General features: G+C 44.3%; 4 protein-coding genes, 1 non-coding gene and 1 pseudogene across 5 annotated transcripts; all 6 read right to left on the reverse strand.

Moving 5' to 3' along the window:
- Positions 1-6,773: 6,773 nt before the first annotated feature.
- Positions 6,774-6,922, reverse strand: LOC123171650 (U4 spliceosomal RNA). The gene has a single exon (XR_006485337.1). It is a non-coding gene; the product is annotated as a U4 spliceosomal RNA (small nuclear RNA).
- An 856-nt stretch (positions 6,923-7,778) lies between these two features.
- On the reverse strand, positions 7,779-8,748 carry LOC123165427 (ATP-dependent 6-phosphofructokinase 7-like). Its single transcript, XM_044583065.1, has 2 exons — positions 8,122-8,748; positions 7,779-8,032 (listed from the first exon to the last, which is right to left on the reverse strand). The coding sequence occupies exons 1-2, from the start codon at positions 8,287-8,289 to the stop codon at positions 7,820-7,822; spliced, it is 381 nt and encodes a 126-aa protein (XP_044439000.1). The 5' UTR covers positions 8,290-8,748; the 3' UTR covers positions 7,779-7,819.
- Positions 8,749-9,891: 1,143 nt separating this feature from the next.
- Positions 9,892-10,042, reverse strand: LOC123171648 (uncharacterized; annotated as a pseudogene).
- A 501-nt stretch (positions 10,043-10,543) lies between these two features.
- On the reverse strand, positions 10,544-15,477 carry LOC543430 (ATP-dependent 6-phosphofructokinase 6). Its single transcript, XM_044583064.1, has 14 exons — positions 14,988-15,477; positions 14,433-14,479; positions 14,304-14,343; positions 14,073-14,135; positions 13,855-13,992; positions 13,252-13,410; positions 13,054-13,107; positions 12,750-12,818; positions 12,529-12,658; positions 11,925-11,965; positions 11,589-11,810; positions 11,415-11,460; positions 11,179-11,333; positions 10,544-11,083 (listed from the first exon to the last, which is right to left on the reverse strand). The coding sequence occupies exons 1-14, from the start codon at positions 15,273-15,275 to the stop codon at positions 10,871-10,873; spliced, it is 1,665 nt and encodes a 554-aa protein (XP_044438999.1). The 5' UTR covers positions 15,276-15,477; the 3' UTR covers positions 10,544-10,870.
- Positions 15,478-18,965: 3,488 nt separating this feature from the next.
- LOC123167973 (uncharacterized) lies at positions 18,966-20,436 on the reverse strand. The gene has a single exon (XM_044585832.1). The coding sequence runs from the start codon at positions 19,965-19,967 to the stop codon at positions 19,209-19,211; it is 759 nt and encodes a 252-aa protein (XP_044441767.1). The 5' UTR covers positions 19,968-20,436; the 3' UTR covers positions 18,966-19,208.
- Positions 20,437-23,073: 2,637 nt separating this feature from the next.
- Positions 23,074-29,797, reverse strand: LOC123165204 (ubiquitin-like modifier-activating enzyme 5). Its single transcript, XM_044582834.1, has 14 exons — positions 29,580-29,797; positions 29,419-29,490; positions 29,205-29,318; positions 28,167-28,295; positions 27,925-27,993; positions 27,040-27,186; positions 26,847-26,883; positions 26,001-26,083; positions 25,715-25,789; positions 25,214-25,288; positions 24,893-24,979; positions 24,683-24,798; positions 23,628-23,680; positions 23,074-23,544 (listed from the first exon to the last, which is right to left on the reverse strand). Exons 1-14 carry the CDS (start codon positions 29,655-29,657, stop codon positions 23,402-23,404), a joined length of 1,278 nt encoding a protein of 425 aa, XP_044438769.1. The 5' UTR covers positions 29,658-29,797; the 3' UTR covers positions 23,074-23,401.
- Positions 29,798-71,442: the final 41,645 nt, after the last annotated feature.

Consider the following 71,442-nt stretch of genomic DNA (forward strand, 5'->3'; position numbering starts at 1 on the left):
TGGATCAAGCTTACACTTTTTGGGGATCAACGCATTGACTTTCACCAAACAACCCCAAGTGTGCAAGTAAGAGAGTGTAGTTCTTTTCTTTTCCCATTGCTCATAGGGAGTAGTCTCATTATCCTTCGCGGGAACTTTATTCAGGACGTGACATGATGTCAATACAGTCTTCCCCACCATGCCTACGATAAACCTGACGTGTCGAACATGGCGTTAACCAAATTTGTCAGAGTACGGGTTTTTCGTTCGGCAACCCTGTTTGACTGGGGTGAAATAGGGAGGAGTCCTCTCATGAATAATACCATGGTCCACATAGAATAAGTCGAACTCATTAGAAAAGTACTCTCCACCATTATCAGACCGGACTCGTTTTATTTTCTTCTCAAGTTGGTTCTCAACTTCTGCGTTATAGATTTTAACGAATACACATCATAGCACAATCTAGTGGAATCATCAATCAGCGTCATGAAGTATTCCTTTCCATCTTTAGTCAACACTGAAGGAAATATGCCCTAGAGGCAATAATAAAGTTGTTATCTATATTTCCTTATATCATGATAAATGTTTATTATTCATGCTAGAATTGTATTAACCGGAAACTTAGTACATGTGTGAATACATACACAAACAGAGTGTCCCTAGTATGCCTCTACTAGACTAGCTCGTTAATCAAAGATGGTTAAGTTTCCTGACCATAGACATGTGTTTTCATTTGATGAACGGGATCACATCATTAGGAGAATGATGTGATGGACAAGACCCATCCGTTAGCTTAGCACTATGATCGTTTAGTTTATTGCTATTGCTTTCTTCTTGACTTATACATGTTCCTATGACTATGAGATTATGCAACTCCCGAATACTGGAGGAACACTTAGTGTGCTATCAAATGTCACAACATAACTGGGTGATTATAAAGATGCTCTACAGGTGTCTCATGCCGCAACTAACTCATTAGTCACAGTGCTTGCAAGGCTTATAGTGATGTGCATTACGGAACGAGTAAAGAGACTTGCCGGTAACGAGATTGAACTAGGTATGATGATACCGACGATCGAATCTCGGGCAAGTAACATACTGATGACAAAGGGAACAACGTATGTTGTTATGCGGTTTGACGATAAAGATCTTCGTAGAATATGTAGGAGCCAATATGAGTATCCAGGTTCCGCTATTGGTTATTGACCGGAGATGTGATTCGGTCATGTCTACGTAGTTCTCGAACCCGTAGGACTCCACACCTTGGCGCGCGCCCCTAGGGCCGACTGCCTCTCCCTCTCCCTCCTTTATATACGGAGGCAAGGGGCACCCCAAAGACACACAAGTTTATCTTTTAGCCGTGTGTGGTGCGTGGTGCCCCCCTCCACAGTTACACACCTCGGTCATATCGTCATAGTGCTTAGGCGAAGCCCTGCGTCGGTAACTTCATCATCACTGTCACCACGCCGTTGTGCTGACAGAACTCTCCCTCGGCCTCAACTAGATCAAGAGTTCGAGGGACGTCACCGAGCTGAACGTGTGCAGATCGCGGAGGTGTCGTGCATTCGGTACTTGATCGGTTGGATCACGAAGACTTTCGACTACATCAACCGTGTTACTAAACGCTTCCGCTTTCGGTCTACGAGGGTACGTAGACACACTCTCCTTGCTTGTTGCTATGCTTCTCCTAGATAGATCTTGCGTGATCGTAGGAATTTTTTTTGAAATACTACGTTCCCCAGCAAACACACCATTCATCTCGTAGATTGTGAGCCTTATGAGGTTGCTTTGCTTGCACACACACATGAATGTATGAGCTCTACTGGTGCCAGGTGTATCTCCTTCGCGGGATTGTGAGCCTTATGAGGTTGCTTTGCTTGCACACACACATGACACTTAGAGCCTTTGGCTAAAGTGAAACTCGGGATTAAATCCATTTTGGCTAGCCGCGTCATACAACCGAAATTAATGTGACAAAGACGTGAATGCCAAACCTCGGATCTGTTCACACTAGAATGAATTTGGTTCATGACTTTATTATAGAAATCCTCCAGGGGAAGGCGGAACAAACCACCACAATCATATCCTTTCCAACAAACAGTCCATATCGAGATACGACTACTTTATTGGACTCAGATATTAATTTAAACCCTTCTTTACATAGAAGGGAGCCACTAACGAGATTCTTCTTGATGGCGGGGACATGTTGTGTTGGGGAACGTAGTATTTCAAAAAAATTCCAACGATCACGCAAGATATATCTAGGAGAAGCATAGCAACGAGCGGGGAGAGTGTGTCCATGTACCCTCGTAGACCAAAAGCGGAAGCATTAAGTAACGTGGTTGATGTAGTCGAACGTCTTCGCGATCCAACCGATCAAGTTCCGAATGCACGACACCTCCGCGTTCTGCACACGTTCAACTCGGTGACGTCCCTCGAACTCTAGATCCACTGAGGCCGAGGGAGAGTTTCGTCAGCATGACGGCGTGGTGATGGTGATGATGAAGTTACCGACGCAAGGCTTCGCCTAAGCACTATGACAATATGACCGATGTGGAAAACTTTGGAGGGGCGGCACCGCACACGGCTAAGAAATCAACTTATGTGTCTTTGGGGTGCCCCCCTACCCCCGTATATAAAGGAGGAGAGGAAGAGACCGGCCAACAAGGGGCGCGCCAGGGAGAGGGGAGTCCTACTAGGACTCCAGTCCTAGTAGGATTCGGCCCCACCCTTTTTTCCTTCTACCGGAGGGGGAAAAGGGGAAGGAGAGGGAGTAGGAGAAGGAAAGGGGGGTGGCGCCCCCTTCCCAAGTCCAATTCGGCCTCCTCCCTTGTGGGGGGCGCACCAGCCCCTTGTGGGCTGGTTAGCCTCCCTCCTATGGCCCATAAGGCCCATATCTTTCCCCGGGGGGTTCCGGTAACCTCCCGGTACTCCGGAAAAATGCCCGAATCACTCGGAACCATTCCGATGTCCTAATGCAACCTTCCAATATATGAATATTTACCTCTCGACCGTTTTGAGACTCCTCGTCATGTCTGTGATCTCATCCGAGACTCTGAACAAACTTCAGTCATCAAATCACATAACTCATAATACAAATCGTCATTGAACGTTAAGCGTGTGGACCCTACGGGTTTGAGAACTATGTAGAAATGACCGAGACACATCTCCGGTCAATAACCAATAGCGGAACCTGGATGCTCATATTGGCTCCTACATATTCTATGAAGATCTTTATCGGTCAAACCGCATGACAACATACGTTGTTCCCTTTGCCATCGGTATGTTACTTGCCCGAGATCGGTCGTCGGTATCATCATACCTAGTTCAATCTCGTTATCGGCAAGTCTCTTTACTCGTTCCGTAATGCATCATCCCGCAACTAACTCATTAGTCACATTGCTTGCAAGGCTTTATAGTGATGTGCATTACCGAGAGGGCCCAGAGATACCTCTCCAATACACGGAGTGACAAATTCTAATCTCGATCTATGCCAACCCAACAAACACCTTCGGAGACACCTGTAGAGCATCTTTATAATCACCCAGTTACGTTGTGAAGTTTGATAGCACACAAGGTGTTCCTCCGGTATTCGGGAGTTGCATAATCTCATAGTCAGAGGAACATGTATAATTCATGAAGAAAGCAATAGCAATAAAACTCAACGATCATAATGCTAAGCTAGCGGATGGGTCTTGTCCATCACATCATTCTCTAATGATGTAATCCGTTCATCAAATGACAACACATGTCTATGGTCAGGAAACATAACCATCTTTGATTAATGAGCTAGTCAAGTAGAGGCATACTAGGGACACTCTGTGTTGTCTATGTATTCACACATGTACTAAGTTTTCGGTTAATACAATTCTAGCATGAATAATAAACATTTATAATGATATAAGGAAATATAAATAACAACTTTATTATTGCCTCTAGGGCATATTTCCTTCATGTTGCACGTTCTTCGGTTGCATGATCTTTCCCGAAGTAAACTTCGGATCTTCCGTGTCAACACCATGAACAGAAGCATGCGAGCCATTCCCCGTTAAAACGAAACAATCTCGTGCGACCTGGTAAAAAGAAAACAAAGACACATCAGCACACACATGAATATTGGCCCCAGTTTAACCCACCAATCGGTGGACTGACAAACTGAAAATACGGTAAACAGAATACCATACCCAGATGCCCCATCATTGTTGCTCAGAGTGACATTGAGAGACTTAGTCTTGTCCTAGCTTCTTGTACTTATTTGGGCACTTGTTTGCCAGTGTTCCTCTGAACCACAAGTAAAGAAGCCATCTCTCTTTTTGTCTTTCTTCTTACCCTTCTTCTTTAAGGTAGTATTCTGCTGGACAGAGTTCTTTCCCTTGAACTTGTGGGAATTCTTCTGCACCATATTGGCGCTAGAAGAACCCTCTGCCCCTTTCACGTGTGAGTCCTTTGCTCTCGAGTTCTGCTCAACACTTAGATGACCAATGGCATCCTCAGAATTCATGTCTCAAATGCTTGAGAGAAGTAGCAAAGTCCCTCCATCTAGCAGGGAGTTTTGCAATAATGCAACGCGCAACAAACTTGTCTGGTGAATCACACTTCAGGAGCTCCAGCTCCTTAGCGATGCATTGTATCTCATGAGTCTGGTACAATACAAAACGGTTATCGACCATTATGTAATCATAGAACTGCTCCATAGCATACAACTCGCTTCCAGCATCAGTTGCGCCAAACTTAGCTTCGAGCGCGTCCCACAAATTCTTGGCAACACGCATATGGAGATACACGTTTACCATCTTGTCTCCGATCACTGTAAGAACGGCCCCCACAAAGATAGTAGTTGCCTCCCTAAACACATTCTAATGTTCAGGAGCAATCGTTACCGTGGGAGACACATCACCAACACAGAACACGTTCATCGCTGTGAGCCACAAGGTGGTCCTTGTCTGCCAACACTTAAAATGCGTCCCGGTAAACTTTTCGGTTTGAGAGTAGCGGTGAAGCCATGAGTCAAAAAGTGCCTAAAATAAGGTTTTTGGATTGTTGAAAATATTAGCACTTTTCCGATTAGACTAATCCACGAGTAAATAGTAAGCATGGCAATATACGGTATGCATCTCATACTGATACCTAAGCATGTGAGCACGTACAGTACATAGAACCTAAACATCTATGAATAGCATATATACGGCTAGCACATGAACGAGCAAGTAGGGGATGAATGAGTCATACCCTCCTGTTGGCGAGGCCAATGCGGCGGCGGCGGCAGCGACAGCATCGGCATCAGCCGAGGCCTTCTTCTTGGCGGCTTCATCATCAGCCATGGGGTCGATGCAGGGGAAGTAGTGGAAGCAGAGGAACGGAGACGGGGACGGACCGGGGGCAGTCGCGTCGAGACGCTCCCCAAAAACCTTATTGTCGTTCTCCCGGGCAGGATCTAGAACGATAGGGTTCCAGAGGCACCTGCTCTCCCAACCAACCGTGCACGCGGTCATCAGGATGGGATCACCGGAAGCAGCAGAGAGAGAGGAACAGTAGATGACGGCTAGGGTTGTGCAAGAGAGAGTGAGTGAACTGAGTTAGGGTTCACTCCACTGGCCCGGGCCTCCTTATATAGGCCGTCAGGTAGATGGGCCTGGGCTCAGGCCCACGACCGAGTCCACGAACAACCCACGATACAACGTCTCAAACAGTCACACTTCCGCAATCGACTCGGTAATTAATCCACAATTAATTAACCATTTTTTACCGGCAAAAATAAGGCTCGGCTTGGCTAATTCCCGAGGAGGAGGAGCGCGCGTGTACAACTTCTATTCTCAGGCTCCCAATGGCATGTGGTAGAGCAACCCTTATAAAGGGGTCTTACTCTTCTTACTGTAGCAGTATGGTACTATACTTCCCACCACTTGCCGTGCACCTATATGACCTTTGGAGATTAACCAGGGATTATTGTCTTATATGGGCCTAATCCCATCCATAATCCAACAGTTATCAAGGTGGGACTAATAACACAACCGGCAAACAATTTATGAATGGAACATATGCATTGGAATAGAAAAGGAAAGGGAAAGGAATAAGCAGTGGGAAGAAATAATGTAATTTTAAATGTTGCGCTTGGCGGAGAGAAAACACCGTCTTCTTCAGCCAAAACTCAAGTAGTTGAATTTTATAGGTACAAGTGTAATCTGATCTAACTATCGGATCTCGCTCCTTTCTCTAAATCGACGTCCTCTTTCTCCCTCGTGAAATCCTAATTATGGAGCCACGGCTCCGCCGAAAAACAATTAAAGAAATACCACATTGAAAGAATACTTACTCTGAAATTTAGACAACAATCGAGTTGTTAGATTGGGATCGTGGGACACCTTTCTTCACTTATCGTCTTACTAAAATGGTAAAGGTGTCAAGATGGATGATGTCTCTTCCACACCATAGAGCTTTCAGGTAGAGCAGCAATTCATTCAGTTGCTGCTCGTGGGTATCGTATAACATTGTTCTGCAAAAATGGATATGCATTTGGAGTTAAAACGGTTATACGTCGGTGTTTGGTTGAAAATGTTTGGAAACATCAGGAACACAAAACTGATATAGTTGTTAGAAAGTGAGCAACCAAACTGATATAGTGGCTCTCCAAACGTGCTCCCACATATATTTGTGTGTGATGTATAAAAACGTCACCTGAAGTATATGTTCATCTTGACCCTGGACAAATATGGATCATAAACTGCAAAAGAAGAAGATTAAAAAGTATCTCTCTCAGCCAAGAAACTAAATCAAAATTTAGATTGGATTTGTAGGGCCTTGCCCTCTCAGGAGAGGGGGCCCTTGCAGAAATTCTCAATGACCTGTGAGGGCCAAAGAGGGGGTTTGGAAATAGTTTTCAACCAGCAATTGACGCGCCTCGGTATTACCTCACTAGCTGCGTCATTGCCCCAAGCGCAAAGATGCCTTCTTCTATTCGCCCACGGCCCCGTCTTTATACCCAGCTCCATCCCGGGCACCTCCCTCCCTGAGCGAGGTGGGACTAATCAGACAGCCAGTCACCAACCGACGTACCTCAGGGACGGCCATCCTCGCCTGGGCCGCTTCTCTCTACTCGAGCCTCTTTCTATATTGCACTGCACGGGAAGAGCCCATTAAGGTCCGATTAGATAGAAGATTCTATGGAAGGAATTGTATATATCGCTCAAAAAAGAGAAAAAAAAAAGGAAGGAATCATCTGCGTACGAGGAGGGTCCTTGCCAACGGTTTGCTTTTCGCTTCATTTTAACAAAAAAAAAAAGAAATCGAAACTATATATGCAACTCTACCTTAAAAAAATTGCAATCAAAAAACTCTACCTTAAAAGTTCCATCTGTCCATCGCATGCTTAAGTGCATTTATTCTGCCGTGTATAAATAATGACCTTAATTATTATTGTTATTTTTTTGCAGGAGAATGATTATTTGTGCTTTACTTATTAAACGGCAACAAAGGGAGCACCGTCTTTTGACATAAATGAACAAAATAATGCCACTCATACCTCAAAGAAATCCGAAATTGACATAATATTTGCCTGGTCAAGTTTCCATGAATGGTGGAGTTTTAAACCCGTAAAAAATACCGACCAGACCCTACCGGTAACTGGTCGAAATCGAGAAACTGAACCCTGTGCGACACAAACAAGTCTCTGGAACGGAAGTACTTCACACACGATGTTTATCTGCAAAGTCCAGGCAGCTGTGCATATTTATTTACCACTGGAAGAACTAACTAAAGCGTGACTTGGCAATTGGAAGAACCAACAAATACCACTGGCGGGTACTAATCGATGCGCACATAGCTATCAACCTGCATGGTGGCCTCACTTCACGCCATTGGAATTGGAAGACGCGACTTTATCTTCGACCTTGGGGTTGGAAGGCGAGCCGTCCAAGAGCTTGGCCGTCCTCTCATCTTCGACCTTGGCATCGTCGACGTCTTGCTTGCTGAGGAAGCTCGGCTGGTTGGTGGAGGAGAGAAGCCTTGCCCACATCCTGTCCGTTATCGAGACCTTGTTCTGCTTCTCTGTGATCCTCTGCAGTTGGCGAGCGGAGCAAAGAACCGGTTATGGAGGGCACTGGAACAGTTTATAAACCAAACACTGGCTCTGAATGCGGTGCCTACGTAGAAGGGAATGTAGCAGTGCCGGCCGTTTACTTGGCCGACAGTGAAGCCGGTGTATCCAGCCATGGCTCCGTGGACCACACTGTGAGCCAGCAATGTGCAGTAAACATTATCCGATGCATTGCTAGGGATGGCGCGTATCATGTATGTAGGATCTGCAGAAGGCATGGTTGTCTGAAATTAAGCACTGACTTACTGTCAAACCGAGAAAGTTAGAGAAACAACTGACCACTGACCTATGATGTGAGTCCGACCTGTCATAATCATGGTCAATAGATAAGCACTAGGCAATTTGAGTTTTTTAAAACAGCCGACCACCCATTTGGTAGTTATCTGACCACCCATTTGGTAGTTATCTGAGAAAAAATAAAAACTGGTAGTTTTCTAAAACCCTAGCCTGTAAAGTAGTAGTTTTTATGCTATTTACTCAGATGGATGATGTCTCTTCCACACCATAGAGCTTTCAGGTAGAGCAGCAATTCATTCAGTTGCAGCTCGTGGGTATTGTATAACATTGTTCTGCAAAAATGCATTTGGAGTTAAAACGCTTATAAGTCGCTGTTTTGTTGAAAATGTTTGGAAACATCAGGAACACTATAAATATTTCTTGGTTTCAACTTTGTGGTCTCAAAAGAGATATGGCAAATCTTAAGTCTGGGTTAAGTGACGATTGTGCACATAAACATTTGATCATTTCTTATAGCAAAAGGGCCTTGCCCCAAATCCAGTAAAGAAATCACGCCATACATCAGGATTGTAGTAAGCGAAGCCTGCTGTATGCATGCTCATCGAAAGGGAGACAGTTCTTTAGCTTGAACAGCCAAGTCTTATACGAAGTAATGCAAGCAACGAAAGCACCCCATGACAACAAACATTCAAGACACGTCTTGACAACACCAGAGGCTCAAACACACAGAACTAATGACACGGTAGAACTACCACCGCCCGCTCCGCCTCTTCTTCTTGGAGTGAAGCCTCAGCGCCAAGCTAGCGTTATCCAGATCCCAGAGACATTTCCATGCCGCCGAGGACATAGCACACCACAATCAGAAGCGTCACCGTCAGGACGAATGGCATCACTGGAAGAGCACATAATCAGCCAGGATTCGACCAGAGAAGCACTGGAGTCTCCTAGCAGTGTGTTTCAAATCTCCTATCAGTCTTTCCAGGTGAGCTTTGGGATCTCCATTTAGGAGAATTTTCCATTTAGAAAGTAACACAGAAACCTTCCTGTAAGTGATCTGTAATCCAGACCAACAAGAAGAATAAAGACTTGATATTTCTCTTGCGAAATACAGATCGGAATGGTGCACGTCAAATCTGATCAAACTATCTAGCACTCCTGTCGAGCTAATTTTCACTATTTTGCTTGTAGTTTTCTACTTATTTAGACACACGCTTGGATTTTTCTTCTGTTTAACTCTGGGATAGTCCTCCGAAAGAAGAATGACAGGCAATCCGTATTCTTATTCAGTTTGGTTCTCACTCATGTTTGATGTTAGCTAGGCCAAGTTCAGCAATGGAGCTAACTAATTTGTTGGATATGGTTGTTAGAAAGTGAGCAACCAAACTGATATATCGGCTCTCCAAACGAGCTCCCATGTGTGTGTGATGGTTAAAAACGTTGAAGTGTATGTGCATCTTGACCTGAACAAATACGGATCATATAAGCTGCAAAAGAAATAAATTAAAACAAAACAAATTTCTGCAAGTGAAAGATTAAAAGCATCTATTCAGCCAAGGATCCAAATTTTGAGATTGAATTTGTAGGGCCTTGCCCTCTCCAAGGAGAGGGAGCCCTTTCAGAAATTCTCAATGACCCATGAGGACCAAAGAGGGGGTTTGGAAATAGTTTTCAACCAGCAATTGACGCGCCTCGGTATTACCTCACTAGCTGCGTCATTGCCCCAAGCGCAAAGATGACTTCTCCCGTTCGCCCACGACCCCTTTTATATGAAGGTCCAGCCCTGCCACCTCCCTCCCTGAGCGAGGTGGGACTAATCAGACAGGCAGCATCAACCAGCATACATCACCGACGGCCATCCTCGCCTGGGCCGCTTCTCTACTCGAGTCTCTTTCTATTGCACTGCACGGGAGAGCTTCGGCCCATGATGGTCCGATTAGAAGATTCTATGAAAGGAATCCTATTCTCAAAAAAAAAAAATTGAAAGGAATCGTATCGCTCAGAAAAAAAGGAAGGAATAGTCTGCGTATCGCTTCGTTTTACAAAAAAAAATCAAAATTATACTATATGCAACTCTACCTTTACATTTTCCATCTGTTCATCGCATGTTTAAGTGCATTTATTCTGCCTTGTATAAATAATGACCTTAATATATTGTTATTTTTTTGCAGGAGAATTATTATTTGTGTTTTACTTATTATAAACAGCAACAAAGGGAGCACCGTCTTTTGACATAAATGAACAGAATAATGCCACTCATATCACAAAGAAATCCAAAGTTGACATAATATTTGCCTGGTCAAGTTTCCATGAATGGTGGAGTTTTAAACCCGTAAAAAATACCGACCAGACCCTACCGGTAACTGGTCGAAATCGAGAAACCGAACCCTGTGCGACACAAACAAGTATCTGGAAAGTCCAGCCAACTGTGCATATTTATTTACCACTGAAATTTCGACTGGAAGAAGAACTAACTAAAGTATGACTTGGCGATTGGATGAACCAACAAATAACGCTGACAGGTACTAATCGATGCGTACATAGCTATCAGCAGGCTTGGCGGCCTCACTTCACACCGTTGGAGTTGGAAGACGCAACTTCATCTTCGACCTTGGGGTTGGAAGGCGAGCCGTCCAAGAGCTTGGCCGTCCTCTCGTCCTCGACCTTGGCATCGTCAACGTCTTGCTTGCTGAGGAAGCTTGGCTGGTTGGTAGAGGAGAGAAGCCTTGCCCACATCCTGTCCGTTATCGAGACCTTGTTCTGCTTCTCCGTGATCCTCTGGAGTCAGCGAGTCAAGCAAGGAATCGAATCAGTTATGGAGGGCACTGGAACAGTTTTAGATCTAACATTGTGATTCTGAATGAGGTGCTTACGTAGAAGGGGATGTAGCAATGCCGACCGTTTACTTGGCCAACGGTAAAACCGGTGTATCCAGCCATGGCTCCGTGGACCACACTGTGAGCCAGCAATGTGCAATAAACATTATCCGATGCGTTGCTAGGAATGGCGCGAATCATGTATGTAGGATCTGCAAAAGGCATGGTTGTCAGAAATTAAGGACCAACTTACTGTCAGACCGAGAAAGTTAGAGAAACAACTGACCACTGACCTATGTACTTCAGATTTATGGTTGTCTTGTTTTTCTTGAAATGCTCCTGAATTTGCAAAATAAAAAATAGAACAAAACGGTGTCAGCCAGCGCAGAAAGGAACTAAAAAAAGTGAAATGTCAAACCACACAGTAGACATATGGAACATGCAAAGCGAATTTCCAAGAGTCTCACATTTATCTTCTGAGACAACCAAAGACCAACATCAAGAAGCAGTGCATTGCCAGAAGCATCTTGCCCCATTTCCTTCATGTTTTCAGCAATAAGTTTCTGTCCTGCACCCTCCGCAACGACAATGACCATATGGCCATTCTCCTTCAGCCGCTTTTCTATATATTTGAAGAGTCCACCTTCACCTTCCAGATAGAAAGGTGACTCCGGAATTAAGCAACAATCCTGATACACAGAAAATGACAAAATGTGTGTTAGTTCAGTTGACATAAATTAAGCCCTCATCTTGAGTGTGAAGGTACAATTCAAAGTTTCCATTTGCTGGAGAAGTTAACATACCACATCTCTGCTTGCTAGGGTGGCATAATGTGCGATGAAACCTGCATCAATAAAAATAGTACTGGATCAAAATTATGGTATAGACTCTCAAAGTTGCTACAGCACATAGGTATGTTCGGTTTTAAAAGTTTGAAGTGTCGCATTCACAAACAAGGGGAACAAGCCAAATGCTATCCAAAAGAATGTGGGTGTATGCAGAACACCCACAACCCGATAAGGTTACATATGTCAGCTACTGCCATGTGTTTTACTTGCAACAACACAGAAAGTTACACGCAACAATTAGCTGTAGCAGCACAAGACATGCATCTAAAATTCCAATTCACATATAAATTAACAACAAAACCAAACAAATTTGGTTTAGATTTCCTTAGAGCAGTAGATAACATCAATAAGTAATACTAGTACAACTTCACAGGAAACTGTTAATAACAAGTTAACAACAATATATCTAAGAGTTCTAAAAGAAGCACAGGAATTTCTTTAAACATGCTCATTTAAGAAAATATATTAACAGGGTAACTTTTTCAGCTAAATGTGCCACAAATTGGCTAATAACATATCATACTGTGTCCAAGTATACAGTTGGCTACTATAAACTTACCACTGTATCGACCCATTAGCTTTACAAGTCCAATTCCATTATCAGCACTTCCAGCTTCTACATGAGCGGCATTTATGGCACGTTGAGCTTCCTCAACTGCACTGTCGAAACCAAATGACTTATCAATTACCTGAAACAAGGGTACCAATCCATTCAGGGATACAAAAAGGGAAGAATGTATTTTCAACGTAATATCATTGTAACATGGAGCAGAGTATTACTGGGATGTCGTTATCAATAGTCTTAGGAATGCCAGCAACAGCAACTTTGAGACCACGCTTTCTAACCTCCTGCGTTAAGATTCATGTAAACAGTACACTTAAAACTTGTTTCAGCAAAAAAAATGTACGGTTGATTTAATATCAGCAAACAAATGTAACAATATACAGTTGATTTAATATCAATATGCCATTTGATTCAGATTATAAGTTATAAATGACGTTATAACCGACAAAATGTTGAGAGTAAGAGCTCTAATTCAATCAGCTTAAAGAGAGCTTTCTTCTGGTTTATAGTTGAGCTTACTTCAAAAATCACTCCTGCACCCCTTTGACTACCATCACCACCAATAACATACACCTGGACAAAAAACCGAGAGAGTGAAACGAATGCACAAGCTTACGATGTCTAGGTTTGAAATAACTTTCATAATGCAAGGGAGAACAAAGTGATCCTAAAAGACAAAGAAGTAAAAATAGTATAAATGGTGTTTCTTTACTTCACCTGATTTATACCACGGTACTGAATGCTATCAACAATCTTCATGGTGTCATGGCCTCCTCGTGACGAGCCAAGAATAGTTCCGCCCCTTTTGTGAATGTCATTTACACTCTTTGGAGTCAAGTCGATGGTGTTGCGAGCGTAGAAACCTCTATACCCACCCTACACAAAAATAATCATAAAATTATAAGAGAGAGCCAATGTAATATCGATACCTCAGTTTCTTGCCAGGCCATTGTCATTGTTTTTCCTATGATTCCAAATCCCACACATAAAAAACTTGCTGTAATCCAGTTTGTAAGTGAAAAGAATCTGCTATAGATGTACAGCATAATCAACGCGACAAATTTGGTAGATTTTTTTCCGGCACTAGGTCTGATTATTTAATCCTCAAACTGGAGCAGATATCCATTATCCATACTTGGCTTTTGCATGATGCATCTTCCTGGATGTCAGGTTGATGTGACTGGACAGTTGTAACAGAAATAATGAAAGTGTATACCAGTTATCCCAGGATACGATACGGAAAGAAGCAATAGAGTCCAGGGGGGAAATAGCCTCTTGGTATTGAATTTTGTGATGCAATGTAATTGAGCAGCGACTTACCTGAATCCCAAGTATCTTGGTGACACCGTACATGTCAGATAAGCCGCATACAATTTCCCTAATAACAGTATTAAGTCCTGGGCAGAGTCCTCCACAGGTGACAATGCAGGCATGGACCTCGTCAGGTTCAAAATAGACCTGATGGAGACAAAAAACGAGGTTAGCGAAAATTCCTTCTCTTTGTCGTCAATATGCAGCATAAACAAGGTGTGATATACCCTTTGGCGAGGTCCAGCACGTCGGAAGTGGTTCCCTCTTGGGCCATCCTTGTGAACAACAATCTGCATTGAGGCGTGCAAGACACTGAATCAAAATGAAGACTCTCTAATCTAAAGTACTACCTCTGTTCCTAAATATAAGACGTCCTATATTTGGGAACAGAGTGTGCACTTGTCATTTCGTTGACAGAAAGGAAACACGAGTTCACGGCGAATCTCTCAAGAATTCACCTTCTGGCAGACAGTGTCATCCGGGTCAACGAAGTACTGCCTGCAACCAACATATTTTATCTTGCAGTGAGTAACAATGTGCAAAGAAAAGCCATGAGTAAAGCCAGTCAGGAGAAAGTTCAGTCATACTTGACAACCGAGTACGCCGTGTTATCTTGCAGGGGGTTTGGGTAGGTCTGTCAAATCAAACAACAGAATGGTCACCATGATCACAAGGTAAAAAGTTTCGTATATTCAGCTCAAAGTCAGAGCTGTGGATTCCACATTTTCCCCCGTCTTAGTACTTGTAATTTATCACAGAATAACTAAAAGTTCATCACAGAATTAGATTAGAAATAGGCTCCCTTATATTAGAAATAAACCAAAGAGGAAAAAGGTAATAAGTTGGGCGACCACTTTCAATGGCCATCGCTGTTCCAATCCCCAAAAGCGCCCACGCCATGACGCAAATAGAACTAACCAACAAAAGGTAGTGCAGTATTTAATGACAAAAGGTAGTAGCAACAGCTTTAGATCGCGGAGAATCTGGATGAGATTCCACGTTCTGCCGCCTGGCCAACTGCTCCAACCTCCACATGCCAGCGATCCAGCGCGGCGGCGACCGGTCCGACCCCCGGATCGATCCACGCACGCAGGAACACACACACTCCTCGCGGGACGGCCGGGGCGGGGCGGGCGACTCACCGGGAGATCGGGGAGGTAGTCGGAGACGTGCGGCACGTCCTCGAGGACGTACCCGGCCTCGCCGGCCGCCAGCTTCGCCTCGGGCTTGGGCGGCGGAGTCCCGTCCATCGCGGGCGTCGCCCTCTGGGCCTCCCGCGCGGCGGTCGAGCAGGTGGTGCAGGTGCCGGTGCAGAGGTTCCCGCGGGCTGGGGACGGCGATTGGGGCGGGGCGTTGCTGGGCCGGCCGGGGTCGGGGTCGGGGGTCGGGTGGGGATCAGTGGTGGCGGCGTCGGTCGGCGACGACGGCATGGGGGAAAGCGGCCGCGGGGGAGAGCTCCATTGTGTTCGGATTGGGGCTGCTTTGTGGCGGTGCGGCGACGGCGACGGCGACGGCGACGGTGGCGCGTGGCGACGGACGACGGAGGGTTGACGGCGACGGGAGGGGGCTAGGGAGGAGAGGCGAGACTGGTTCTGGTTCTATAGGGAGATGGGGAAACGGCCGAAGAGTACGGCGCAGGGCAAAGCATTGGAGGACGAGGGGTGGACCGGTGGAGTGACACTTGTTGGTGGGGCCAGGCCGCGGGTGGGTGGGCCCGGTCGGATAGGTTCCAGCCGGGATTCGTCTGCCGCTTGTCTGCAACCTGCCGACGCACGTAGACCGACAATCGTCTTTTCTTCCCCTCAAAAAAAAAAGACAATCGTCTTTTCTTCTTCATCATCTTCCCCGTGATGATCGGCGGCATCTCCTTTCTGTTCATTTTTCACGAATAAGATGGCACACGTACGAACGGAGGAGCTCACATTCCACGTCCTCCTCCATCTTCATGTCTGGTCGGGACTACGAATATGTGCATACTCCCTCCATGTTTATCCGCTCTACATATTTACTTTGACTAAAGACAAACTTTATAAAATTCAATCAAATTTATAGACATTTACAGTAACAAATTTATATGATATGAAAATACATTCGATGAAGAATCTGATGGCATTGATTTGATATTGTATATGTTACGAATATTTTTTAAAAAATTTGGTCAAAGTTAATATAGTTTGACTTCAGACAAAGCTACTCCCTCCGTCCCGTAATATAAGAGCGTCTTTGACACTAGTAGTGTCAAAAACGCTCTTATATTATGGGACGGAGGGAGTAATACACAAAGTAAACAAAAAACGGAAACATGAAACGCTACCGCGCAAACCACAACCACTCCGTTGAAACTTCCACGCCACTAGGTTGTCGCCGTCCCACGCTGATTCCGGCTGATTCTTGTTGACGGATAATCGCCGCCGCCACTCCGTCGCTAATGAGGTCGATTAGAGGACGGGGGGCACTAAATCAATCGGCGCGGCCACCGCCGAGCCGTGGCTCTGTTTGACGCTTGGGTTGTGTGGCACCACCAAAGTTAGTCACACCCCGGGATCCACTCGGGGCCCTTGGCCCTCCTAGGCGTCCCTGCGAGCTATCTCGGCTGGAATTGAGCTCGGTGTCCCCCAACAACCGTCAGATCAGCCTCCCCACCAATGGCACCTTATGAGGGCACGCAAGCTTAATTTTGGGGGGCACCATTTTAGAGCATTTATTACAACAGAAAATTTTCTCTCGCCTATCATACAACCATTTTATGACATCAATTTTACACCATCTGTTGGAGATGCTCTTAGAGGGTACCCTTGGAACCGTACTGTATAGGTCACTTATAGAGTGCGGGGCACATGAGAGCGCGCCATGTGTCGTTTCCTAGTGTCGTGACACAGCACAGGTGGGCTCCACGCAAAGCGCAGGCGTGCGGGGTGGAGCACAAGTGTGATTTCCACAAAGTGTAGGTGTGCTTTGTTGCGAAGTACATGCTCCCCTATGGTGAAGCACGTGCAACTGAAAAGGAAAAAAGAGTTGTGCTCCACCGCGAAGTGTGGATGTGCTACAGCGGGTAGAGCACGAGCGTGATCGATAAGGGATAAAAAAAAGTGAAGCACAAGTGTGGTGTGTGATCAAAAAAGGAGAGAAAAAGGTGAAGCATAAATGTGCTCCCAAAGGTGAAGCACAAGTGTGCTTTACCACGAAGTGTGTGTGCTCCACGCGTGAAGTATGGAAGTTCTCCCAAAAGAAAAAAAGTGAAGCATATATGTACACCATGATATACTTCGTCTGAGAGCACGGATGTGCTTCACTATGAAGCATAGCACACCCATGCTCTGGCAGAGCACGGTTATGATCCGCAAGATGGAGCATATAGAAAAAAAAATCAGCACGGTCCCCTCTCCATCGACCATATGTCAAACGCGGAGTGCATCAAAGATTGATCTCAGGTGTGCGACGTCGTGTGGAAGCCAGCGTACGAAGTCTCTCAAGGCATGGCCATCGCTCCAGGGTGGACCGCTGCCCCACGGATCCATGTCGGACGAGCGGCTGCCGTGGAGGAGAAAAGAAAAAAAGGCCCTCACTTGCAGAGCCAGATGGGATCTTGCGGAGGAGCCTGCTTCCTCATTGAAAAAAGCAAAAGGAAAGGACATACTAAAGGAGAGAGAACTCTAAGAGCATCTCCGACAGGCGCGCTAAACAAGCGCCGCGCCGTAAATTTAGCCAGTTTAGCGCGCAACCTGGCGGGTGGCTCCAGCGGGCGCGCAATAACCGCGCGAGGCGGTATAAGGAGTTGGGCGCGCGGTCGGATTCGCTATCTCGCGCGGTGTATTTGGGGCGCCCGCTTCCGCGCGCGGCACACTCAAGCGCTCGCGCTGCACTCTCTCTTCTCCGCCTCCTACGCCCCACGCGCGCCGGCGCCGGCGAACTGCACCCCATGGACGCACGCGCCGGCACCCCGCTCACCCCATCCTATAGCCGCGACCACTCCACCGCCGCCGCCGCCGCCGCAAACCCTAGCCCGGGTGGCGTTGGCCTCGCCTCCGCCGGAGCTCCTCCGACCATCGGCCTCGCGCACGGCCTCTTCATGCCGCCGCGGATGACCTCGGCGGCGGGTGGCGTCGCACTGGCGCCGGCCCGAGCCGCCGCCCCCTCCTCAAAGCTCCCCAATGCGGCGCGGCCAAAGAAGGGCAAGACATCGGCGAAGAAAAACAAGGCATGAGGAATGGGTGCACCTCCGGCCGTCATGGGCGGAATGTCTTTCGATGTGCCTCCTCGCACACATTCCCATGAAGATGCCGTTGAAGATCTTGCCAACACCGTCGGAGGTTCACGTGATGCGGTGCGCGATGAGGAGAGGGAGGAAAATTCATCTTCGGAGGCGGAAGAATCGTCTTCCGAAGATGAGGACGAGGACGAGGAATGATGTGTCTTTCATTTGTGTATTGAACTTGATTTGCATTTCGAACTTGGTTGGATGAACTTTTCTTCATCAACTTGTTTGTGTGAAATTTTATATGTCATGTTCATTGCATTTTGAATGTTTCAACTTCATTTTGTGTTTAAAATGCCATATATGCAATGCCCCGGTGAGTTACGCGCGCTGCATTTTTTGCGCGCTGCTGGAGCGGCGCGCGCGCTGCATTTTAGCGTGGCTGCTGGAGCCAGCGCCGCGCCAAACCAAACGATGGACGCGCGGCAAAGCAGTTTTTGCGCGCGGCGCGTTCGGCGCCTGTTGGACATGCTCAAACAAATGGATGAACGAGCCATGGAGTAAAAAGTAGTGACGGAGAAAGATAGGCGGACCACTAGAAGAGCTGCTACTTCTGATGGGTGTGACCGTGTGAGATGTTCATTCAGTGGCCTCATTAACTTTTTTCTTAGGTGGAGGCTGAAACCACACCGGGGTGATGCTCCCATAGTTCATGTCCTCAGTCGATGAGGATCCGTGCAAATTTTCTTTATCTCCTGATTTCAAATATTCGAGGCCGCTTTTTACGTCGGTAATCGGGGCCAGAATGGCCGACTAAGCGGGGCCTCAACCAATAATCCTACACTTACGGGGCATAGGCCACGGGATGGAGGTTACGGGCTAACGTGTCTGCTCCTTATTAATCTCACCAGTCACCTCCCTTGAATTTTGTTGTGGGCTCCATCACTAACCAATCATAGATTTACACTTCAGTCCGTAACTCCTTCGGTGCCAAAACAGTCCGTAAGTGTAGCATTTCCCGGCCTCAACGTACCTGACAGTGAACATCATCATCTTTCTCCTTTCCAACCCAAGTTTGTTTAAGTAGGTCATCCACAATTCCACTTCCACATACACACAACTCGACAGCGAAAGCACCACCGCTGCCACCTCAACGAAGCAGTCACATTCACAGGTAAGGGGACTCCTCCAGGTGCTGCACCCGGCACCTCCGCCCCAGCGGGATCGGCCGGTCGTAGAACAGCTCCGCCTTGCCATCATCGACACGGCGACCGGCTGCCAGCCTGCCGTACGAGCCCTTCAGGGCCCTGGAGCGCGCCCCCAGCGACGCCAGGACGACCACCAGCCTCTCCACGTTCACCAGCGCCTTCGGGGACAGCATGGCGCCGCCGCCACCGCCGGCGTCGAGCTCCTCCTCGGGCTCCTTCTCGTCGCCGGGGCAGGTAATGGCGCCGTGCGGATCTTCTGAGACGGCCAGTGGCGCGTCGATCTTCTCGTCATCGATGATCGGGCGGCTCTTGTCGCCGTCCTTGCCTAGATCGAACACCACGATGGCGCTCTGCTTCCAGGAGTCTTCGTCGTCGTCGTCGTCGTACGTGTCGACCATCTCGGCAGGCTCCTTGGGTTGCTTGACGTCGAGGAGATCCGACGACGACGCTTCCATCCTGAGAAGCTCCTCGAGGCTCGGCCTTCTCGTCGCCCGGTCGACGTCGTGTGCAGCTGCACCGGCGGAGCACGCGGTCCCGAAGACGGCGGCGAAGGGCGAGCAGATCAGCCTGACGACGGCGTTCCTCCTCCTTCCTCCGAACCTCGTCGTGCCGTGGTTGGGTGCCGGCAGCAGCGGCGATGGGGACGACGCGCCGGAGAGAGGCGGGGACGTGCCGAACCCGAACGGCGACGCAGCCCCGTCGTGCTCCGGCCTTCCCATTTCCGCGGCGTGGCTAGCTATCACCCTGTGCGTGCGCACTCTACACACGATCCCAAGCTTCGGAGAGGTATTTATGCCGCTGATGATGCGCGAGGTGGGTGTGGACTGTGGAGTTTGTTCCGAGTAGATAGGCTTCCGCGGTGTGATCTGCAAGCGTAGTAGCACTCGTTTGTTCAGCTACCGTGGTTAGGAACTTAGGACGAGTGTTTGGTCCGGGAGGTTCCGAAATGTTGCAGAGTTTTGGGGGAGGGGGCAAAGGATGGATGGGAAACGTGTGGGACTGTGCAAGGGGAAAATGTTGTCGATGCATCGGTCGATTTATGCCGTTGTTTGAAGAGTGCGGCCGTCCTGGACGCAGCGGCATCTGGACACAGATATCCAGCCGCCCGCTGCGTCCAGGTGATGCGCGCATGGAATAAGTGGAAAAGTCACAACGAATGTATACATCGCCATATACACCTCGATACCGTGGCCACGTGTGCTCTGTGGCTCGTACGGCGCGGTACGCATCAGACGCAAAGGGCCAGCCATGCAGCGGCATTGACATTTTTTACCACGTGGGACCTGGCTCCCGTTTTTGGGTAGAGTGTCCTGGACGACGTAGGCTTGGTTGCGTGTGCTTGCGACCCACCTCTCACACTCGACAGACCAAGAACCGAAAAGGAAGGCGCTCAAGTTCCGTCTGAATCTACTCATGGCGATTCCCGGGGCGACGACACCGGCGTTGGGTGACCGGTTAGTAAAACTCTGCGGCAATGTTCTTGCCGGTTGCCCACGCTGGTCTGTGCTATCCCCCCTTCCTCCATGGTCCCGTCGCCTCCTTATGGGTTGTTTTGCGGACCGATTTTTGCAGATTAGCCGGCAAAACGGCATCCACCGCACGACTATACTCTAGGAAGCATGTCAGCTTGGTGCGAATCGTGATGGTCCTCGCGCCGTTGATGCCGCGCGTGCAGCTGCCGCTGCGTCCAGACCTGCGTTTCTCGTTGTTTGAACAGCAAGTTGAAGTTCATGGTTAAGTGAAAACTGACTAGCGACTTGGTGAGGAGGAGAATCTCAGTGTCTCCGCTCCGGTTAGTAATTTATGTTAGGTTTTTTTTAGTCATAGCAGATGCGGCCCTCGGGTGGATGGTGGCACTTTTTCTTCGAGTTTATCTTTCGGGCTTTGATTCTCCTCGAGTTCGTCCGTTTGGACGTAGTCGACGGAGCTTCAGCGTAGATTCATGCCATGTCCTTGGGAAGGTAAGGTTAGGGTTTTTCATCATGTGACGAGATTTGGTGTCAAATACTTCAGATCTATGCAAGGGTTCAATGACCAGTGGCGGAGACAGGGGGATCAGCAGGGGCCCTGGCCCCCCCTAACATCACTGATTTGGTACTAATATAGCAATGAACAGTGCAGAATTTAGAGAATAATACATGCATTAGTGTAGTTTGGCCCCTGTAATCCAAAGTTTGTGTCATTTGGCCCCCCTAATCTTTAATTCCTGGCTCCACCACTATCGACGATGACAACTATGGTTCCAAGGCGATGGTCCTTTGGGGCACGTGCGCGAAGACTTCTAGACTGCCATCAAGAAGGTCAAGCCGGCTCCGACAGGAGAAGAGACAACGGCGTGTCAGCAGCTCATTCTGACGGCAGTATTGGCCGTTCGGTGGTCTCGGAATCTTGATGTAATTATTATTATGTTTGAGATGTTTTGTACTTCCGATAAATTTTTATAACAGATCTGATCCTTTCCGCGAAAAAGGGCTCGGTGCTGGAAGAATAGTTATGCACGCACGTGCTGGAGCTAGCAGTGAGGGTTTCAAAGAAAACATGGCTCGGTAGTGCCAGAACAAAAATGAGCGACAATTCTGACACCGGGAGAAATGGGTTTGTTGGGAAGCTTTAGTTCTCACTATATGGCCCCGCAAAAAAAAGTTATCACTATATGGGATCGGTATAGCTGAGTAAAAAACACGGTGGCGCCGTGGCTTAGGGAAAGCATAGAAGTATAGCAGCTAAAGTGGATTCTTTTGGAAACTTTGGTTAAGGATTCTATCTTGGAGTTCAAACCAAAGTACTTTTGCCTTTGCTTGTGCTCATTTTGATAGTATGGTTGTCCTAAACTCAATGTAAATCTTGGATTCAACAAAAGCCTATAAATTACATTCTACAAGCTTGAGGTAGACATCATCTTGAGAAATTGGAGGTAGTGGCCACATTTATTATCCACTCAACTCATGAGGCCTATTTTCTGAAATAGAACTTGATAAAACGTTAGTCATATGTAAATTGGATGACATCATTAATCACCAAAGCCTAATAGGGGCATCCAATAGATGCACTTTTTGAATAGATTGAGTTAACATGTGTGAGGAAGAAGAGAAGTTGCTTATCAAGGCAATGAGCAAAAAATGAGAATTTGACTAGTGAGCTTGAAAAACTAACTTAAAACATCAAACTCACATCGTTGATCGTAGAGAGCTTTTGAAGCATGATGAGAGGCTCAACCTCGAGACGGTTGATTTGAAGGATCATGAGAGGCTAAACTTTAAATCCTCACATAATTCATCACAAAATCATAGCTAATTTATAACACAAAAATGGTTGAAAATGAGAACAAAAAAAATTACATGTCGCGGCGGAAGAGGGGTGCCCGCATTGATGCATGGAGAGACCTAGCCAGAGGGCGGGCAAAGCTCGAGCATGGGGCAGTGCAGCTTGCGTCAAAGGAGGAGAAGCCGGATGAAGGCGAATCACCTTCACGGTGAAGGTGATATAATGGGTCAACAGGGCATCTCAGTGGTGGCATCACAAATAGCCGATGAAGGGGGTCAACAAGGCACCTCGGTGGCGGTGGCGGCATCACAAATAGCCGACAAAGGTTGGGGGAGACCACAAGTGCCGAAGCACGGCTTGCGGGCGCAATGTGGGGTCACGGCATCCGGCAACTCTAAAAAGCACAGGACAGGGTCGGTGTGGGTGGCTGTCGTGGCCCAGTTCAGCAGCTCTTTGCTGTGGAGATCACCACGGTGGTGCAGATCGCCGCCAGGAGGAGCTTACCTCTGGAGCATACCCCTAGCACCGTCATCCAATCACCAGGCGATGGGGCGATGTACATTCTTGGTAAAACACGGTATCTATGATTTTGTCGGTAGGCACACATCTTACAGAAAGTTCAGTACAGGTTTTACAGTATATGCTGTCACGGTTCATAAGTTCTATTCAACCTCTGTCTATAGCGGAACTCTCATCAACACCCGCCTCTTAAAATCTAAATCACCCGATCCAAAATTGCATGACTAGAAAATGCAGCTAACATTTCTCCGCTCGATTAGAACAAGCAGAGGCTATATCAACTGAAATGGCTAACTCTGTCAGAAGGGACGCAAACAATGGCATCTGGTTTGGTTTTCCAATGCACTGTTTGAGCCAGATCTGCGCGAGGTCAAGATGAGTTTAGGGCGTCGAGTTGCCGCTGGAGCTCCTCGAGATCGTCATCGATGGCACCACAGCTGGCTGGTGCAGCAGGTGGTTCCACGTAGGTATCTTCATCTGGAAGTTCACGGACAAGGCCTTCTGGAAGGATGTCTGTATAGATTTTCAAACGAGGTAAAACACATCAGGAGTGGTAAATAAGGAAATAATCCTTCGTTCTTAGAATTTGATTTTACCTGTTGCAGCCCTTTGAACGCTTGACGTTGCTGTGTCACTATCATCAAGAACACTGCAGAAGGGGAAAACACTGCAAGTAAGAAACTCCGAGCAACTTCTGCGATGGATATTCATTCAGTTCACCAGGAAAATAATTCTATACTCCTGGGGAGTATGTACGTACTCCCATTCCTCATATACCATTTAGATAAATCGACCATACCTCTACCATCTTAATACACTTCATTAGCAATTACATTTTGCATAGTTTGCGTATATTGCGTATTTGTACATAAAAATGGTATATTGCAAAAACTAGAGGCCCTGGTGATGTTTTTTTTCGTAATACTTGTATTGAGGTATCTTAGTAGGGTATATCGAGAATGATAGAGGTATAATATATTCATTTAAGAGGCATACTGAATGTGGGAGTGCATACTCTGGAAGTATATAAAGGAGTCCTTGTATTATGTACATAGAAAAGCAAAATCATGAAAATACAGCAAGCATCAAACTACAAATAGTAGCTGGGTAGTTCTGAAGATCTACATGAACAAACATAGTTGTTCAATACAGGGTTGAGAACATTTTAGAACACATCCAATCTAGCTCATTTGGTATAGAACTATGGATAACAACACTGAACAGAACAACTAGGTTAGGGGGTGTTTGGTTGGGCTGTGGCTTTCAAATAAGCAGCTGTCAGCTGTCTGCTGTGGAAAAGCTGCTGAAAATCATAGCACCAATCTGTAGATCTGTAGCATTGGCAGGAGATAGCACACCTAATTTACACCGAGAAATTTCATGTCTAAGTTTCTAATCTAACTTGGGTGGGAATCTGAAATTCAGAGGATATGACAACATTCAATCAAAGGGACCACATTAGTTGATCAATAATGAATCAATGCAAGGTTATTTCGTGGCAGTTTTAGGGATAGGTAATCTGCTGGAGCTGTTTTTAGGTCATCGTAGCAAAATCTGCTGTGTGTTAATATCTGTGAACGGATTCAATCAGAATAGGGGGCAAAACAAAGTTTAATGTAACAAAGCATGATAGTCATGTGGAATGATGTACCTAATGTTCCACTCGTTATCCATGTGAACCGGGTATTCAATTGCTGCGGATGCTTCGGCTTCCATCTTAGCCTTTGCTGCTGCATCTCTAGCAGGTTTTGATTGCATATATTCTTTCTACAACATGATGAACACCAGGATGCCATTAGGAAACAGTCACAATTGTAACTAGCAAAGAGTACCAAAAGGAAGCAAGGGTGAAAATAAGCACCTGTCTCTCAAGACATGCTGGGTTTGAACATTGTGGATTTGGTCTCATTTCCATTGTTGGGAAAAAATCCTTAAGTGAATTATATCCCTGCAAAAATAGGAGGGCGTCGCAAAAATATGATAATTACAAAATGTTCAGAATTTTGAGATGAATATGTTGGATAAACATGTGCCACAATGGGGAAACCTTTCAGCCTACAGGAACAAAAATGATACTAATGCTTTGCGACCATTTCCTTCCAAAAATACAGAGCCTAACTATGTCATTTAAAACATGCCAACAGCGTTCGCAGCATCACAACAACTCGATTGAAGCAATTACCAAGTAAGGGGAAACTTGTCCAAACTTCAACAGATATTTCAGAGAATTCTGGACCAGGAGTCCAGCAACAACGCCCTGCAAAGAACATGTTCATCAGCCACAACAAATGGGACATGAAAAATGTTCAGAATGGTTTTGGTTAACTTTGAGACAGGAGTGACTAGAATGCATTGTCACTTTGGGATGGTAGTACTAAGTCATTAAATGCATGGTGCACTGCATTGCAGTTATGTCCAGCAATGCATAGATCCAATTGAAACAAGAAATCTCTTTAAACAAAAGTCGACTAACATAAGCTGAAAGTCAACAGTACAGTAGATAAGTACATTTAAACAAGTCCAAAACCAAATTAGTAACACTCCCAGTGTCCCATTTATAGCTGCTAAACAGGTAGGAAAATGTGACTAATCAGAACCAAGCTTCCACAGCTTTGAGCAAATTGTTGCCGGGTGAGAAAACAACAAAGCAAAAAAAAAAAAGTGAACGAAGTAAAGGACTCACCATTGTAGTTGGCAAAGAGGCAGCACAAACACCATCTCGCTTAAGTGTACGCTCGTCCACTCCTGATGCTACAACCTTTACACATAAGTACCACAAACAAGTTACAAAATATAAACAGATTAAATACAAATACAGGAAATGCAAAGGGACATCTCAAGTCCTCAACTAAATTAGATCAACTGTGAAGAATAAAAAAAGGCAGAAACTAAAATCAAAAGCATAATAGCACACTATTAAGGTACAGCGTGAAGAGTACAAAATCTGAGATACATAGAACAGAAAGTACCAATGGAGGAGCACATGCAAAGCATGCAGTTTCACCAGGAACCAATAGCTGTATATGACCAGAAACAGCATCTTCAGACACACCTGATGCACAAGTTCTCATGTCAAGTGCATTTCACATTGATGAGATTATTATAAATGAAGAGAATTAGCATGAAATGAAGGTGAAAATATGTCACAATTTAATTGTGTATTTCTCACCGAGGGCTAGCCGTGTAGGTAACAACTAAGCATCTATTCTTTGGTGCTGCAATAGGATCTAAGAATGTGGTGTATTTCCATGAAATGCAAGTATGGAACCTAGGGTACACATTTACGAAACATAACCTCGCCTAGTTCAGTAGCATGCTCTGTGCTATTTTCTGAATCAATCAAATACATCTAGCTTGAGCAGCCTCATAATAAATCTAGCAAGTACTACAGTAGAACTGTAAAAGAATAATGTCACAGGAACACAAGATTCTTTCCCCTATTCATGTACAGATTGAACTGTTTTGATCAGAGTTCCTGCCAGATTCTTGGGTGCCATAGGGGCCACCATGTTCTCGCAAAAAGATTTGTATTCGATTAAACTCTTGAACAACACCTATGGATTAATTCATAACCAGGAATTACAGTAATAATATATTGCGGATGAGTTTATCCAATGCATATACAGGTATAAGGGGATGTATAGCAACTTTTAAAGGCAAGGTGGACGATAAAATTTCTATGTACATCAGGATACAACGAGACAGAACAATTGGCATGAAGATATAAGTGCGGATAATATGAGCGGCATCCAAAAAGCAGTAAATACGTTCTCAATAGGGCATTAACAATAATTAAATGCAAGTTTTGGGCGTACCAGATTCCATCCATGTTTGGCGAAGCTCATTGCAAGCCTGAAAAGCAAGTATAAAAACAAATAATGCACCACTGAATCACAGAAATGCAGAGCTACACATGCAAAGTTAACAAGCCATAGAGAATGAGAATGTTGAGAGGATTGATGAAGTGCTACACAAAATCATGCAAGTATGATGTTCACTAGTTTTCACCTGATTGACAACCATACGAGCTTCATAGTTATCAACACAGCTCAAAACAAGATCAACTCCAGTGCTGCGCCCATTAGAGCTCCTGGCTTTGAGACTTCCCAAAAATGTTTCAAATCCTTTCACTGTAGTGATATTCAGTGAATAACTCTGTTGGAAGAAAACAAATGATGTCAGTTTACACAACAAACCTGTTGGAAGAAGGGTTGGGCACGCTTCACCGCGCCGTTGGTGTTGTTGGGATTTCATAAAACAAATTGTTATTTGATTTGGCGTGTGGCGAAGATGATGGAGTGTGTTTTCTTTTTTCATAATATTGTGATTTGGTGGGCTTTTTTGGTGGTGTGATTATGTGGGGAGGTTGCTTGCGCTGGTGGTTGCACATACTGTATGGGTGCTACAGTGTCACATGTTGGCTCTTCTTTTTCCAGGTGGTGAGAGGGTGCACGAGACTGATGTGTTTTTATAGACTGGTTGATGCCGATTAATTTGAGAAATCATTGACCCAGTCAAATCATGAATCAAATCTGAAATTGAACACCTCAATTAAATGAGAGAGCTCCTTGAGAAATCGTTGACCCGGTCAAAATTGTAAACCAGATTCAAAATTAAGCACCTCAATTCAATGGGAGGCCTCTAAAATTAAGGAGCATAGTGAATTAGAAGATATGATCCACTATATCAATGGCAAATTCTCTTGGGTCAAACAAATTCTATGGATATGAGGTATAGGGTAAAGAAAAGTTTTTATCCTAAAAAACATAAGACCTACATTTTTTTCTCTTCAATGAAAACTTGTTGTGTCATGAATCTGATGAAAGGATCAATTTGCTGAAGAAGGGAAGGGCAGGCACATAAATGACTGTCACCAATGGGCACAGTTCTCACCTCCAATACGACATCAGGATTTATTTCGCTAAGTGTCTGCACAGCAGCATCAGTCTTGGTCATTCCAACCTAACAGCACAAGGATACTGTTATTAGTATGGCCAACGTTATGCTCTTGGAGAGTAGTAGGTATATTCATTATTCAATTCACTAAAAGAGTGTAAATAGTGTTTCAGAAAATAAACTTGCACTATGTATATTAAGAAAGGAGAGAGCAGATAAACATCTCCCTGGAAGCTTACCTGGTCTGGGCGGAAGAACAGCCTATTCATGTTAGCCAACTCAACCGTGTCATAGTCATATAACAAGAGGCGTCCAATTCCACATCTAGTGAGCATCTCAGCAGCGACACTACCAACGCCACCTACACCCTGTGGAGCATGTACTAATGTATCAAGAACATTAAAAAGTCCAAAGTTTGATCTGGTAAACTAAGAAATGTTTGATCTTCAGCAAAGAAATGTTCTGCTCAAGTAAATCATTTTATTTCTGTTGTTAACTTGTTCCATATAACTAAAAAAAACCATGTATTGGTCTAGTAGGATCGTAATTTTGTGCAGAAATGGCATGTGTGAAACCAAACAAACAATTGTGTGTCATGAAATTCAATTAAATTACTAGAAGTTAGCATTAGATGAAAAACAGCAGCTGTTCAAAACATACATTTGCTGTACATTTTCCTTAATAGGAACGTCAATACCCATATACTATAACCCTAAAAAAAAAACCGTATACTACCACCTTCTCTTCAGATAGGCAGGCACAGACAACCAACTGCAGACATATGTTTGGCGGACAAAAGCTAAGTTGCATATTGTATATCTCTAATTATATTTAGCTCCGTGACTACCGATTTGATCTTGCAAATTGGTAATTTCATCAGAACTGGGCTTCACCCAATATCTTCACCAAACAAGTATGTTCTGCCTTGAACCTTGCATAAGACAATTTTTCTAGAACAATCTGAAAGATCTAATGTGGCTATTACTGCATCGACATCAAACTCCCGTGGGGTTGAGTACATGTTGTTAACCACGATATTTCATTGAGGAAAGCCTAGTATGCAAAGACACAAGTGAAGAGTACTCATCTACTCACTACCCTAGCCCACAACATATTTGCTTGATCCATGATTTCCATCCGAGAACTTCATAGTATACCAACTAACATCATCCTCTACTCAGAGAGGGAAAGTTCGCAGGTCTGCTCGATGCCAATTGCCAACTCGAATTGCTTTCTAAGTAACGCCTCAAAGCCAGATGAGAGCGAAAGACGCTCACCACAATGGCGACGGAGTAGTCGCGGATGCGCTCGTAGTTGTCGACGATCCCCATCCGCTGCAGCGCCATGAGCCTGCTGTAGGGGTTGCTGTCCACCACCTCCGCGCTCATGTCCTGCGCCACGCAACCCCAATCCGCAAGCCACAGTCAATTCCACAAATATGCAAATCCAATTCGCCACCTAGAAGCCTGGCAAGCCATCATCGGATCGTACCTTGATCTTCGACCGGGTGGCGGCGGCAGCGGCGCCGGACGGGCCCATCATCTTCACCACGCGATCTCGCATCTGCCAACAGGGGAGAGGAAGGTGTGTGGGGGCAGTGACCGGAGGAAGGGATCGAGATCTGGGGAGGGAGGGAGCGGACGGCGGCTTACCCGGTCGATGGAGGCGGGGTCGGGGAGCTGCTTGAGCGCGTCGAGGTCGCGGAGCAGCGCGTGCAGCTCCTCCTCCATGGTCGCCGCCGGCCGGCCGGGTGGATCCGTTCGAGTGCTGGCAGCGGCTGTCTGGATCGGAGTGTGACGAGTGGAGCGCGGGGGCGACGAGCCGACGGCAGAGTATTTGGTGGAAACCACGATAAAAACGCCGTGGAAAGAAAAACATATTTGGAAGTTTTCAAATAAATATTCTAAAAAGTTACTACATTTATTATCATCCACCTATAATACTAGTATGAATAAATATAAATATATTTTTTAATAAATATATTTATTAATACTCCTCCGTTTCATAATGTAGTGCATATAAATTTTTCAAGAGTCAAACGTCACAAATTTTGACCAAGTGTTTAGACAAAGAACATTTATATCTAGAGTGACAAGGGTATATCATTACATTTATTACAAGATATAATTTCATATTTTATATATTTAGTACTCCCTCTGTATTTTAGTGAACTAAACGCTCATATATTAGTTTACAGAGGGAGTACTATATAGATATAAATAATTTTCTTGGTCAAAGTTTACAAATTTTGACTTTTGAAAAAATATATACACGCTACATTAGGAATAGAGGGGTACATGTTATTAATAATTGTATTTATATTTATATATTATCGTTCCTAATAAAATACTCGTGTGTTGCTCTGGGCTACGGTACATATACGAGTCCTTTCTGCTTCCATAAGAGTTGCTTCTGTATTAGACTTCATAAGATGATCCTGGTAATTCTGCTATTTGCCTCTGAAAATCAACATGCTAGCGGGTAAGCAGAAGTACATCCAATCAACAAGAAACACAACTGATGGTAACAAATACTCCCTTCGTATTTAGTGATCTAAACATTCTTATATTAGTTTACAAAGGTAGTACATTCGTTTGCAAATTTGTGAATTACTAAAACGTGAGGTATCAGATTTTGACAAATGGATGAAGAATATTGGAAGTGTAATGATAAGAGAGGTGATATGAATTATTTCTCCATTTTCTTCGTACAAGGCATCTGCACCTGCATTGCAACGAGAGAAACAAATCTTCGAACGCAACCATAAAATCAATTTAACACTGGTCGTGCTAGTTATCTATATATGCATGTTAAAAATAGAAAATTATACTTAAAGACATACATATTATAAGAACCACATAGGTGATTAAGAAAAGTAACTCGATGTAGCAAAATTGTTTAGTTTAGTGTGATCTAGTTAGTAAAGTCCATGCTTGGCTACGGAGAAAACACTTGTTGCCATGATACGCCAAGGTTTGCATGACTCATGAGGGGGTGGGATGATGAAACGCATGAAGGATTCACATGGGTCAGTTACCTAGATCTTATATTTAAGTTTTGAAGAATCTATTACTTTTTATGATTCATTTTTATACAGAGTTATAGAGTCATACATATGACTATCTCAGCACTTCGTCTTCTAGCAACTTTGACATCATTCAAACATAATCTTTTAAGTGATCAAAGCGCCAAATAGAATGTTTAGATATGTTTCATCTTAGATGAGAAATGGAATTTCATAGGAGTGGCTATTAAGTATAGGAAGATGGTAAACAAATGCGAATTCAGATTTGTATGTAAGGCGACCAAACAACTTTCAGATCAAAAAGTTTACATTCTTAATAAACGCTATATACCTGCAAATATTGCATGTTAATAGAAGTACTTTCCCTCGAAAAAAATGCAATGGTCTAGCATCTCTAATTCATAATTTTGACAATAGCTCGATGCAGTCGTAATGAACATAAAACTTTAGATACTTAACTCGGATGGTTAAAACATTCATGTGTACCTTCATAATAAAGATATCTATAACAAATGACTAAGCAGCCTTTTCAAGAAGCCAAGGGGTTGTTTTGGATGTGTGAAATATGTAAGACCGGATCTCTATAAACCTAAAAAAACTGCCTAACAAGAATAAAAATCTTGTTTGGGTGCTGTAAATAGTCTATGAATATACACAACTTGGTTCGGGAAAACGTGATGTTTTGTGTATGTAAAAATGGCTATTATTTATTTATTTATTTCCGAAATCACGATCCCAAATACTCGATCACAACTACTTATATCGTCTCCATGAAAGTGCATCTAATTTCCTAGGTGGATTTTGTTAATTATGTCAACATATCTTAAGGAACTAATACCTCCTACAAGTTTATTTCGTGATTCATGAATTGTTCATTGTGGGTGCAGCAAAGAAATAGAAGGCGAACCCTACAAATTGCATTAAGATCAGGCGTTGGACAAGCCGGGGGATTCCTCTGTTTCATTTAGCGATTCGAGAACATTTGAGTTCATAGGTATGTCGATACCATCAAAGGGGATGAGGATAACGTGATGAGCTTCTTGCTCCATGTGCTTAAAGATCAAATGCCAAACTCCTCAATATCCCTCGAAAAACTCCACTATATCTACCCAGTGCTATTCACTTTGGAGCTTATGAGCTTTGAGTCGGAATCGTCGAACCATTCACAAGATATAGTCATTGCCCAAAACCTACCCATTCAGAGCATCCAAGCATTACACTCAGAATCACCGAAGCATCTGGCAAACCTTCTATTTCCATGTCAGAACTTCTGAAGCAAACAATAGGAATTTTTGAAGCGATAACAAAGAGTGTGTCACTACCCCAAGTGTATTGCTACCTCTTGAGCACTGCGTTGGTTTTCCTTGAAGAGGAAAGGGTGATGCAGTAAAGTAGCGTAAGTATTTCCCTCAGTTTTTGAGAACCAAGGTATCAATCCAGTAGGAGACTACGCTCGAGTCCCACGCACCTACACAAACAAATAAGAACCTTGCAACCAACGTGATAAAGGGGTTATCAATCCCTTCACGGTCACTTACGAGAGTGAGATCTGATAGAGATGATAAGATAATATTTTTGGTATTTTTATGATAAAAAGTAAAAGTAAAGAAAGCAAGTAAACAGTAATGGAAATAACGGGAGATTAATATGATGGAAAATAGACCCGGGGGCCATAGGTTTCACTAGTGGCTTCTCTCAAGATAGCATAAGTATTACGGTGGGTGAACAAATTACTGTCGAGCAATTGATAGAATTGAGCATAGTTATGAGAATATCTAGGCATGATCATGTATATAGGCATCACGTCCGTGACAAGTAGACCGAAACGATTCTGCATCTACTACTATTACTCCACACATCGACCGCTATCCAGCATGCATCTAGAGTATTAAGTTCATAAGAACGGAGTAACGCTTTAAGCAAGATGACATGATGTAGAGGGATAAACTCATGCAATATGATATAAACCCCATCTTTTTATCCTCGATGGCAACAATACAATATGTGTCGTTTCCCCTACTGTCACTGGGATCGAGCACCGCAAGATTGAACCCAAAGCTAAGCACTTCTCCCATGGCAAGAAAGATCAATCTAGTAGGCCAAACCAAACTGATAATTCGAAGAGACTTGCAAAGATAACCAATCATACATAAAAGAATTCACAGAAGATTCAAATATTGTTCATAGATAATCTTGACCATAAACCCACAATTCATCGGATCTCGACAAACACACCGCATAAGAAGATTACATCGAATAGATCTCCAAGAGAATCGAGGAGAACTTTGTATTGAGATCCAAAGAGAGAGAAGAAGCCATCTAGCTAATAACTATGGACCCGAAGGTCTGAGGTAAACTACTCACACATCATCGGAGAGGCTATGGTGTTGATGTAGAAGCCCTCCGTGATCAATGCCCCCTCCGGTAGGACGCCGGAAAAGGCCCCAAGAATGGGATCTCACGAGTACAGAAGGTTGCGGCGGTGGAATTAGGTTTTCGTGGATGCCTCTGATGGTTTGGGGGTACGTAGGTATATATAGGAGGAAGAAGTAGGTCCGTGGAGCCACGAGGGGCCCACGAGGGTGGAGGGCGTGCCTGGTGGGGGTGGGCGCGCCCCCTACCTCGTGGCCTCCTCGTCTGTTGCTTGACGTCCACTCCAAGTCCTCTGGGTCACGTTTGTTCCGAAAATCACGTTCCCGAAGGTTTCATTCCGTTTGGACTCCGTTTGATATTCTTTTTCTGCGAAACACTAAAATAGGCAAAAAACAGCAATTTGGGATGGGCCTCCGGTTAATAGGTTAGTCCCAAAAATAATATAAAAGTGTATAAATAAGCCCATTAAACATCCAAAACAGAATATATAATAGCATGGAACAATCAAAAATTATAGATACGTTGGAGACATATCATGTACGCCTCGGAGCTTCCAAATGCTTTCTGATCAGACCGTGCGAGTTGTATGGAAGTTTCTACCTTTGTTCACGTTGGAGCTTTCGAGCCGATCACGTTGGAGCTTCCGAGATGTGCATCCTATTTATAGCCCCACTGTCGCATCAGTTCACTCGAAGCAAACTCCATTTCCATGTTCTGAGAGAGACCCACCCTCATTGTGCATATTTCAAATGGCTTTTTACTCCAACCATCCAAGCCAATCCTTTGGGACCTAATCCCCTCTTTCTTTCCACTCCTTCAAATCCAATAGCCAAATCTTGAGAGAGTTGGAGTGTTGAAGATAACAAGGGTTTCATCACAAGCAACATCTATCTTGTTACTTTTGGAGGGTGTGTCCCTCCCAGATCTGTTGGGTGCTTGGGAATTTTCAAATGAAGAACCCTAGAAGTTTGCAAGGGCTTGAAGATCATCTACTTCGTAAGGACCTACATTAGTGAAGCTAGTCCTTTGTGTGCGTCCACCATGGTGGAATATGTTGATCGCTCGTTCATGGACCCTTTGTTGATCGTCTCTATATGGAATCTCACAATCAAGATCCTTGTGATCTTAGACCCTTCATGAGTCAAAGCTTTTATCAACGTGGATGTAAGATAGCGCCAACCATCCGAACCATGGGAAAATCTTCATTGAGCCACACTGTGTTTGCATATCTCGAACTCTACTTGTTTGCTTTCACTTGCATGTCTTTGTTTTTTGCTGCTTGTACTCTTGTAGACTTGCATGTGTAGGGTGTTTGATAGATTGCTAAAAAAGCCTAAAGCTGCCAAGAAAATAAGATTTGAGAAAATGGTTCATATTTAGCTTAGTAGTCTATCTACCACCCTTAGATGTATTTATATATATGCTACACTCCGCTTATTTCTCAACGACCTAACAATAAACAAAGCACCACCATGGTTGAAAGCATGAAATACCCTCTCCTTCCTTCGTGCAGCTGGATAAGATACTATACCGATAATCATGTATTACAATTTTACATGTGAGAGAGACATGTGCTAACATGCAATCAAAACCCATTGACAGCATGTTCTTATGATTGAAACCCTGATACGTCTCCAACGTATCTATAATTTCGATTCATCCATGCTGTTATTTTATCATTCTTGGATGTTTTACAATCATTTTATAGCAACTTTATATCATTTTTTGGGACTAACCTATTGACATAGTGCCAAGTGTCAGTTGATGTTTTCTACTTGTTTTTTACATCGCAGAAAATCAATATCAAATGGAGTCCAAATGCAGCAAAAAAATTTGGAGAATTTTTATGGACCAGGACACCCAGGATGGGCCAGAGCAGCACTTAGGGGGTGCCCCGAGGGGGCACAACCCACCCAGGTGGGTTGTGCCCACCTCGGTGGCCTCCCACACCCCCTCTTTGCCCTATAAATTCACAAATATTCCAAAACCCTTCGGGGTAGCCCTAGATCAGAAGTTCTGCCGCCGCAAGGATCTGCAGCCACCGAAAACCAATCTGGACCCCGTTCTGGCACCCTGCCGGAGGGGGGAATCATCTCCGATGGCCATCTTCATCATCCCGGCGGCCACCATGATGAGGAGGGAGTAGTCCACCCTCGGGGCGGAGGGTTTGTACCAGTAGCTATGTGTTTAATCTCTCTCTCGTGTTCTTCAGATGTCACGATCTTGATGTATCGCGGGCTTTGTTAATATAGTCGGATCATATGGTGTTTTCCCCTCTCTATCTTGTGATGAATTGAGTTTTTCCCTTTGAGGTTTCGTTGTTATCGAATTGAATACTTTTATGGATTTGAGAGCACTTGATATATGGCTTGCATATGAATACTCGTGGTGACAATGGGGTATCATATTGATTCACTTGATATATGTGGCACTCAACTCGCGGATTCCCGAGGTGACATTGGGGTAATCTAAGCATGGGGTTGATGCACGTTCTTGTCTTTGTTTCTCCGGTAGAAATCTTGGGGCACTCTTTGAGGTTCTTTATGTTGGATTGAGTATTATGAATCTGAATTTGCTTTGGTGTTATTTTAGTACGAACGCTAGGATAGATCGAATGGAAAGAATAGCTTTGTGTTATTTTAGTACGAACTCTTGAATAGATCGAACGGAAAGAATAACTTTGAGGTGGTTTCGCACCCTACAAACAATTTCTTCTTATGTTCTCCGCTAGATAAGAACTTTGGATTGATTCTTCGTTGCACGGTGAGGGATGGTTATGTGATCCAATTATATTAGCATTGTTGAGAGATTGCACTAGCGAAAGTACGGACCCTAGGCCTTGTTTCTAAGCATTGCACTACCGTTTTTGTGCCCATTTACTATTTGCTACCTTGCTATTTTTATTTATTCAGATTATAAAAATATATTTCTACCATCAATATTACACTTTTATCACCATCTCTTCACCGAACTAGTGCACCTATACAATTTGCCATTGTATTGGGTGTGTTGGGGACACAAGAGATTTCTTGTATTTGGTTGTAGGGTTGTTCGAGAGAGACCATCTTCATCCTACACCTCCCATGGATTGATAAACCTTAGGTCATCCACTTGAGGGAAAATTGCTACTGTCCTACAAAACTCTGCGCTTGGAGGCCCAACACAAGTCTACAAGAATAAAGTTGCGTAGTAGACATCAAGCTCTTTTCTGGTGCCGTTGCCAGGGAGGTGAGTGCATGAAGGTATATCTTTAGATCTTGCAATTGAATCTTTTAGTTTCTTGTTTTATCACTAGTTTGGTTTATAAAAGAAAACTACATAAAAAATGGAATTGAGATTGCATCATATTATTGATCATCTTTATAATATCTTTCTTGAAAATGATGAATCGGAAAATTGTGCTCAATTGTTAGAAGAATAAGTCAATAAAATGTTTGGCACAAAATATTTGAATGATGAGCATGATTGCAATGTTGTTAGTATGAACTCTTTGAATATCCATGATGCTAATGATATGCAAAGCTACAAGCTTGGGGATGCTGTATTTGATGAAGATGATATTTTTACTCCCCCAAGTTTTGATGAGAACATTTATTATGATGAAAGCATGCCTCCTATTTATAATTATTATATTGATGAAAGTGGATTTGGAGAGGTCATGACTTTATTTAGTGATGAATCCACTATGTTGGAAGAGGTTTCAATTGATTATGAGAACAAAGTTGCTATCTATGATGATTATGGTGATGACATGTATGCTATATTGAATAATGATACCATGAAACTTGTCATCATGATTTTAATTTTCAATCACATGATAGTTATTTTGTTGAGCTTGCTCCCACTACTATTGATGAGAATAAATTTGCTTATGTGGAGAGTAATAAAATTTTCTATGCTTGTGGATCATGAAAAGAATGCTTTATGTGATAGTTATATTGTTGAATTCATTCATGATTCTACTGAAAATTACTATGAGAGAGGAACATATGCTTTTACGTATTGCAATAATATCAAGTTTCCTCTCTATGTGATTAAAATCTTGAAGTTTTGCTTGTTTTGCCTTCCTATGCTAGTTGATTCTTGCTCCCATAAATTGTTTGCTCACAAAATCCCTATGCATAGAAAGTGGGTTAGGATTAAATGTGCTTGCCATGTGTTTCATGATGCTCTTGTTATGTTTCAATTCTTATCTTTTATGCGAGCATCATTGAAATCATCATGCCTAGCTAAAAGACATTAAAGAAAAGCGCTTGTTGGGAGACAACCCAACACTTTTACCTACTGTTTTTGTGTGTTCACATGATTATGCTACTGTATTAATCATGTTTTATTGCTTTTGTTTTGATAAAGTGCCAAGTAAAGCCTTTGGGATAGTGTGGATGATAGTTGACTTGAATCTGTGCAAAAACAAAAACTTTTGCGCTCAGTCCAGGAAATTTGAAAATTCATTGGACCGTGATTTTGATCTGAATTGTTTACAGGTGATAGCTATACAAATTCTCTACGTTGTCCTAATTTTTCAGAATTTTTGGAGTAGCAGAAGTATGGTTGGAGTACAGATTACTACAGATTGTTCTGTTTTTGACAGATTCTGTTTTCAATGCATAATTTGCTTGTTTTCTAGTTTCTATGGCTTATATTGCTCAATATAAATTGTGGAAATGATATGCTACAATAGGAATTGTTTGGAAACAATTATGAATCTTGTCTTTGACAGTACCAAAGTGAAATGGTTTGCTCTTTATCATACTAACCTATCTCACGAAGTCCCGTTAAGTTTTGTATGATTGAAGTTTTCAAGTTTTGGGTGAGATATCAATATGAGGAGAATAAGGAGTGACAAGACCCTAAGCTTGAGGATGCCCAAGGCACCCCAAGGTAATATTCAAGGAAGATCCAAGCAACTAAGCTTGGGGATGCCCCTGAAGGCATCCCCTCTTTCGTCTCCAACATTATCGGTAACCTTACTTGGGGCTATATTTTCATTCATCACATGATATGTGTTTTGCTTGGAGCGTCATTTTATTTTGCTAGGATTTTCTTGCTGTTATTTAGAATAATGTTTTGCATCTTTCTTTTCAATAAAATGTCAAGGATAGCCTTTGTCATGCTTATTTTGCAAGTCTACTTGTTGCTGTTTGAAAACAAAAAGTTTATCGGTGTTGCAAAAATTCCCCAGAAAAGTCAGAATGTGATAAAATGTTGAAACTTTTTGCAAAATAAGCTCTGATAAATTTTCTACAGCGTGTTAAATTTTCAGAATTTTTTAAGTTGAAGAAGTATGATGAATCTTGCATTCTTTACAGACTATACTATTTCGGCAGATTGCTGTTATGTTTGCATATGTTTGCTTGTTTAATGATTCTATTTGAGGATAGGAGTATTAAATATGCAGAGGCATTTAGTATGCAATGTTGAATAATAATTTGTGTGATTTGCTACAGTAGAGAATGATAAGGTTTTTGCATTGGTTTATACTAACTTATCTCACGAGTTCTTGTTGAGTTTTGTGTGGATGAAGTTTTTAAGATTTAGGGAAACCGTGATATAAAAGGAATTAAGGAGACACAAAAGCTCAAGCTTGGGGATGCCCAAGGCATCCCAAGATAATATTTCAAGAAGTCTCAAGCATCTAAGCTTGGGGATGCCCCGTTAGGCATCCCCCCTTTCTTCATCAACAATTATCGGTTAGTATCGGTTGAGCCTAAGTATTTGCTTCTTCACATGAGTTGTGCTATCCTTGAAATGTCATTTTACTTTCATTGTTCTTGCTGTTTTAATAAAATACTTAGATATGAAAGTTTTAAATAAGAGAGAGTCCTCAAATAGCTACCCATTTACTTAACTACTCGCTTGATCTTCACTTATATCTTTTTGGAGTAGTTTGTCATTTGCTCTAGTGCTTCACTTATATATTTTTGAGCACAGTGTGCTTAAATATTTTTGTAGAAATTCTCTCTTGCTTCACTTAAATTAATTTGAGAGAAAGAAATATTATGCTCATGATCTTCACTTATATTTGTTTGAGCTATTGGGGAACGTAGTATTTCAAAAAAAAATCCTACGATCATGCAAGATCTATCTAGGAGAAGCATAGCAACGAGCGGGGAGAGTGTGTCCACGTACCCTCGTAGACCGAAAGCGGAATTGTTAAGTAACGCAGTTGATGTAGTCGAACATCTTCGCGATCCAACCGATCAAGTACCGAGCGCACGTAAATCTGAGAAAAGTTTGATACCTGAACCATAACTCAACCAAACTTACGTGAGCTAGCTTGACACTTGAACCTAAACTAAACCCACGATAGCTATCTTGACACCCAACCAAAACCAAACTTGTTGGGAATCTTAACCAAACTAAACTAAACCAAGCCTTCAACCATGGGTTGAAACTGTTTACATAAATGGGTCCAGAACCGTTTGATTAAATGGGTTAATCACTATATTAACAATGAACCAAAAAAGAACAAGCACACTGAACCAACTTACTGCTTCACCCAACTGGAGTTTAACAATGACATCTCAAACTGAATATACATTACAAAGGACTCATATTCAGACTTGAGCATCAAGTCAATCTCTGACGAAATGAAATTAACAAAGAAACAACACAAGTAACTAGAGCATCAGGAATCCACATCATCTAAACAAAGATGGGCTATCAAACAGACAATCTATGTAACAAGCTTGGCCATAACTGGCTGCAGCAGCCGCTAGTGCTCGGCGCAGAAGTTCACATCCTTCATGAAAAAGATCATCACGCTGGCAGCGGCACAAGCACCCGAGAACATGAGATGGCCATGACCTGCAAAATAACATGGACAAATGGGACATCATTTCAACTATATATAGAGGCATGATTTTGACAAGAATTAAAATGAATAATTCTAGGCTAGAAGAAAAATATATAACACCTAATACCAGCTAAACAGTACATGGATTGCATCAAAGCTCTTCACAAGGATGTCCTAAAATGGTACAAGGGTGTCCTAAAATGGTACTGTCATCTTCCAGTACATGGGGAAAAAATCTTCGTAGATTTTTTTTATGATTTGGCACCTTTACAAAGATTATCTGCCTAGCTGATCTTCATATCAACAATCCGAGGTTGATGCTTTATCATTTTGTTCAAGTGCATCTATAAGCTCATGCACAAGTGCAATGGGTGCGAATAGTATTTGTTTTCTTCATCTCAGTGTTTGTTGGTAAGTTGCACTTGAACAACACAGGCTCAAGAAAGTCAGATTATTTCATCTTGTTTATCGTATCATTGGCTGAAGCAAAGAAGATTAATTGTCACAAGCAGAGTATTCCCTGCTACCAGATAATGGCTGTGGTTTTTCTAATCAGTGTATTGTGTACATACCCACCCACAGGATTTCTTAAGCAAGTTGCAACTTGGATAATGGAATCCAAACCTAAATGGAGCCCTCGTCTGGGACAAAGGAGGATTTCTTCCGAGAAATGAGCTGATTTTTGTTCTTGCCATTACACATGACATTATTATTATTAGGTAAATAATTTGAACAGAAACAAACTCGGTTATTCCTTGCATCCATGGAATAGTTAAGCGACTTACAAACTGAATTAGTAGTACTCCCACCACAAATGCTCGTCGAATTCGCAGCCGCTCGTGGTCACCGTCGAATGTGCGTGTGTTAGGCAGCAGTGGTACGCGGCAGAGTGTGCACACTACTGTAAATAAATTTGCAAACTACTGTAATGGACAGATGCAAACTGAAACTGAACCTGAACCGAACATGAACACAAATCGAAGTGGTTCTTTGTTGAGGAATAAAGACCTTGTTGCTATTGTTGTTGTTGCCGGAGCACCTTGCCGGCTTGCCGCAGGAGGAGCAGGACCTGGTCAACAGAAAAGAAACAGGCCGGTCAGAGAGAGAGAGAGAGAGAGAGAGAGAGAGAGAGAGAGGTAGAGGGAGGGAGAGAGCTGCCGGCGGAGGGAAGGTGGCGCGGCGGAGACGGCCTGGCGACCTCAACCCTAGCGGACGGGGAGGGGCGGCGGCACCGATAGGAGGGCCAGCTCGGGCTAGCTCATGGTCGAGACTGCTGTGCCGAGGAGGGGCAGCGCCGGAGGGTGACGGCCGGTGGGTGGAGGGTGGGCGGCGGGCGGCGGCGCAAGGAAGGGGCGGCGAAGGGAAAGAGACAGGGGGGTGGCGGCGCGGGGGAAGAGACAGGGGGCTAGCGCGTGGGAGCCTGGGAGGCAACAAACCAATACAACGAACCGGGTTCTACCCACAGTTTGTAGCCCATAATGCATCAAACGGTTTTAGCCCATAACCAACTATACCCAAACTGGTTCCTCTCCAAACCGAAACCAAACCAAACTTAAGAAAGCCTCAGCCCAATAAGACCTAAACCAATCAAGCCCATAATAAAAACTAACCCATTTAACCTAGTTTTTCTAAACCACTCCCAGATTTAAACGCACGGCACCTCCGCGATCTGCACACATTCTGCTCGGTGACATCGCTCGAACTCTAGATCCAGCTAAGGCCGAGGGAGAGTTCCGTCAGCACGACGGTGTGGTGACGGTGATGATGAAGTTATCGGCGCAGGGCTTCGCCTAAGCACTACGACGATATGACCGAGGTGTAAAACTGTGAGGGGGCACCACACACGGCTAAAGATCAACTTGTGTGTCTATGGGGTGCCCCCTCCCCCGTATATAAAGGAGGGGAGGAGGAGGAGGGGCGCGCCCAAGGGGGGGATTCCTACTCCTAGTAGGAGTAGGTTTCCCCCTTTCCTAGTCCAAGTAGGAGAAGAAGAGAAGGAAAGGGGGGCCGCCCCCTAGCCCTAGTCCAATTCGGTTTGGGCTAGGGGGGGCGCCACACCTTGGCCTGCCTCCTCTCTTCCACCACTAGGCCCATGAGGCCCAATAACTTCCCGGGGGGTTCCGGTAACCCCTGGTACTCCGGAACTTATCCGAAACGACCTGAACCATTCCGGTGTCCGAATGTAGCCTTCCAATATATGAATCTTTATGTCTCGACCATTTCGAGACTCCTCGTCATGTCCGTGACCTCATCCGGGACTCGGAACAACCTTCGGTACATCAAATCACATAAACTCATAATACCAATCGTCATCGAACGTTAAGCGTGCGGACCCTACGGGTTCGAGAACTATGTAGACATGACCGAGACACATCTCCGGTCAATAACCAATAGCGGAACCTAGATGCTCATATTGGTTCCTACATATTCTACGAAGATCTTTATCGGTCAAACCGCATAACAACATACGTTGTTCCCTTTGTCATCGTTATGTTACTTGCCCGAGATTCGATCGTCGGTATCACCATAGCTAGTTCAATCTCGTTACTGGCAAGTCTCTTTACTCATTCCGTAATGCATCATCCCGCAACTAACTCATTAGTCACATTGCTTGCTGATACGTCTCCGTCGTATCTACAATTTTTGATTGTTCCATGCCAATATTCTACAACTTTTACATACTTTTGGCAACTTTTTATACTATTTTTGGGACTAACATATTGATCCAGTGCCGAGTGCCAGTTCCTGTTTGTTGCATGTTTTTTGTTTCACAGAAAATCCATATCAAACAGAGTTCAAACGGGATAAAAACTGACGGAGATTTTTTTGGAATATATGTGATTTTTGGGAAGAAGAATCAACGCGAGACGATGCCCGAGGGGGCCACGAGGCAGGGGGCGTGCCCCAGGGGGGTGGGCGCGCCCCTGACCCTCGTGGCCACCCCGTAAGGCGGTTGGTGCCCTTCTTTCGCCGCAAGAAAATATCCGGATAAAAATCGTGTTCAAATTTCAGTCCAATCGGAGTTACGGATCTCCGGGAATATAAGAAACGGTGAAAGGGCAGAATCAGGGAACGTAGAAACAGAGAGAGACAGAGAGATAGATCCAATCTCGGAGGGGCTCTCGCCCCTCCCATGCCATGGAAGCCAAGGACCAGAGGGGAAACCCTTCTCCCATCTAGGGAGAAGGTCAAGGAAGAAGAAGAAGAAGAAGAAGAAGAAGGGGGCTCTCTCCCCCTCTCTTCCGGTGGCGCCGGAACGCCGCCGGGGCCATCATCGTCACCGCAATCTACACCAACACCTCCGTCATCTTCACCAACATCTTCATCACCTTCCCCCATCTATCTATAGCGGTCCCCTCTCCCGCAACCCGCTGTACCCTCTACTTGAACATGGTGCTTTATGCTTCATATTATTATCCAATGATGTGTTGCCATCCTATGATGTCTGAGTAGATTTTCATTGTCCTATCGATAATTGGTGAATTGCTATGATTGGTTTAATTTGCTTGTGGTTATGTTGCTGTCCTTTGGTGCCCATCATATGAGCGCGCGCGTGGATCACACCATATGGTTAGTTGTATGTTGATAGGACTATGTATTGGAGGGCAAGAGTGACAGAAGCTTCAACCTAGCATAGAAATTGATGCATACGGGATTGAAGGGGGACCAATATACCTTAATGCCATGGTTGGGTTTTACCTTAATGAACGTTAGTAGTTGCGGATGCTTGGAATAGTTCCAATCATAAGTGCATAGAATTCCAAGTCAGGGATGACATGCTAGTAGTGGCCTCTCCCACATAAAACTTGCTATCGGTCTAGTAAAGTAGTCAATTGCTTAGGAACAATTTCGCAACTCCTACCACCACTTTTCCACACTCGCTATACTAACTTCATTGCTTCTTTACTTAAAACAGCCCCTAGTTTTTACGTGCTCTTTATATTCTTACAAACCTATCCTGTTACACCTACAAAGTACTTCTAGATTTATACTTGTCTAGGTAAAGCAAACGTCAAGTGTGTGTAGAGTTGTATCGATGGTCGATAGAACTTGAGGGAATATTTGTTCTACCTTTACCTCCTCGTTGGCTTCGACACTCTTACTTATTGAAAGAGGCTACAATTGATACCCTATACTTGTGGGTTATCACTTGCAAGGCTTATTGTGATGTGCATTACCGAGAGGGCCTAGAGATACCTCTCTGACAATCGGAGTGACAAATCCTAATCACGATCTATGCCAACTCAACAAACACCATCGGAGACACCTGTAGAGCATCTTTATAATCACCCAGTTATGTTGTGATGTTTGATAGCACACTAAGTGTTCCTCTGGTATTCGGGAGTTGCATAATCTCATAGTCAGAGGAACATGTATAAGTCATGATGAAAGCAATAGCAACAAACTAGACGATCATAGTGCTAAGCTAACGGATGGGTCTTGTCCATCACATCATTCTCTAATGATGTGATCCCGTTCATCAAATGACAACACATGTCTATGGCTAGGAAACATAACCATCTTTGATAAACAAGCTAGTCAAGTAGAGGCATACTAGGGACACTGTGTTTGTCTATGTATTCACACATGTACTAAGTTTCTGGTTAATACAATTCTAGCATGAATAATAAACATTTATCATGATATAAGGAAATGTAAATAACAACTTTATTATTGCCTCTAGGGCACATTTCCTTCAGTCTCCCACTTGCACTAGAGTCAATAATCTAGATTACATAGCAATGATTCTAACACCCATGGAGTCTTGGTGTTGATCATGTTTTGCTCGTGAGAGAGGCTTAGTCAACGAGTCTGCAACATTCAGATCCGTATGTATCTTGCAAATCTCTATGTCCCCTTCCGACACTTGATGATGGATGGAATTGAAGCGTCTCTTGATGTGCTTGGTCTTCTTGTGAAATCTGGATTCCTTTGCCAAGGCAATTGCACCAGTATTATCACAAAAGATTTTCATTGGACCCGATGCACTAGGTATGACACCTAGATCGGATATGAACTCCTTCATCCAGACTCCTTCATTTGCTACTTCCGAAGCAGCTATGTACTCCGCTTCACACGTAGATCCCGCCACGACGCTCTGTTTGGAACTGCACCAACTGACAGCTCCACCATTCAATATAAATACGTATCCGGTTTGAGACTTAGAGTCATCTGGATCAGTGTCAAAGCTTGCATCGACGTAACCATTTACAACGAGCTCTTTGTCACCTCCATAAATGAGAAACATATCCTTAGTCCTTTTCAGGTATTTCAGGATGTTCTTGACCGTTGTCCAGTGATCCACTCCTGGATTACTTTGGTACCTCCCTACTATACTTATAGCAAGGCACACATCAGGTCTGGTACACAGCATTACATACATGATAGAACCTATGGCTGAGGCATAGGGAATGCCTTTCATTTTCTCTCTATCTTCTGCAGTGGTCGGGCATTGAGTCTCACTCAACTTCACACCTTGTAATACAGGCAAGAACCCTTTCTTTGACTGATCCATTTTGAACTTCTTCAAAATCTTATCAAGGTATGTGCTTTGTGAAAGTCCAATTAAGCGTCTTGATCTATCTCTATAGATCTTGATGCCCAATATGTAAGCAGCTTCACCGAGGTCTTTCATAGAAAAACTCTTATTCAAGTATCCTTTTATGCTATCCAGAAATTCTATATCATTTCCAATCAGCAATATGTCATCCACATATAATATTAGAAATGCTATAGAGCTCCCACTCACTTTCTTGTAAATACAGGCTTCTCCAAAAGTCTGTATAAACATATGCTTTGATCACCCTATCAAAACGTTTATTCCAACTCCGAGAGGCTTGCACCAGTCCATAAATGGATCGCTGGAGCTTGCACACTTTGTTAGCACCCTTTGGATCGACAAAACCTTCTGGTTGCATCATATACAACTCTTCTTCCAGAAATCCATTCAGGAATGCAGTTTTGACATCCATTTGCCAAATTTCACAATCATAAAATGCGGCAATTGCTAACATGATTCGGACAGACTTAAGCATCGTTACGGGTGAGAAAGTCTCATCGTAGTCAACTCCTTGAACTTGTCGAAAACCTTTCGCAACAAGTCGAGCTTTGTAGACAGTAACATTACCGTCAGCGTCAGTCTTCTTCTTGAAGATCCATTTATTCTCTATGGCTTGCTGATCATCAGGCAAGTCAACCGAAGTCCACACTTTGTTCTCATACATGGATCCCATCTCAGATTTCATGGCCTCAAGCCATTTCACGGAATCCGGGCTCATCATCGCTTCCTCATAGTTCATAGGTTCATCATGGTCAAGTAACATGACGTCCAGAACCGGATTGTCGTACCACTCTGGTGCGGATCTTACTCTGGTTGACCTATGAGGTTCGGTAGTAACTTGATCAGAAGCTTCATGATCATCATCATTAGCTTCCTCACTAATTGGTATAGGAATCACTGGAACTGATTTCTGTGATGAACTACTTTCCAATGAGGGAGCAGGTACAATTACCTCATCAAGTTCTACTTTCCTCCCACTCACTTCTTTCGAGAGAAACTCCTTTTCTAGAAAGGATCCATTCTTAGCAACGAAAATCATGCCTTCGGATCTGTGATAGAAGGTGTACCCAACAGTTTCCTTTGGGTATCCTATGAAGACACATTTCTCCGATTTGGGTTCGAGCTTATCTAGTTGAAGCTTTTTCACATAAGCATCGCAGTCCCAAACTTTAAGAAACGGCAACTTGGGTTTCTTGCCAAACCACAGTTCATATGGTGTCGTCTCAACAGATTTAGATGGTGCCCTATTTAACGTGAATGCAGCCGTCTCTAAAGCATAACCCCAAAACGATAGCGGTAAATCAGTAAGAGACATCATAGATCGCACCATATCTAATAAAGTGCGGTTATGACGTTCGGACACACCATTACGCTGTGGTGTTCTGTGTGGCGTGAGTTGCGAAACTATTCCGCATTGTTTCAAATGAAGACCAAACTTGTAAATCAAATATTCACTGATACTTCTCCAACGTATATATAAATTTTTATTGTTCCATGCTGTTTTATTATCAATCTTGGATGTTTTATAATCATTTTATAGTCATTTTATATCATTTTTTGGTACTAACCTATTGACATAGTGCCAAGTGCCACTTGCTGTTTTTTCCATGTTTTTTACATCGCAGGAAATCAATATCAAACGGAGTCCAAATGCCACGAAAATCCACGATGAATTTTTATGGGCCAGAAGGAAGGCAATGGGCCCTGGTCGCACCTGGGGGGTGCCCCGAGGGGGCACAACCCACCAGGGCGCGCCAGGAGGCCCAAGCGCGCCCTGGTGGGTTGTGCCCACCTTGGGTGCCCCCCAGGACCGCCTCTTTGCTCTATAAATACCCCAAAAGACTAGAACCCTGGAAGCGTCGATGAAATATTCATCCAGCCACCGCAGAGTCCAGAACCACCAGATCCAATCTAGACACCATCATGGAGGGGTTCACCACTTCCATTGGTGCCTCTCCGATGATGCGTGAGTAGTTCTTTGTAGACCTTCGGGTCCGTAGTTAGTAGCTAGATGGCTTTCTCTCTCTTGCTAAATTCTCAATACAATGGTCTCTTGGAGATCATATGATGTAACTCTTTTGCGGTGTGTTTGTTGGGATCTGATGAACTTTGAGTTTATGATCAGCTATATCTTTTTATATCCATGAAAGTTATTTGAGTTTATTTGATCTCTTATAGCCTCATATTTCTTCTCCGATATTTGGGTTTTGTTTGGCCAACTTGATCTATTTATCTTACAATGGGAAGAGGTACCCGGTAGTGGGTTCGATCTTACGGTGCTTGATCCCAGTGACAGAAAGGGAACCGACACATATGTATTGTTGCTACTAAGGATAAAAAGACGAGATCTATATCTACCGCCATATAGATAAACGGATCTTGTCTACATCATTTCATCGTTCTTATTGCATTACTCCATTTTTCCATGAACATAATACACTAGATGCATGCTGGATAGCGGTCGATGTGTGGAGTAATAGTAGTAGATGCAGGCAGGAGTCGGTCTACTAATCTTGGATGTGATGCCTATGTAATGATCATTGCCTAGATATCGTCATAATTATTTGAAGGTCTATCAATTGCCCAACAGTAATTTGTTTACCCACCATTTTCTATTTTTCTCGAGAGAAGCCACTAGTGAAACCTACGGCCCCCGGGTCTTCTTTCTCTTATATCTGCCTTGCGATCTACTTTTCCTTTGCATTTTTATTCAGATCTATTAAACCAAAAAACACAAAAATACCTTGCTGTGTTTTATCTTTATTTATTTTATTTGGCGTTTGATCTATCAATCTACTATAATTTACCTCACGTCCGCTTGCCTCGAGGAGAATTTCAGCTACCATCTACTACAATCTAATACCGACGTAGTTTCAGCTACCATCAAGGAGAATTTCTGGCGCCGTTGCCGGGGAGGATCTTCAACATAACCAGGTTCCTAATCACAAATCTCATCTCCTTGCAATTTATATTATTTGCCATTTGCCTCTCGTTTTCCTTTCCCCCACTTCACAAAAATTTGCCGTTTTATTCGCCTCTTTTTTTTCGTTCGCTGTTTTCTTGCCGTATCTGTTTTTGTGTGCGTTTTTGTTTGCGTAGTCATGATTCCTCAAAGAAAATATTATGATGTTCCTTACCCAAATATTTTGCTTGAAATTGAGAAAAGTACTAAGGAATATATGACTACACAATATGAGCATAATAAGTATTTTACTGAAGAACTTAAGGAACACTCTGTTGTGTTAGATGCTATCACAAAACAACTTGATGATATTAGTAGAGAAGTTTGTAATCTCCAATCTAAGTATGCTTTTGCTGAAAGTTTGCTAGGAAAAATATCCGATGCACAAGCTACTTTAGTAAATCAAATGGCTGCTAAACCGATCTTGTTAGAAGATAAAAGTGATGAAGATCTTAAAATGATTGGTGTTTCTTCTATTGATTCCTCGTTTAGTAAACTTAAGAATGATGAAAAAGGGACTGGAGAAGAGTTAACTTTAGGTAGAAGGCGTCCCAATATTTCGGAGGGTGAAAATCTTGTTGAGAAAATTGATAAAAGTGGGTTTGGAGAGGTCAAAACTTTAGCTAGTGATGCACCCACTATTTTGGATTACAAAGACTTTAATTATGATAGTTGCTCTTTGATTGATTGTATTTCTTTGTTGCAATCCATGATAAATTCACCCCATCCTTATGAACAAAACAAAGCTTTTACTAAACATATTGTTGATGCTATGATGAAAGCTTTGGAAGAAAAATTGGAATTAGAAGTATCAATTCCTAGAAAATTGCATGATGAGTGGGAACCTACTATCAAAGTCAAGATTAAAAATTATGAGTGTTTTGCTTTGTGTGACTTGGGTGCTAGTGTTTGTACAATTCCGAAATCTTTATGTGATTTGCTTGGTCTTACCAATCTTGAAGAATGTTCCTTGAATTTGCACTTGGCAGATTCTACTATTAAAAAGCCTATGGGAAGAATTAATGATGTTCTTATTCTTGCAAATAGGAACTATGTGCCCATAGATTTTATTGTTCTTGATATTGATTGCAATCCATCTTACCCAATTATTCTTGGTAGACCATTTTTACGCACTATCGGTGCCGTGATTGATATGAAAGAAGGCAATATTAAGTTCCAATTTCCTTTGAGGAAGGGTATGGAACACTTTCCTAGGAAAAAATCAGTCCACCTTATGAATCAATCATGAGGGCATCTTAGAGATCTCAAACCAAAGATGACAAAACTTAGATCCTTGGCTTACGCCTAGCTAAGGGCGTAAAACTATAGCGCTTGTTGGGAGGCAACCCAATGAATATAATTTATTTTTGATTTTTGCTTTCTGTTCTTGTGTGTTTACACAATTATGCTACTGGTATGATTGTGCTTTTTATGTTTTAATTAGTGTTTGTGCCAAGTAAAGCCTATAGGATCTTCTTGGGTGATAGTTATTTGATCTTGCTGAAAAAGACAGAAACTTTGCGCTCACGAAAATAATTTTCATAAATCACAGAAAAGAGCTTTTTCCCTGATTCTTTTTTCAGAAGATTAATATACAAATTACCCTGGTCTTCCTATTTTGGTTCAATTTTTGGAGTTCCAGAAGTATTCGAACAAATCAGATTACTACAGACTGTTCTGTTTTGACAGATTCTGTTTTCTTTGTGTTGTGTGCTTATTTTGATGGCTCTATGGTTTTCTTTGATGAGTTTTTGCCATAGAAAGTTGGAATACAGTAGATATAATGCAAAAACAAAATATGAATTGGTTTGATACAACACTTATAGTATTGATTTATTTTTCTTACACTAACGGATCTCACGAAGGTTTTGTTGAGTTTTGTGTGATTGAAGTTTTCAAGTTTTGAGTTATCTTACAATGGATGAAGGAAGGATGTAAGATCCTAAGCTTGGGGATGCCGCGGCATCCCAAGATATTATCCAAGTATGAGCAACCAACTAAGCTTGGGGATGCCCCCGAGTGGCATCCCCGCTTTCTTCCAACAACTATCGGTATTTTACACGAGGCTATATTTTTATTCGTCACATGATATGTGTTTTGCTTGGAGCGTCTTTTATGATATGTGTATTTGCTTGTTTTATTTTTTGTTTTAAGTCTTCAATCCTTGCTGGACACACCTATTTGAGAGAGCTAAAATTATTTCATGACTTATTAGAATTGCTCTCTATGCTCACTTAAATCTTTTATGAGCTAGAACTTGCTCTAGTGCTTCACTTATATCTTTTTGAGCACGGTGTGCTTTGTTATTTTTGAAGAAATTCTCTCTTGCTTCACTTAAATTATTTTGAGAGAAAAAAATTTGTTATGCTCATGATCTTCACTTATATTTGTTTGAGCTTATGAAAAGCAACACATAAAAATTAGTCCCAAAGTGATAAATATCCAAGAAGGATAAAGTAAAAAAATGTCATGAAGATCATTGGACAAAATAAACTTGATTCTTAGTAATAGTTTTGAGATATGATGATGTGATATGTGAGTTATGTTGATGAGTAATTGTGCTCTAGTAAGAATATTGGTGTTAAGGTTTGTGATTCCCTATGCATGCACGAAAGTCAGGAATCATGCAATGAAAATTATATCCTACTTGTGGTGCATTATTCGGTGTTAATTATGCTTAATGCTTGCTTATGAGATTATTCGTTTCTTGGTTGGTCGCTTCTCAATCTTTTTGCTAGCCTTCATTTTGCACTAAGTATGACCTCTACTTGTGCATCCAAAATCCTTTTAAACCAGTTCTGCCACATGAGTCCACTATATCTACCTATATGCGGTATTCTTTTGCCGTTATAAGAAAATTTGCATGTGCCATCTCTAATTTTCAAAATAAACTTCTCTTTTGTGTGTTTGTTTCGCTCGTGGAACGGTAACGGGTGGCTATATTTTCCATGCTAGATGTGTTATTCTCAAGATGAGTGTTTATTCACTTGTCATTGCACGAGAGTAAGGCAAAGGTTTTAGGGATGCCCAGTCCCGAAATGCAAAAAAATATTTACTTTATGTTGTCAAATAATAAATTCCTTGGAAAGTGTTGGTATGGAGGGGACCCGTGGATACGGCTAGCCATGGAAAGTGAAAGAATGGTGGAAAAAGGAATAAACTTTATTTTCTGTTTGGGAACCGCCTATGGCATATCTAGCATGGAAAGTGTTCGTAGCTCTGATTCGTTTTTGTTGGTGGGATGGATACACCTCCCAAAATGTTTTTATCTCAAATTTTTCGCTTTGAGCTCTGGCACCTCTACAAATTCCTACTTCCCTCTGCGAATGGCTTTTCTTTTACTTTGTGCAATTTTTATTTTTTGAATTTGAGTCTCCATCTTCTCTTATAAAATCACCAACTAGGAGGCAATATGATCGTGCTCAAGTATTGGGTGTAGTTAATATTCGAGTGTGTTTCATGAATGGACCAATGTTTGAGCATGATGGGCTAGGGATAACTTATTTTAGCGTTGATATTTTGAAAGACATGGTTGCTTGTTGATATGCTTGAGTATCTAAATTATTATGTCAAAACTAGACTATTGCTTTGAATCACATAAAAGTCCAAATGTCCATGCTATAAAGAAAAGAATATGATATGACTTGATGAATAACACTCCACATCAAAAATTCTGTTTTTATCACTTACCTACTCGAGGACGAGTAGGAGTTAAGCTTGGGGATGCTGATACGTCTCCAACGTATCTATAATTTTTTATTGTTCCATCTTATTTTATTATCAATCTTGGATGTTTTATAATCATTTTATAGTCATTTTATATCATTTTTTGGTACTAACCTATTGACATAGTGCCAAGTGTCAGTTGCTGTTTTTCCATGTTTTTTACATCGCAGTAAATCAATATCAAACGGAGTCCAAATGCCACGAAAGTCCACAATGAATTTTTATGGGCCAAAAGGAAGGCAATGGGCCCTGGTTGCACCTGGGGGTGTCCCGAGGGGGGCACAACCCACCAGGGCTCTCTAGGAGGCCCAGTCGCGCCCTGGTGGGTTGTGCCCACCTCGGGTGCCCCCCGGACCGCCTCTTTACTCTATAAATACCCGAAAAATAACATAACCCTAGAAGCATCGATGAAATATTCATTCAGCCGCCACAGAGTCCAGAACCACCACATCAAATCTAGACACCATCACAGAGGGGTTCACCACTTCCATTGGTGCCTCTCCGATGATGCATGAGTAGTTCTTTGTAGACCTTCGGGTCCGTAGTTAGTAGCTAGATGGCTTTCTCTCTCTCGCTGAATTCTCAATACAATGGTCTCTTGGAGATCCATATGATGTAACTCTTTTGCGGTGTGTTTGTTGGGATCTGATGAACTTCGAGTTTATGATCAGTTATATCTTTTTATATCCATGAAAGTTATTTGAGTTTCTTTGATCTCTTATATGCATGATCTCTTATAGCCTCGTATTTCTTCTCCGATATTTGGGTTTTATTTGGCCAACTTGATCTATTTATCTTGCAATGGGAAGAGGTGCCCGGTAGTGGGTTCGATCTTGCGGTGCTTGATCCCAGTGACAGAAAGGGAACCTACACGTATGTATCGTTGCTACTAAGGATAAAAAGATGAGATCTATATCTACCGCCATATAGATAAACGGATCTTGTCTACATCATGTCATCGTTCTTATTGCATTACTCCGTTTTCCATGAACTTAATACACTAGATGCATGCTAGATAGCGGTCAATGGGTGGAGTAATAGTAGTAGATGCAGGCAGGAGTCGGTCTACTAATCTTGGACGTGATGCCTATGTAATGATCATTGCCTGGATATCGTCATAGTTATTTGAAGTTCTATCAATTGCCCAACAGTAATTTGTTTACCCACCGTTTGCTATTTTTCTCGAGAGAAGCCACTAGTGAAACCTACAGCCCCTGGGTCTTCTTTCTCTTATATTTGCCTTGCGATCTACTTTTCCTTTGCATTTTTATTCAGATCTATTAAACCAAAAAACACAAAAAAACCTTGCTGCGTTTTATCTTTATTTATTTTGTTTGGCGTTCGATCTATCAATCTACTACAATTTACCTCACGTCTGCTTGCCTATCTTGAGGCGCCGTACCCCGGAAGGGATTGACAACCCCTTTAACACGTCAGGTTGCGAGGTGTTGTTGTTTGTGTGCAGGTGCTGTTTACGTTGTGTTGCTTGGTTCTCCTACTGGTTCGATACCTTGGTTTCATAACTGAGGGAAATACCTACCGTCGCTGTGCTACATCGTCCCTCCCTCTCCGGGGAAATACCGATGTAGTTTCAGCTACCATCATTCACCTCCACGATCAGATCGTAGAAACTTTATTTTCTTGTTATGATGATTTTCCACTTCACTCTGAAATTCTTTGAACTTTTCAAATGTTTCAGACTTATGTTTCATCAAGTAGATATATCCATATCTGCTCAAATCATCTGTGAAGGTCAGAAAATAACGATACCCGCCGCGAGCCTCAACACTCATTTGACCGCATACATCATTATGTATAATTTCAACAAGTCTGTAGCTCGCTCCATTGTTCCGGAGAACGGAGTCTTAGTCATCTTGCCCATGAGGCATGGTTCGCAAGCATCAAGTGATTCATAATCAAGTGATTCCAAAAGCCCATCAGCATGGAGTTTCTTCATGCGCTTTACACCAATATGACCTAAACGGCAGTGCCACAAATAAGTTGCACTATCATTATTAAACTTATATCTTTTGGCTTCAACACTATGAACATGTGTATCACTACTATCGAGATTTAGTAAAAATAGACCACTCATCAAGGGTGCATGACCATAAAAGATATTACTCATATAAATAGAACAACCATTATTCTCTGATTTAAATGAATAACAGTCTCGCATCAAACAAGATCCAGATATAATGTTCATGCTTAACGCTGGCACCAAATAACAATTATTTAGGTCTAAAACTAATCCCGAAGTTAGATGTAGAGGTAGCGTGCCGACGACGATCACATCGACTTTGGAAACCATTTCCCACGCGCATCGTCACCTCGTCCTTAGCCAATCTTCGCTTAATCCGTAGCCCCTATTTCGAGTTGCAAATATGAGCAACAGAACCAGTATCAAATACCCATGCACTACTGCGAGCATTAGTAAGGTACACATCAATAACATGTATATCAAATATACCTTTCACTTTGCCATCCTTCTTATCCGCCAAATACTTGGGGCAGTTCCGCTTCAAGTGACGAGTCCCTTTGCAGTAGAAGTACTCAGTCTCAGGCTTAGGTCCAGACTTGGGTTTCTTCACTTGAGCAGCAACTTGCTTGCCGTTCTTCTTGAAGTTCCCCTTCTTCCCTTTACCCTTTTTCTTGAAACTAGTGGTATTTTTGACCATCAACACTTGATGCTCCTTCTTGATTTCTACCTCCGCAGCCTTTAGCATTGTGAAGAGCTCGGGAATTGTCTTATACATCCCTTGCATATTATAGTTCATCATGAAGCTTTTGTAGCTTGGTGGCAGTGATTGAAGAACTCTGTCAATGACACTATCAACCGAAAGATTAACTCCCAGTTGAGTCAAGTGATTATGATACCCAGACATTTTGAGTATATGTTCACTAACAGAACTATTCTCCTCCATTTTGCAGCTGTAGAACTTATTGGAGATTTCATATCTCTCAATCCGGGCATTTGCTTGAAATATTAACTTCAACTCCTGAAACATCTCATATGCTCCATGATGTTCAAAACGTCATTGAAGTCCCAGTTCTAAGCCGTAAAGCATGGCACACTGAACTATCGAGTAGTCATCAGCTTTGCTCCGCCAGGCGTTCACAACGTCCGGCGTTGCTCCTGCAGCGGGTCTTGCACCTAGCGGCGCTTCCAGGACGTAATTCTTCTGTGCACGGACCCAATCCGTGTAGTTGCTACCATCATCTTTCAACTTAGCTTTCTCTAGGAACGCATTAAAATTCAACGGAACAGTAGCACGGGCCATTTATCTACAACAACATACACATGCAAAATACTATCAGGTACTAAGTTCATGATAAATTAAAGTTCAATTAATCATATTACTTAAGAACTCCCACTTAGATGTCCCTCTAATCATCTAAGTGATCACGTGATCCATATCAACTAAACCATGTCCGATCATCACGTGAGATGGAGTAGTTTTCAATGGTGAACATCACTATGTTGATCATATCTACTATATGATTCACGCTCGACCTTTCGGTCTCAGTGTTCCGAGGCCATATCTGCATATGCTAGGCTCATCAAGTTTAACCCGAGTATTCTGCGTGGGCAAAACTGGCTTGCACCCGTTGTATGTGAACGTAGAGCTTATCACACCCGATCATCACGTGGTATCTCGGCACGACGAACTATCGCAACGGTGCATACTCAGGGAGAACACTTGTACCTTGAAATTTAGTGAGAAATCATCTTATAATGCTACCGCCGTACTAAGCAAAATAAGATGCATAAAGGATAAACATCACATGCAACCAATATAAGTGATATGATATGGCCATCATCATCTTGTGCCTTTGATCTCCATCTCCAAAGCACCGTCATGATCACCATCGTCACCGGCTTGACACCTTGATCTCCATCGAAGCATCGTTGTCGTCTCGCCAACTATTGCTTCTACAACTATTGCTGCCGCTTAGTGATAAAGTAAAGCAATTACATGGCGATTGCATTTCATACAATAAAGCGACAACCATATGGCTCCTGCCAGTTGCCGATAACTGTTACAAAACATGATCATCTCATACAACAAATTATATATCATCACGTCTTGGCCATATCACATCACAGCAAGCCCTGCAAAAAACAAGTTAGACGTCCTCTACTTTGTTGTTGCAAGTTTTACGTGGCTGCTACGGGCTTAGCAAGAACCGTTCTTACCTAACCATCAAAACCACAACGATTTTTTTGTCAAGTGTGATGTTTTAACCTTCAACAAGGATCGGGCGTAGTCACACTCGATTCAACTACTAAAGTTGGAGAAACAGACACCCACTAGCCACTTGTGTGCGAAGCACGGCGGTATAACCAGTCTCATGAACGCGGTCATGTAATGTCGGTCTGGGCCGCTTCATCCAACAATACCGCCGAATAAAAGTATGACATGTTGGTAAGCAGTATGACTATTATCGCCCACAACTCTTTGTGTTCTACTCGTGCATATAACATCTATGCATAGACCTGGCTCGGATGCCACTGTTGGGGAACATAGTATTTCAAAAAAATTCCTACGATCACGCAAGATCTATCTAGGAGAAGCATAGCAACGAGTGGGGAGAGTGTGTCCACGTACCCTCGTAGATCGAAAGCGGAAGCGTTAAGTAACGCGGTTGGTGTAGTCGAACGTCTTCGCGATCCAACCGATCAAGTACCGAACGCACGGCACCTCCGCGATCTGCACACGTTCAGCTCGGTGACATCCCTCGAACTCTAGATCCAGCTGAGGCCGAGGGAGAGTTCCGTCAGCACGACGGCGTGGTGACGGGGATGATGAAGTTACCGGCGCAGGGCTTCGCCTAAGCACTACGACGATATGACCGAGGTGTAAAAATGTGGATGGGGGCACCGCACACGGCTAAATATCAACTTGTGTGTCTATGGGGTGCCCCCTCCCCCGTATATAAAGGAGGGAAGGAGGAGGAGGGCCGGCCACAAGGGGCGCGCCCAAGGGGGGAATTCCTACTCCTAGTAGGAGTAGGTTTCCCCCTTTCCTAGTTCAAGTAGGAGAAGAAGGAAGGAGAGGAAGAAGAGAAGGAAAGGGGGGCCGGCGCCCCTAGCCTGTTGGAAATATGCCCTAGAGACAATAATAAAATGGTTATTATTGTATTTCCTTGTTCATGATAATTGTCTATTGTTCATGCTATAATTGTATTAACTGGAAACCGCAATACATGTGTGAATACATAGACCACAACATGTCCCTAGTAAGCCTCTAGTTGACTAGCTCGTTTGTAAGGGCATATTTGTCCCTAAGTTGTTTTGGTGATTGATGACAATGCTTTTGCAGACTAATCATGTGCATTGAGTGTTTTCAGAGATTCATCCTTTTGGCACGAGACGATTCCCTCCCCTCGGAGTTTGAAGCGAAGACGGTGTAGTTCTTTCGAATTAGTTTGGTGGACTAGTTTCATAGGGATCACCGTACTATCAAGAGGGGGTCCGCTTTGGAAAGGCTAGGGCGGAATCATCACGTACACTTCCTTTGTCCCCCTCCGAGCCTTTCCTCTTCTATGATGGGCTCGTTCCCCTTTTGAGTGTGCCTTCTCTGGTCCAGGCGGTAGTACCGCGGGGCAGAGCGGTAGTACCGCTTATGGCTACAAGCGGTAGTACCGCTCTAGAGCCGTAGTACCGCTGGTAGCCCTCTGCAGTAGTTCCGCTGCGGTCTCGTGCTAGTACCGCCTCGATTCGAGGGGCCTTTTTTCGTGTCGGGTTTTACGGTACTAGCCGCGGCAGTGGGGGCCATAGTACCGCTCGTATGCGGTAGTACCGCCCTGCCACCGCGGTAGTACCGCTCTGGGCCCAGCGGCAGTACCGCGAGGGGGAGCGGTAGTACCGCTTATAGGGCAAGCGGTAGTACCGCTGGCCAAGCGGTAGTACCGCTCTCTGCGGGGCTGGAGTGCGGGTAACGGTTGGATTGTTCCCCCCACTATATAAGGGGGTCTTCTTCCCCAAAGTTGACTTACCTCTTCCCCCAAAAGCTCCATTGTTGCTCAAAGCTCCATTTTCGCCCGATCTCTCTCCCTAGCCAATCAAACTTGTTGATTTGCTCGGGATTGGTTGAGAAGGCCACGATCTACACTTCCACCAAGAGAAATTTGATTCCCCCCACTTATCCCTAGTGGATCTTGTTACTCTTGGGTGTTTGAGCACCCTAGACGGTTGAGGTCACCGCAGAGCCATAGTCCATTGTGGTGAAGCTTTGTGGTGTCGTTGGGAGCCTCCAATTAAGTTGTGGAGATTGCCCCAACCTTGTTTGTAAAGGTCCGGTCGCCGCCTTCAAGGGCACCAATAGTGGAATCACAGCATCTCGCATTGTGTGAGGGCGTGAGGAGAATATGGTGGCCCTAGTGGCTTCTTGGGGAGCATTGTGCCTCCACACCGCTCCAACGGAGACGTACTTCCCCTCAAAAGGAAGGAACTTCGGTAACACATCCTCGTCTTCACCGGCTCCACTATTGGTTATCTCGTTCCTTTACTTTCGCAAGTTTACTAGTGTTATATCTCTTATTTGCTTGCATGCTTGTTGTCATTGCATCATATAGGTTGCTCACTTAGTTGCATATCTAGACAACCTATTTTGATGCAAAAGTTTAATTTGGTAAAGAAAAGTTAAAAATTATTAGTTGCCTATTCACCCCCCCTCTAGTCAACTATATCGATCCTTTCAATTGGTATCAGAGCCTCGTCTCTTTATTAAGGACTTTACCGTCCAAAGAGTATGGTTGACGTCGTAGACGGTGTGGAGGAGCACTCCGGTGAGAATCCGGTCTTGTCTACGGGAGATGGGGGTACCGCGGTCTCTCGTGAGGAATTCAATGTGGCGTTGGAAACATTGAAAACCTCCATGACGACCAAGGTCGAAAGCATGTTTAATAAATTCTTAGAAGGGCTTAAACTTACCACCGCATCGTTGAAAGTGGGTGATCCCGCTAACAAGGTGACGGATGCTACCTCCGACAAGGGGGAAGCTACTAGCGAGAAAGCTCCTTTTTCTAGTGATAAAAATGGGACCGACATCTTTGCCCATGTGGAACCTCCACCTGTCTATGGTGGACCGCTCCCTTCTACTCATTTGAATCATGCCGGCCCGGCCCCTAAGATTGAGAAGAATGTAGATTTTGACTCTTGGGTCTATCGTTTTAAGCGTCATTTAAATCATGTGAACACTAACCTTTGGAGAATCATTGAAGAAGGTTTTTATCCGCATGACCGAAGTAACTTCACTCCTAGAGAAGTTGTGGATCATCAATTCAATGAGAATGCTCTCTTCATCATCCAAGAAGCAATCCCACCTGAAGATCTTCCTCATCTCCGGCCTTACACCATGGCCAAAGATGCTTGGCTCCAAGTTGTTTCCCTCTATCGGGGAAGCGCAAGCATTCAACGCTCCAACTATGAAGTGGTGCAAGATGAAGCCGACGAGTTTGCAATGAAAGAAGATGAAGAACCTCGTGAGCTTTTTCGGAGAGTAACCAAACTCGCGGTCTCTCTCCGAGATCATGGAAGTAAAGACATGGATGACAATTGGATCAAGCGCAAATTCCTCAAGGCAATGATGCCCTACCACAAAGCCATGTCCTCCGTAATTCGTCAAAGGCCGGACTTCCACACCTTGTCATCAAGTGAAGTGTTGGATGAGTTTGTTGCTATGAGCATCTTGGACAAGACCGCCGACAATGCGGTTCTTCATTCTCAAAGAGTAAAGAAGCCCAACCTTGCTCTAAAGGCCAAGGTTAGTATGGAGGAAGAGGATGAAGAGGAAGAAGAGGAGGGCAACCTCGAAGATACGAAGTATGCCTATCATGAACACATGGCTCTTGCTTCAAGACAATTTTGGAGCAATAAGAACACAAGGCCAAACTTCAACAAGAGCAATTCAAGTGGCGTGAAGGGCAAGCAACGAGTGAGGACTTGCTTCAATTGTGGCAATGTGAGCCATTTTGTTGCGGAGTGCCCTTACGAGAAGAGGGAAGACAATGGTGGCAAGCTCATTAGAAAGGACAAGGCCAAGTCGTTCCCCAACAAGAGCAACTTCACCAAGAAGACTCCTCCCAAGGCATTGGTGGTTCAAGAAGAGTACAATGAGGATGATGACGATGATGAAGATGGTGAGTTGGTTGCCATGGCCTCCGTTGCCATTGCGAAGACTCCACGGGTGTCTCTCTTCGACTCACCCAATGAGAACATCACCGCCAAGTGCCTCATGGCTAAAGCCACCAATAAGGTGTTTGCTTCCAGTGGGGGATCATGGTTGCTCGATAGTGGAGCTACAAATCATATGACCGGAAGCAAGGACTTGGTGGTGGACGTGCACAAGATTCCATCTATGCCCACCAATGTCGAGTGGGGTGATGCCTCGTCTTCTAAGGTACTGGGACTCGGCAAAGTTGTCATTTCTCATGATCTCACGATCGAGAAGGTCATGCTAGTTGAGTCCCTTGCATACAATTTACTTTCCGTTCGTCAACTTGCTACCATGGGCTTTGCCACTTTCTTTGATATTGATACCGTGGCCCTCTTGTGGAGCAAGACTCTTAAAATAGCCTTTGTTGGGCATGTCGAGAACGGTCTCTATGTGATTAACTTTTCGGAGCGACCCACTAAGACCGCGACATGCCTAATGGCTAAAGTTGACGTGGGATGGCTTTGGCATCGCCGTTTAGCCCATGTCAATATGAGATCTTTGCAAAGTCTTCTCAAGGGGGACCATGTCCGTGGACTAACGAACGTTAGTTTTGCTAAAGATCGTGCTTGCAGTGCTTGTATCGAAGGAAAGCTTCATGAGAAGGCTCACCCTCCCGCAACTCTCATTTATTCGAAGAGGCCTTTGGAGCTCCTTCATTTGTATCTCTTTGGGCCTCCATCCTTTGATAGTCTTGGGGGTAGAAAGTATTGCTTGGTAATTGTGGATGACTATTCTAGATACACTTGGGTGTATTTTTTCAAGAGGAAGAGTGAGACCCAACAAACAGTCATTGACTTTGCAAATGAAGCCCAACGTCAACACAATGCAAAGATTTTGACAATAAGAAGTGACAACGGCACCGAGTTCAAGAACTACACCTTGGATGAGTTTCTTAGTGATGAGGGGATCAAGCATCAATATTCCGCACCTTACACCCCTCAACAAAATGGTGTTGCGGAGAGGAAGAACCGGACGTTGATGGATGCGGCAAGGACCATGATGGCGGAGTTCAAGTCTCCATACAACTTTTGGGCCGAAGCCATCAACACCGCGTGTCATGCTTCAAATCGGCTCTATCTCCGCAAAGGCTTGAACAAGACTCCATATGAGATACTCACCGGTAACAAGCCCAACCTGAAGTACTTTCGGGTGTTCGGGTGTAAGTGTTTCATTCTCAAGAAAGGTGTTTGTTTGTCTAAATTTGAGACTAGAGCTCATGAGGGCATATTTGTTGGTTATGCTACAAACTCCCATGCTTACCGTGTTCTCAATAAGTCCACGGGACTTATTGAGGAGACGTGTAACGTGGAGTTTGATGAGAATAACGGCTCCCAAGTGGAGCGAAGTGGTACTTGTGATGTAGGTGATGAAATTCCTCCCCAAGCCATAAGAAGAATGGGTGTTGGATATATTCTACCCATTGAGGAACCCCTTGTGGCCGAAGGAGAAGGACAATGCTCCACTCAAGTGGAGCCATCACCAACCCAAGACCCACACGCTTCCGAAGAACAAAGTGAAGGCCCTCAACCTCATGAACAAGATCAAGGGCAAGATCAACCTCAAGATGGTGGTGATCCACCAAATGATGCCCAAGGTCAATTTCTTCCCCTCGAGCAAGTTCGAGATCAAGAACAAGCTCAAGACGACGCTCAAGATGATCAAGTAACCCCTCCTCACTACACTTCCGAGGAGGAATTGGAGCGTCGTGCCGCTAAGATCGCTTCCAAGCTCACCACCAAAGGTCATCTCATGGAGAATGTGGTTGGAAGCCTAAGAAAGGGGGTAAGCACTCGTAGACAATTAGCAAACTATTGTGAACATCATGCGTTTGTTTCTTGTGTCGAACCCCAAAAGGTTTATGAAGCGCTCGAGGACCCGGATTGGCTCAATGCCATGCATGAAGAACTCAACAACTTCGAACATAACCAAGTGTGGAAATTAGTGCCAAGGCCAACCGGGAACCATAATGTCATTGGAACCAAGTGGATATTCAAGAACAAGCAAGATGCTCATGGGATCATTGTTCGCAACAAGGCTCGTTTGGTGGCACAAGGCTACTCCCAAGTCGAGGGTATCGACTACGGTGAAACCTTTGCCCCCGTCGCTCGCCTTGAATCTATTCGTTTGTTGATTGCTTATGCTTCTCATCATAATTTCACGTTGCAAAAAATGGATGTGAAGAGTGCTTTTCTTAATGGTCCCATAAATGAGTTGGTATATGTCAAACAACCCCCCGGGTTCGAAGATCCCTATTTCCCCGATCATGTGTATCAACTCCACAAGGCGCTCTATGGCCTTAAACAAGCCCCACGTGCGTGGTATGAGCATCTTACAGAGTTGTTACAAGATCGTGGATTCGAAATCGGGAAAATCGACCCCACTCTTTTTACTAAGAAGGTCAAAGGGGAGTTGTTTGTGTGCCAACTATATGTTGATGATATTATTTTTGGTTCCCCTAACAAAGCTTTCAATGAAGAATTTGCCGCTCTCATGACCTCAAAGTTCAAGATGTCTATGATGGGAGAGTTGAAGTTCTTTCTCGGATTCGAAATCAAACAAAGAAGAGAAGGAACCTTCATCAACCAAGCCAAATACACTCAAGACATGCTAAAGAGATTCAAGCTAAGTGATGTCAAGCCGGCTTCCACTCCAATGCCCACCAAGTGCCAACTTGACATTGATCCCAATGGTAAAGCGGTGGATCAAAAGGTATATCGCTCCATGATTGGATCCTTGCTTTACCTTTGTGCATCTAGACCAGATATCATGTTGAGTGTGGGAATATGTGCACGGTTTCAAGCCGCACCTAAGGAAAGCCACTTTGTGGCGGTCAAGCAAATCTTTCGATATTTTTCTCATACCCCAAACTTTGGCTTATGGTACCCAAGAGGAGCAAACTTCAAGCTTGTAGGTTATTCGGACTCTGATTGGGCGGGAGACAAAGTGGATAGGAAGTCCACCTCCAGAGGTTGCCAATTTCTTGGTTGCTCTTTGGTAAGTTGGTCTTCTAAAAAGCAAAGTTGTGTGTCTCTCTCGTCCACCGAAGCGGAGTATGTGGCGGCCGGGAGTTGTTGTGCACAACTCTTGTGGATGAGGCAAACTTTAAAGGATTACGGTGTCATTTGTGACAAAGTGCCTCTTTGGTGTGACAATGAAAGTGCTATCAAGATTTCTCTCAAGCCGGTGCAACACTTCAAGACAAAGCATATTGAGATTTGGTATCACTTCATCCGGGATCATATTAGGCGAGGGGAGATCGAGCTCAACTATGTCAACACTCATGATAACCTTGCAGATATTTTCACGAAGCCATTGGATGAAGCAAGATTTCGCGAGTTAAGGCATGAGCTAAATATCATTGATTCGAGCAATGTAGTTTGAACCTTTGCACATCCCTCACATTCACCATGCATTCTTGTCTAGGTGTAGGCATGGACTTAGGGGGAGTGTTGTTCTCTCAATGAATTCTTCCTCCCCCCATAATGCATAAACTAATCTCACTCTTTCACATTAGCCATTTTTTATGGTACTTGTGCTTCAAAGACGAGCTTTGGTCATGGGCCCAAGGATAATTCTTCGCAGTGCCATACCAATTGACTCAAACATAGGTGGCCTCGGCCACCGCCCTCTCGTATAGAGGCGCGTGGTTTTTGTTCTCTTGCTGGTGCTCTTGTTGGTCTTCTTGCCGTCGTCTCCCGTCTTTTGTTTTGTGCCATAGGTGTTGAGTCTTGTTCTGAGTTGCGCTGGGCGGTACTACCGTTGTGAAGGGGCGGTACTACCGCTTATGTGGCTAAGCGGTACTACCGCCCATCTCCACGGTACTACCGCTGAGGGGCGGGGCCAGGGGGTTAAGTCGTGGGCAGGGGTGGTTTCCTCCACCCCATACCCATTTGCTTCGTCCCCTGGTTCCTCTTCCTCTCTCTCCAGCGCCATCTCGCCGCGGGAGGGCTCCGGCAGCCCTCCATCTCCGGACCGTTCCTCTCTATTTCCTTCGGTGGAGTTGATCCCCACCTCGTCCTCTTGCCATGGATGTCGGTATTGCCCCCGTTCCTCTTCTCTTATTGTCTAGTTTTCAGATCTCGCTTTTAGGGGCAATAGTGGTTGCATCTCTAGATTTTTGGCTAAATCTAGGCTTGAGTAGGTTGGAGAAGGCAACTAGACTCTTTGGATTGATGTTTGGTAGGTTTATTTTGAATTTGGCATCCCCGGTAGTGCCGGATCTGACCACGGCAGTAGGTATCCTCCGTGCCCCGTCTCGGGCGGTACTACCGCCCATCTGGCGCGGTACTACCGCTGGAGCGGTACTACCGCTGTGGAGGAGCGGTACTACCTCTGCTGCGGTACTGCCGCTGTGCAGGCACGGTACTACCGCCGGATGCCCAATTCCATCGTTTCCTACCACATGTTGATCCATATTTGTTGTGCTTATTTGGTTTTGATCGTTTCTTCTGGTTGTTTCGTGTGTCCGTGTGTTTGTTTCCAGGTGATGAACATCCTGAGCAGCAAGTCCGCCGTGTCAACCCCGGGCGTTCAACGTCGAAATAGTACCGCACATCTGAGGCTGCAGGTGGTTCTTCCAGTGCTCCACCGCTGCCAGTGGGTGCTTCCTCAAGTGCCAATCCTCCTCTCAAGAAGAAGACTGCCAACAGGCCAAAGCCAAGTGGCAAGAAGGTGACTGAGATGTCTAGCAAGGAATTCTGGGACAGGCGTCGCCGCAACCCATATGAGGAAGACCAAGAACCCAACCTTGTCAATCGCCCGTTCTGGAACCGGTTTCAGTATGCCACCTACTTTGACGTAATCAAGGCTAAGAAGAACCTCTTTGTCACTGTTCATTCCATCAACACGGATGCTATGGAGAAGGACCCTGAGTACTTTGGTGATGCCCTTCAGATGTGCTCTTAGTTGAACATTCTCAGGATCATGCAGTTCAACAAGGACTTTGATGCAGATTTGCTAGCTCAGTTCTTTGCCACTGTCCATCTAGGAACTGATGAAGACAGGACTCTGACTTGGATGACTAATGGGAAGGTGCTAGCTGTCAAGTGGAAGGCCTTCATGGGGTTGCTAGAGGTGGAAGATCAAGGGCTCGAGACTCCAGTCGGATTTCGTCCTCACCACAATGTTACCTCCACTCACAAGCAAGCTCTCTGGCCATACTGTACTCGGAAGGTCCACCCTGAGACCAGGAAGGAAACCTATGAGTTGTCTACCTATCTGGACATCCTTCACCGTATCTTCCGCGAGACTCTCTTCCCTCGTATCGGGAATCTGGACATGGTACACTCTTATCTCGTGGACATGCTTCTCTTCTGCCAGCGTGAGAAGGACGCAAACACTGGCGAGTCCTTGGACATCTCTCATGTTATGTGGTCTGAACTTCTTGCTGCTATTTCTGAGCGCAAGTGCCCGATTTATGGTCCGTTCATTATGTTGCTCATTGAGAAGGCCTGGAGACGTACCTATCCTGAGGAGCACCTGGAAACTGGAGAGTTGGTTTCCCATGAGATCAAGCGTCTGAGGAAGAAGGATAATTGGGGCATTCCTAGATCTGGAGTTCCATCTTCTGCTGCTGCCATGGAGACCGAGAGCGAGACTGATGCCGATGATGACGATGAGGATTATGTGCCTTCTGGGACAGAGCCTTCTGCGGCAGAGCCCTCTTGGGCAAAGAAGCTCAAACGCAAGATGAAGAAGCTGTTCTGCATGGAGTCTCACGGTCAGTACATGACTCATGTGGCTGAGAAGAAGGCAAGGGGGCGTCACAAGGAGCTTATGCGCCAGATGGGTGCGACAGTCACCAGCGGCTCTGAGGGTCAGATCACTGAGGAGGAGGAGTGGATCCAGCAGCACTGTCCGTGGACCGATTCAGATGCCGAGCAGTTTCCGGCCGGGGACGGCGGTGCAGATGATCACGCAGAGCCCTGATATTCGAGGTCCTTAGCATGCTCTCACCTGGAGCCGTAGGTTAGCTCTTTGCCCCTTTTTGGTGTCTCGATGCCAAAGGGGGAGAGAGTTTAGGGATTTGCGTATTTGCGTCGTTGTGTTGCGAGTGTGTCTTTGTGCTTTCGTTGTGTTTGCTACCTTGTGCTTGGTTTGGTTTTTGTGTTCAGTAATACCTTAGTCCCAGTCATATGGTGTGAGACATATGCTACCTTTTATGCTACCTTATCCTTATCATATCTTTATCTATGTCTCTAGTCATTTGGTATCTCATGAGTTGCATGCTTATTAGCTTATATTTCCTGCTCTCCTGAATCTCCTTATTAGGTTGTTGGTCTCTAAAATACAGGGGGAGTGTTGATCCAAGTATGTGTCTCGTGCAGTCCAAAGCACTTATCTTGATGGCACACATCTAGGGGGAGCCCGTCTATATTTTAGAGATTTGGGGTTTGCTTATGTCCTTGTCTTTTCCCGTTTGTGCAAATCCCGTATTGTCATCAATCCACCAAAAAGGGGGAGATTGTAAGGGCATATTTGTCCCTAAGTTGTTTTGGTGATCGATGACAATGCTTTTGCGGACTAATCGTGTGCATTGAGTGTTTTCAGAGATTCATCCTTTTGGCACGAGACGATTCCCTCCCCTCGGAGTTTGAAGCGAAGACGGTGTAGTTCTTTCGAATTAGTTTGGTGGACTAGTTTCATAGGGATCACCGTACTATCAAGAGGGGGTCCGCTTTGGAAAGGCTAGGGCGGAATCATCACGTACACTTCCTTTGTCCCCCTCCGAGCCTTTCCTCTTCTATGATGGGCTCGTTCCCCTTTTGAGTGTGCCTTCTCTGGTCCCAGCGGTAGTACCGCGGGCCAGAGCGGTAGTACCGCTTATGGCTAGGAGCGGTAGTACCGCTCTAGAGCCGTAGTACCGCTGGTAGCCCTCTGCAGTAGTTCCGCTGCGGTCTCGTGCTAGTACCGCCTCGATTCGAGGGGCCTTTTTTCGTGTCGGGTTTTACGGTACTAGCCGCGGCAGTGGGGGCCATAGTACCGCTCGTATGCGGTAGTACCGCCCTGCCACCGCGGTAGTACCGCTCTGGGCCCAGCGGCAGTACCGCGAGGGGGAGCGGTAGTACCGCTTATAGGGCAAGCGGTAGTACCGCTGGCCAAGCGGTAGTACCGCTCTCTGCGGGGCTGGAGTGGGGGTAACGGTTGGATTGTTCCCCCCACTATATAAGGGGGTCTTCTTCCCCAAAGTTGACTTACCTCTTCCCCCAAAAGCTCCATTGTTGCTCCAAGCTCCATTTTCGCCCGATCTCTCTCCCTAGCCAATCAAACTTGTTGATTTGCTCGGGATTGGTTGAGAAGTCCACGATCTATACTTCCACCAAGAGAAATTTGATTCCCCCCACTTATCCCTAGCGGATCTTGTTACTCTTGGGTGTTTGAGCACCCTAGACGGTTGAGGTCACCGCGGAGCCATAGTCCATTGTGGTGAAGCTTTGTGGTGTCGTTGGGAGCCTCCAATTAAGTTGTGGAGATTGCCCCAACCTTGTTTGTAAAGGTCCGGTCGCCGCCTTCAAGGGCACCAATAGTGGAATCACAACATCTCGCATTGTGTGAGGGCGTGAGGAGAATACGGTGGCCCTAGTGGCTTCTTGGGGAGCATTGTGCCTCCACACCGCTCCAACGGAGACGTACTTCCCCTCAAAAGGAAGGAACTTCGGTAACACATCCTCGTCTTCACCGGCTCCACTATTGGTTATCTCGTTCCTTTACTTTCGCAAGTTTACTAGTGTTATATCTCTTATTTGCTTGCATGCTTGTTGTCATTGCATCATATAGGTTGCTCACTTAGTTGCATATCTAGACAACCTATTTTGATGCAAAAGTTTAATTTGGTAAAGAAAAGTTAAAAATTGTTAGTTGCCTATTCACCCCCCTCTAGTCAACTATATCGATCCTTTCAGCGTTGATCAATAGATGGTTATGGTTTCCTGGCCATGGACATTGGATGTCATTGATAACGGGATCACGTCATTAGGAGAATGATGTGATGGACAAGACCCAATCCTAAGCATAGCACAAGATCGTGTAGTTCGTTTGCTAAGAGCTTTTCTAATGTCAAGTATCGTTTCCTTAGACCATGAGATTGTGCAACTCCCAGATACTGTAGGAATGCTTTGGGTGTACCAAACGTCACAACGTAACTGGGTGGCTATAAAGGTGCACTACAGGTATCTCCGAAAGTGTCTGTTGGGTTGGCACGAATCGAGACTGGGATTTGTCACTCCGTATGACGGAGAGGTATCTCTGGGCCCACTCGGTAATGCATCATCATAATGAGCTCAATGTGACTAATGAGTTAGCCACGGGATCATGCGTTACGGAACGAGTAAAGAGACTTGCCGGTAACGAGATTGAACAAGGTATTGGGATACCGACGATCGAATCTCGGGCAAGTAACATACCGATAGACAAAGGGAATTATATACGGGATTGATTGAATCCCCGACATCGTGGTTCATCCGATGAGATCATCGTGGAACATGTGGGAGCCAATATGGGTATCCAGATCCCGCTATTGGTTATTGGCCGGAGAGGTGTCTCGGTCATGTCTGCATGGTTCCCGAACCCGTAGGGTCTACACACTTAAGGTTCGGTGACGCTAGAGTTGTTATGGGAAATAGTATGTGGTTACCGAAGGTTGTTCGGAGTCCCGGATGAGATCCCGGACGTGACGAGGAACTCCGGAGTGGTCCGGAGGTGAAGATCGATATATTGGACGAAGGGTATTAGAGTCCGGAATTGTTCTGGGAGTACCGGGTGACGACCAGCGTGACCGAAAGGTGTTTCGGAGGCCCCGCAAGCGTTGGGGGGCCTTATGGGCCAAGGGGAGGGGGCACACCAGCCCACTAAGGGGTTGTGCGCCCCTCCCAACCCCTCTCACGTAACGTGGAGAGGTGGGGGCACCTCCCCGAGGGCAGCCACCCCTCCCGGCTTGGGGGGCAAGTTTCCCAGGGGTGGGGGCGCCCAAACCCATCTAGGGTTTCCCCTGTGGCCGCCGCCCCTCCCCTAGGGAACCCTAGGGCGCCTCCTCCACCCCCTCCCCCCTATATATAGTGAGGGAGAGAGAGGGCAGCCGCACCCCTTGCCTGGCGCAGCCCTCTCCTCCTCCGTAGTGCTTAGCGAAGCTCTGCCGGAGAACCACGAGCTCCATCGCCACCACACCGTCGGGCTGCTGGAGTTCTCCCTCAACTTCTCCTCTCCCCTTGCTGGATCAAGAAGGAGGAGACGTCCCCGGGCTGTACGTGTGTTGAACGCGGAGGCGCCGTCCGTTCGGCGCTAGATCGGATCTTCCGCGATTTGAATCGCCGCGAGTACGACTCCATCAACCGCGTTCTTGTAACGCTTCCGCTTAGCGATCTTCAAGGGTATGAAGATGCACTCCCTCTCTATCGTTGCTAGCATCTCCTAGTTTGATCTTGGTGACACGTAGGAAAATTTTGAATTATTGCTACGTTCCCCAACAGTGGCATCATGAGCTAGGTCTATGCGTAGATTCTATGCATGAGTAGAACACAAAGTAGTTGTGGGCGATGATTTGTTCAATTTGCTTACCGTTACTAGTCTTATCTTGAGTCGACGACATTGTGGGATGAAGCGGCCCGGACCGACCTTACACGTACTCTTACGTGAGACAGGTTCGACCGACTGACATGCACTTGATGCATAAGGTGGTAGCGGGTGTCTATCTCTCCCACTTTAGTCGGATCGGATTCGATGAAGAGGGTCCTTATGAAGGGTAAATAGCAATTGGCATATCACCGTTGTGGCTTTTGCATAGGTAAGAAACGTTCTTGCTAGAAACCCATAGCAGCCACGTAAAACATGCAACAACAATTAGAGGACGTCTAACTTGTTTTTGCAGGGTATGCTATGTGATGTGATATGGCCAAAAGGATGTGACGAATTATATATATATGTGATGTATGAGATTGATCATATTCTTGTAATAGGAATCACAACTTGCATGTCGATGAGTATGACAACCGGCAGGAGCCATAGGAGTTGTCTTAATTTATTGTATGACCTGCGTGTCAATGAAAAATGCCATGTAATTACTTTACTTTATTGCTAACCGTTAGCCATAGTAGTAGAAGTAATAGTTGGCGAGACAACTTCATGAAGACACGATGATGGAGATCATGGTGTCATGCCGGTGACGAAGGTGATCATGCCGCGCCTCGAAGATGGAGATCAAAAGGCGCAAGATGATATTGGCCATATCATGTCACTTTATGATTTGCATGTGATGTTTGTCATGTTTACATCTTATTTGCTTAGAACGACGGTAGCATAAATAAGATGATCCCTCACTAAAATTTCAAGAAAGTGTTCCCCCTAACTGTGCACCGTTGCGAAGGTTTGTTGTTTCGAAGCACCACGTGATGATCGGGTGTGATAGATTCTAACGTTCGCATACAACGGGTGTAAGCCAGATTTACACATGCGAAACACTTAGGTTGACTTGACGAGCCTAGCATGTACAGACATGGCCTCGGAACACAAGAGACCGAAAGGTCGAACATGAGTCGTATAGTAGATACGATCAACATGGAGATGTTCACCGTTTGATGACTAGTCCGTCTCACGTGATGATCAGACACGGTCTAGTCGATTCGGATCATGTATCACTTAGATGACTAGAGGGATGTCTATCTAAGTGGGAGTTCATTAAATAATCAGATGAACTTAATTATCATGAACATAGTCAAAAGGTCTTTGAAAATTATGCCGTAGCTTACGCTTTGGTTCTACTGTTTAAGATATGTTCCTAGATAAAATTTAGTTGAAAGTTGATAGTAGAAATTATGCGGACTGGGTCCGTAAACTGAGGATTATCCTCATTGCTGCGCA

Source organism: Triticum aestivum, chromosome 7D (genome assembly GCF_018294505.1).
Source record: "Triticum aestivum cultivar Chinese Spring chromosome 7D, IWGSC CS RefSeq v2.1, whole genome shotgun sequence".
Taxonomy (NCBI): domain Eukaryota; kingdom Viridiplantae; phylum Streptophyta; class Magnoliopsida; order Poales; family Poaceae; genus Triticum; species Triticum aestivum.

Coding starts and splice junctions, on each gene's coding strand:
- LOC123165204 (XM_044582834.1), bottom strand. CDS start 29,657: ATGGAGGAGGAGCTGCACGCGCTGCTCCGCGACCTCGACGCGCTCAAG. Junction 25,289..25,714: donor CCTCTTTGCCAACTACAATG/GTGAGTCCTTTA, acceptor TGTTCTTTGCAG/GGCGTTGTTGCTGGACTCCT. Junction 24,980..25,213: donor GACAAGTTTCCCCTTACTTG/GTAATTGCTTCA, acceptor CTATTTTTGCAG/GGATATAATTCACTTAAGGA.
- LOC123165427 (XM_044583065.1), bottom strand. CDS start 8,289: ATGCCTTCTGCAGATCCTACATACATGATACGCGCCATCCCTAGCAAT. Junction 8,033..8,121: donor ACTGCTACATTCCCTTCTAC/GTAGGCACCGCA, acceptor CGCCAACTGCAG/AGGATCACAGAGAAGCAGAA.
- LOC123167973 (XM_044585832.1), bottom strand. CDS start 19,967: ATGGGAAGGCCGGAGCACGACGGGGCTGCGTCGCCGTTCGGGTTCGGC.
- LOC543430 (XM_044583064.1), bottom strand. CDS start 15,275: ATGCCGTCGTCGCCGACCGACGCCGCCACCACTGATCCCCACCCGACC. Junction 14,480..14,987: donor ACTACCTCCCCGATCTCCCG/GTGAGTCGCCCG, acceptor TTGATTTGACAG/ACCTACCCAAACCCCCTGCA. Junction 12,659..12,749: donor CTATTGATAACGACATCCCA/GTAATACTCTGC, acceptor CCCTTGTTTCAG/GTAATTGATAAGTCATTTGG.